This window comes from Lolium perenne, chromosome 3, assembly GCF_019359855.2.
Source record: "Lolium perenne isolate Kyuss_39 chromosome 3, Kyuss_2.0, whole genome shotgun sequence".
In the NCBI taxonomy this organism is placed as follows: domain Eukaryota; kingdom Viridiplantae; phylum Streptophyta; class Magnoliopsida; order Poales; family Poaceae; genus Lolium; species Lolium perenne.
Genome location: NC_067246.2, coordinates 317,599,522 through 317,671,105, shown reverse-complemented (window position 1 = coordinate 317,671,105; position 71,584 = coordinate 317,599,522). Strand labels below are relative to the sequence as shown.

Sequence of the window (71,584 nt, the reverse complement as noted above, 5' to 3'; positions counted from 1 at the left end):
AGGTCTGGTGGCCCCAGACCACCCCTAGGCGCGGGCCAAGGCCAGGCCGCGCCTAGGGTAGGTGTGGTCGCCCTGAGCCTCCTCTTCATCTCTTCTCTGGACTCCGTCTTCGCTCCGGGAAAAATATTAAGTTTGGCTTTTGTTTCGTCCAATTCCGAGAATATTTTCTGTGCAACTTTTCTGAAATACGAAACAACAGAAAACATGGAACTGGCACTATGGCATCTTGACAATAGGTTAGTGCTCAAAAATGTACAAAAGTGCCACGAAGTGTAAACAAAACATATAGCAATTGGTGTAAAACAAGCATGGAGCATCAAAAATTATAGATATGTTTGCAACGTATCAAACCTCGCTTCCTTTATAAGTACCGAGAGGGATCGACGGGAAGGAGGATCCCCACGATACATAATCTAGAGTACACCATAGCCATCATGGCGACATGGTAACCCGAAGATAGACAAGCAACATGTACGGTTTTCTCTCTGGGGCCTGGAACTAGGTAAATCGCGTCTCTTGTGTTGTGTTGTTTTTTACACCGATGAATCCATCATCACATCTTCTTCCGTAAAACCCAAGTCCATAACCCATGGACATTGCCATGGTATCTTGATACCTTCGATCCAGATTACGGATTGTAGTATGATAAGCTTTTTCCCTAGTAGAACTAGGTTTAATCGAACCTTGGAAAACACTGCTAAAATGGTGTAAAGGAAACATCTACAAGACTTGCTAGTTAATTTAATTTTATGTTTACCAGACATTTCTAGTTTACTTTGAAGGGGGTTGTGTTCAATTTAATGATGGAAATATGCCAGGGTTAAAGTTTCTCCTGCAGCTATGCAAACATATATAACTGAAGCGCAAATGTGTAACAAATAAAATAGAGATAAGAGATTTGTGAGTAGCACATCCGTAAATACTCTTGCCCCTAAAGCCAGAGGTGACAAGAGTCTCTTGGTCCATCCACTGTCCTCACAACCGTGAGCAACAACAGTTATTAAGCATATAAATACAGACCAAAGCATTAAGCTAGATGATTGCGCCATGATCCCGAATGAATCACTAAACATGTACCATTAGTTTCCCATTTTTTGTCACTGAGGTTTCACGGTAGCACGCCGTTCTCCACTCATCCCACCACTTCCCTTGATCGATCCCAATAATATGGTACATGCAGATCATTGGAACGAGAAAAATAGACAAGGATACACGATTGCAAAACTCCTATTCAATCCGTACACATATAATAAAATTAGATGCACATAAACGCTGCGAGGATTCACCCCAACCCGCAGCCCGTGAGGACTACTCACACATAATATCAAGATCAATAACAAAGATAGAAATCACTGTGACAAATACTTGGATTGAAATCACAATATTCTTACAATAGTTACCAATTCTCAAGGAGATCTCTATTACAATGGTGATGGCTATGGCTATGGAGGAGATTGGAGATGGAATGAATGAAATATGGTGGTGGATCTGTAGGATAACGTTGCATAGAAAACAAAAAATTTCCTACCGCGAACACGCAATCCAAGCCAAGATGCAATCTAGAAGACGGTAGCAACGAGGGGGTATCGAGTCTCACCCTTGAAGAGATTCCAAAGCCTACAAGATGAGGCTCTTGTTGCTGCGGTAGACGATCACTTGCCGCTTGCAAAAGCGCGTAGAAGATCTTGATCACGATCGGTTCCGGCGCCACGAACGGGCAGCACCTCCGTACTCGGTCACACGTTCGGTTGTTGATGAAGACGACGTCCACCTCCCCGTTCCAGCGGGCAGCGGAAGTAGTAGCTCCTCTTGAATCCGACAGCACGACGGCGTGGTGTCGGTGGCGGTGTAGAAGTCCGGCGGAGCTTCGCTAAGCAAACCGGACAATATGAAGTGGAGGAGCAAAGCTAGGGTTTGGGAGGGGGTGGCCGGCCACTCAAGGGGGGCGGCCAAGCTATGGTCTTGGGGTGGCCGGCCCCCTCCCTTGGCCCCTCATTATATAGGTGGATCCCAAGTGTTGGTGTCCAAGTCTTCGAATAAGACCCGAAACCAAAACCTTCCATAGGAGGGGGCAAACCTAGCCCAACTAGGACTCCCACCCAAAGGTGGGATTCCCACCTCCCATGTGGGGGGGTGGCCGGCCCCCTATGGTGGAGTCCACTTGGGACTCCACCCCCACTAGGGCTGGCCGGCCATGGAGGTGGAGTCCCTTGTGGACTCCACCTTCCTTGGTGGTTTCTTCCGGACTTTTCTAGAACCTTCTAGAACCTTCCATAGAACCTTCCGCGACATTTTATTTCACATAAAATGACATCCTATATATGAATCTTATTCTCCGGACCATTCCTAACTCCTCGTGATGTCCGGGATCTCATCCGGGACTCCGAACAAATATTCGAACTTCATTCCATAATTCAAGAACTACCATTTCAACATCCAACTTTAAGTGTGTCACCCTACGGTTCGAGAACTATGCGGACATGGTTGAGTACTCACTCCGACCAATAACCAATAGCGGGATCTGGAGATCCATAATGGCTCCCACATATTCAACGATGACTTTAGTGATCGAATGAACCATACACATATATTACCAATTCCCTTTGTCTCGCGATATTTTACTTGTCCGAGGTTTGATCTTCGGTATCACTCTATACCTTGTTCAACCTCGTCTCCGGACAAGTACTCTTTACTCGTACCGTGGTATGTGGTCTCTTATGAACTCATTCATATGCTTGCAAGACATTAGACGACATTCCACCGAGAGGGCCCAGAGTATATCTATCCGTCATCGGGATGGACAAATCCCACCGTTGATCCATATGCCTCAACTCATACTTTCCGGATACTTAATCCCACCTTTATAGCCACCCATTTACGCAGTGGTGTTTGGTGTAATCAAAGTACCTTTCCGGTATAAGTGATTTACATGATCTCATGGTCATAAGGACTAGGTAACTATGTATCGAAAGCTTATAGCAAATAACTTAATGACGAGATCTTATGCTACGCTTAATTGGGTGTGTCCATTACATCATTCACACAATGACATAACCTTGTTATTAATAACATCCAATGTTCATGATTATGAAACTAATCATCCATTAATCAACAAGCTAGTTTAAGAGGCGTACTAGGGACTTCTTGTTTGTCTACATATCACACATGTACTAATGTTTCGGTTAATACAATTCTAGCATGATATATAAACATTTATCATAAACATAAAGATATAAATAATAACCACTTTATTATTGCCTCTAGGGCATATCTCCTTCGATCTCCCACTTGCACTAGAGTCAATAATCTAGATTACATTGTAATATACCTAACACCCATGGCATTCTCGGTGTTGGTCATGCTTTGCCCTAGGGAGAGCTTTAGTCAACGGATCTGCTACATTCGGATCGGTGTGTACTTTGCAAATCTTTACTTCTCCATCTTCGATGTACTCGCGAATCGAGTGGTAACGCAGCTTGATATGCTTCAGCCTCTTGTGTGACCTTGGCTCTTGTGCATTGGCGATGGCACCCATGTTATCACAAAGAAATGATTAATGGGTCCAATGCACTCGGAACCACACCGAGCTCTACAATGAACCTCTTCATCCATACCGCTTCGATGAAGCCTCGAAGCCGCTATGTACTCGATTCTGTTGAAGACTTCGCCACCGTGCACCGCTTCGAGCTTGCCCAGCCATCGCAGCACCATTCAATATAAACACGTACCCGCATTGTGACTTAGAGTCATCGGGATCGGTGTTCCAACTTGCATCGGTGTAACCGTTTACAACGAGCTCTTGGTCACCTCCATAACAAAGAAACATATCCTTAGTTCTTTTCAAGTACTTCGGGATATTCTTGACCGCTGTCCAGATGTTCCATTCCCGGAGCACTTTGATATCTGCTAGTCAAACTAACAGCATGTGCTATATCCGGTCTAGTACATAGCATGGCATACATGATAGATCCTACTGCCGAGGCATAGGGGATGTTACACATCCTTTCTCTTTCTTCTGCCGTAGCCGGTCCTTGAGTTTTACTCAATACCTTGCACAGTAACATAGGTAAGTACCCTTTCTTACTTTCGTCCATTCTAAACTTCTTTAGAATCTTGTCCAGATATGTACTCTGTGATAGCCCTATTAGACGTCTTGATCTATCTCTATAAATCTTGATGCCTAATATATACGATGCTTCACCAAGGTCTTTCATTGAAAAACTATTATTCAAATAACCCTTAACAACTTTGCTTAATAGTTCTATATCATTCCCGATCAATAATATGTCATCTACATATAATATCAGGAATGCTACAGAGCTCCCACTCACTTTCTTGTAAATACAGGCCTCTCCATGACATTGTATAAACCCGAAGTCTTTGATCACCTTATCAAAGCGTCGGTTCCAACTTCTCGATGCTTGCTTCACCCATAGATTGAACGCTGAAGATTGCATACTTTGTCAGCATTATTAGGATCGACAAAACCGTTGGTTTGTACCATATACAACTCTTCCTCAAACTCTCCAGGAAGGAACGCCGTTTTGACATCCATACGCCAAATCTCATAATCGAAAAATGCAGCTATTGCTAACAAAATCCTCACAGATTTCAGCTTCGCTACGGGTGAGAAAGTCTCATCGTAGTCAACTCCTTGAATTTGTCGGAAACCCTTTGCGACAAGTCGAGCTTTATAGACAGTAATATTACCATCCGCATCTGTTTTTCTCTTGAAGATCCATTTATTTTCGACAGCCTTTCGGCTATCAGGTAAGTCTACCAAAGTCCATACTTTGTTATCATACATGGATCCCATTTCGGATTTCATGGCTTCTTGCCATTTGTTGGAATCTGGGCTCATCATCGCTTCTTCATACGTCGCAGGGTCCTCATCATTGTTATCCACAATCATGACATTTAGACAAGGATCATACCAATCAGGAGTGGCACGTTCCCTTGTCGATCTGCGAGGTTCGTGGTTTCCTCGTTCGAAGTTTCATGATCATTATCATTAGCTTCCTCTGTTGCCGGTGTAGGCGGTACAGGTACAACTTCCGATCTTTGCGCTACTCGATCAACGAGTATAGATTCATCAATCTCATCGAGTTCTACTTTTCTTCCAAATACTTCTTTAGTGAGAAATTCTTTCTCAAGAAAAGTTCCGTTCTTAGCAACAAAAATTTTGCCTTCGGATCTGTGATAGAAAGTGTATCCTATAGTTTCCTTAGGATAACCTATGAAGACGCATTTCTCCGCTTTGGGTTCTAGCTTGTCCGGTTGTAACTTCTTTACATAGGCTTCGCAACCCCAAACTTTCAGGAACGACAGCTTAGGTTTCTTATTAAACCATAATTCATACGGTGTCGTTTCTACGGATTTTGATGGTGCTCTATTTAAAGTGAATGCGGCTGTCTCTAATGCATAACTCCAAAATGATAACGGCAAATCAGTAAGAGACATCATACTACGAACCATATCTAAGAGAGTTCGATTACGACGTTCGGACACACCGTTTCGTTGAGGTGTTCCCGGCGGTGTCAATTGTGAAAGTATTCCGCATTTCTTTAAATGCATGCCAAACTCATAACTCAGATATTCACCTCCACGATCAGATCGTAGAAATTTGATCTTCTTGTTACGTTGATTTTCTACTTCACTTTGAAATTCCTTAAACTTCTCGAAAGTTTCGGATTTATGTTTCATGAAATAGATATACCCATATCTACTCGGATCATCTGTGAAGGTTAGAACATAACGATAACCACCGCGCGATGCTACGCTCATTGGTCCACATACATCGGTATGTATGATTTCCAATAAGTCAGCAGCTCGCTCCATCATACCTGAGAGAATGGAGTCTTTGTCATTTTTCCCATTAGACATGCTTCGCATCTATCAAGTGACTCAAAGTCAAGTGATTCAAGTAATCCATCGGTATGGAGTTTCTTCATGCGTTTCACTCCAATATGACCAAGACGACAAAGTGCCACATATAAGTAGAATTATCATTTAGTTTAATTCGCTTAGCATCAATGTTATGTATATGTGTATCACTACTATCGAGATCTAACGAGAAATAAGCCATTCTTTTGTGGTGCTCGACCATAAAAGATATTATTCATAAAAATAGAACAACCATTATTCTCAGACTTGAATGAATAACCGTCTTGCATTAAACAAGATCCGAGATATAATGTTCATGCTCAACGCAGGTACATAATAACAATTATTTAGGCTTAAAACTAATCCCGAAGGTAGATGTAGAGGAAGTGTCCCGACTGCGATCACATTGACCTTGGATCCGTTTCCAACGCGCATCGTCACTTCATCTTTCAGCAGCTTGTCGTTTATTCTTTAGTTCCTGTTTCGAGTTACAAATATGAGCAACCGAACCAGTATCAAATACCCAGGTACTAGAACGAGAACTAGTGAGATAAACATCTATAACATGTATATCAGATATACCTTCTTTCTTCTTCTTGACAAGGCCACTCTTTAGATCAGCCAGATACTTGGAGCAATTACGCTTCCAGTGTCCCTTCTCCTTGCGAATAGCACTCAGCATCGGGCTTAGGGCCGTTCTTAGGTTTCATAGGAGGCGTGGCAGCTTTCTTGCCACCCTTCTTGAATTTTCCCTTAGACTTGCCCTGTTTCTTGAAACTGGTGGTTTTGTTGACCATCAACACTTGGTGCTCTTTCTTGATCTCAATCTCAGCAGCTTTTAGCATGCCAAAGAGTTCGTGTAACTCCTTGTTCATGTTCTCGCATATTGTAGTTCATCACAAAGTTCTTGTAACTTGGTGGCGGTGATTGAAGGACACGATTAATCCCCGATCTGGTAGGAATCACTATTCCCAAGTCATCGAGTTTCTTCGCATGCCCGGTCATGGCGAGCATGTGCTCACTAACGGAGCTGCCTTCTTCCATCATACACCAAGAAATGTTTCGATGCTTCATAGCATTCCACTGCCGCATGAGTCTCGAATATAGCTTTCAGCTCATTCATCAACTCATGAGGATCATGGTGCTCAAAACGTTTTTGAAGATCGGATTCCGCATCGCACAGATGGCACACCGAACTTGAGAGTACCGAGTTTTCCGAGTTGCGTAAACAGCTTTTACTTCATCGGATTCATCTTCTGCAGGAGGGTCACCTAGCGGTGCATCAAGCACAAATTGCAGATTTCCGCCGAGAGGAAGATCCTCACATGACGGAACCAATCGGTGAAGTTGCTACCGTTGCTCTTAAGTTTCTCTTTCTCTAGGAACTGATTAAAATTGATTGGGGACGCCATCTCTACAACATATATTTGCAATAGTTTAGACTAAGTTTATGACAAATTGAGTTCAAATTTTAATTCAACATAATTAAAAACCTAAGTGAACTCCCACTCAAAACAATATCCCTCGCATTGTCTTAGTGATCACACGAACCAAATCCACCGCACCTAAACCCGATCATCACGAGAAAAGGTGTGATTTCAATGGCGAACACTCATAGTGTTCATCATATCAACCATATGATTCATGCTCTACCTTTCGGTATCACGTGTTCCGAGACCATGTCCGTACATGCTAGGCTCGTCAAGGCCACCTTAGTATCCGCATGTGCAAACTGTCTTGCACCCGTTGTATGTACTTATCGAATCTATCACACCCGATCATCACGAGATGCTTCAAACGATAAGACTTAATAACGGTGCTACTAAGGATGAACACTTTATTATCTTGAGATTTTAGTGAGGGATCATCTTATAATGCTACCGTCGCGATCTAAGCAAAATAAGATGCATAAAAAGGATTAACATCACATGCGGTTCATATGTGATATGATATGGCCCTTTGTTCTTGTGCCTTTGATCTTCATCTCCAAAGCACGGATATGATCTCCATCATCTTCGGGCATGATCTCCATCATCGTCGGCGTAGCACCAAGGTCAATGGCACCGTCTTCATGTTTGTCCTCCATGTAGCAACTATTACAACTACTTTGAAATACTACTCAACATGAAATTTAAAGACAACCATAAGGCTCCTGCCGGTTGCCACAATACAATAATGATCATCTCATACATATTCATTATCATATCATGGCCATATCACATCACCAAACCCTGCAAAAACAAGTTAGACGTCTCTAATTTGGTTTGCATATTTTACGTGGTTTAGGGTTTTCGAGAGAGATCTAATCTACCTACGAACATGAACCACAACGTTGATACTAATGTTTTCAATAGAAGAGTAAATTGAATCTTTACTATAGTAGGAGAGACAGACACCCGCAAAGCCTCTTATGCAATACAAGTTGCATGTCGAACGAGGAACAAGTCTCATGAACGCGGTCATGTAAAGTTAGTCCGAGCCGCTTCATCCCACTATGCCATAAAGATGCAAAGTACTCAAACTAAAGATAACAAGAGCATCAACGCCCACAAACCATTGTGTTCTACTCGTGCAACCATCTATGCATAGACACGGCTCTGATACCACTGTAGGATAACGTTGCATAGAAAACAAAAATTTTCCTACCGCGAACACGCAATCCAAGCCAAGATGCAATCTAGAAGACGGTAGCAACGAGGGGGTATCGAGTCTCACCCTTGAAGAGATTCCAAAGCCTACAAGATGAGGCTCTTGTTGCTGCGGTAGACGATCACTTGCCGCTTGCAAAAGCGCGTAGAAGATCTTGATCACGATCGGTTCCGGCGCCACGAACGGGCAGCACCTCCGTACTCGGTCACACGTTCGGTTGTTGATGAAGACGACGTCCACCTCCCCGTTCCAGCGGGCAGCGGAAGTAGTAGCTCCTCTTGAATCCGACAGCACGACGGCGTGGTGTCGGTGGCGGTGTAGAAGTCCGGCGGAGCTTCGCTAAGCAAACCGGACAATATGAAGTGGAGGAGCAAAGCTAGGGTTTGGGAGGGGTGGCCGGCCACTCAAGGGGGCGGCCAAGCTATGGTCTTGGGGTGGCCGGCCCTCTCCCTTGGCCCCTCATTATATAGGTGGATCCCAAGTGTTGGTGTCCAAGTCTTCGAATAAGACCCGAAACCAAAACCTTCCATAGGAGGGGGCAAACCTAGCCCAACTAGGACTCCCACCCAAAGGTGGGATTCCCACCTCCCATGTGGGGGTGGCCGGCCCCCTATGGTGGAGTCCACTTGGGACTCCACCCCCACTAGGGCTGGCCGGCCATGGAGGTGGAGTCCCTTGTGGACTCCACCTTCCTTGGTGGTTTCTTCCGGACTTTTCTAGAACCTTCTAGAACCTTCCATAGAACCTTCCGCGACATTTTATTTCACATAAAATGACATCCTATATATGAATCTTATTCTCCGGACCATTCCGGAACTCCTCGTGATGTCCGGGATCTCATCCGGGACTCCGAACAAATATTCGAACTTCATTCCATAATTCAAGAACTACCATTTCAACATCCAACTTTAAGTGTGTCACCCTACGGTTCGAGAACTATGCGGACATGGTTGAGTACTCACTCCGACCAATAACCAATAGCGGGATCTGGAGATCCATAATGGCTCCCACATATTCAACGATGACTTTAGTGATCGAATGAACCATACACATATATTACCAATTCCCTTTGTCTCGCGATATTTTACTTGTCCGAGGTTTGATCTTCGGTATCACTCTATACCTTGTTCAACCTCGTCTCCTGACAAGTACTCTTTACTCGTACCGTGGTATGTGGTCTCTTATGAACTCATTCATATGCTTGCAAGACATTAGACGACATTCCACCGAGAGGGCCCAGAGTATATCTATCCGTCATCGGGATGGACAAATCCCACTGTTGATCCATATGCCTCAACTCATACTTTCCGGATACTTAATCCCACCTTTATAGCCACCCATTTACGCAGTGGTGTTTGGTGTAATCAAAGTACCTTTCCGGTATAAGTGATTTACATGATCTCATGGTCATAAGGACTAGGTAACTATGTATCGAAAGCTTATAGCAAATAACTTAATGACGAGATCTTATGCTACGCTTAATTGGGTGTGTCCATTACATCATTCACACAATGACATAACCTTGTTATTAATAACATCCAATGTTCATGATTATGAAACTAATCATCCATTAATCAACAAGCTAGTTTAAGAGGCGTACTAGGGACTTCTTGTTTGTCTACATATCACACATGTACTAATGTTTCGGTTAATACAATTCTAGCATGATATATAAACATTTATCATAAACATAAAGATATAAATAATAACCACTTTATTATTGCCTCTAGGGCATATCTCCTTCAGGATCTTCTTTGGTGTGGTGCAGATGGATCTGATGGATGGCGGCTCTGTTTGACGACAAATGGCTCTCCTTTTGGCACCGGGTCCTTCACAAAATTTATATGGTTTGACCTCAATAACGCTGCAGCACATGGTATGGGCGAACAGTATGGTGGGACTTGCCCGTACTGATGCCCGTTAAAGTCCCTGGAACCGCATCTTCGAGCGTAGTCAACTTTGCCGTATTCCGGACGCGATTTTCTTCAGGTCCATTTGTCATTATGACGTGATTTCCTGCACACCATTCAAAAATAGAAAAGATTACACATTTTTGCATTAATTAGTCATTAATAGCAAGTTTAGAAGTAAACATAGTCAATTTCTTGACCTAGCTAAGGATTTAAATGCGAGGAAAAGTGGCGTATTTCACAGCCATCATACCCCACATCACAAGTAGCACCTACCCACAAAAATAGAAGTACAAGTTGCACCTAACTTTAAAGAAAAATTTGAAAATTAGCTTTGGTGATGCATGGCGATGTGGACAAAGAGGAACAAGTAATGTTTCATCGAGAGCATGTGAAGTCCTTGTCTTGTTCTCCGAAAGAAATACCTTCACAAAGAAAATGTTCAAGCGGGTTTTCGGGGGGAAAATAACACAAGCAGTAGCTACCCACACAAAAAAATACAAGTTGTGCCTACCTTTTGAAACAAAATTGCAATATAAGTTTGATCATATAAAGTTGCAAAATTAAGCACGGCGATGCTTACACAGGGAGGAAATAATGTTTTATCCAGAGACCCATGTGAAGCCTTCATCTTATTCTTCGAAAGAAATAGCTACCAAAAACTGTAATTATGCGCAAGTTGTTCGGAAACGAAGAGACATGTAGCACATACCTACATAAAGAAAAATACAGGTTGCACCTAACTTTGAAGAAAAAAATGGAATATAGTTTGAAGGATGCATCGTTGCAAAATTCGGCACGGCGATGTCGATGCAGGTAAACATGTAATAGCTCATCCGGAGACCCTTTTGAAGAATTTGTCTTGTTCTCTGAATAAAGTATCTAACAAAATTTGTACTTGCCTTGTGTCCAAAAATAATATGCAACTTCTTCTTGTGTCCAGAAAACATTAACACAAGTGGCAGCTACCCACAAAAAAAATACAAGTTGCACCTACGTTTAAAGGAAAAATGGAATATAGTCTTGATCATGTAACATTGCAAAATTCAGTACAGCGACATCGAAAACGAGGAACACATAATATTTCATCCAGAGACCTGTATGAAGCATTTGTCTTGTCCTTCGAAATAAATGTTTAATATAGGTGGGAAAATACAGGCTTTCGCCCGGGTCTAGTGACCTCCCATATTCCACCATGCACTCGCGTGGAGAGATTCACAACACTATATGTAGCGCGGGTATATCTACAATATAATTTCGAGGATGAATGATATTTACTCTAGTAGACCACCACCTAGCTTGTGCTGTTGTGCATGTAAGAAATTCATTTGACCCACGCCTCTTTTATCGCAGCAAGTGGCAAGAGCAACTAAGCACCATTTACCTTTTCTATTTCTTGTTATTATCTTTGATGAGGAACAATATATGCTTAAGATGTAATTTTCAATATTTGAAAAATTAATATTTTGCTGAATCATAAGTGTTTGGGGATGCTTAAGAAATATCAAATCTCGGAAAGAGTAACATTCGCTGAATCTTAAGTGTCTGCAACCACCACAATTTTCATATTTTAGATGCAAACATTATCGGAATATAAATAAAATAAGAACATGTGTTTTGGGTTTATTTCTTGCTATCAAAATTTAGCTTTCAAAATACAGTACGGAACTTATCATTTATTTGTATTTAGTTTCACATATGACAATCATGTTTTTAGTAACCAAAGCTTATAGAGCTAACAATTCTTATGTCAAGTTTTTTTTATAATCTGAAATATGAATACCCAATTTTACACATACATTATGCTTTGTTTAAAACAGACATTAGACATGTCATTTAGTCAAACTTTGATTGCTAAATTTTGGTTCGAATATTTAGATAGGAAACTCGGAAATTAGATTAGTCACAAAAAACTCCAGAACATTTTAATTGGTGACAGTCATAATTACATTTGGGGCCATGTGAATATCCAAAAAAATAACATATTTAGCTTTAGGGTTCAGATTTAACATCACATTAGAAATATGAGCCATAGTGTTTGGATTTAACATTTAATAACTAGAAGTAGGTGGCAGTTGGTACAGAGGGATTGTCTACTTGTGCATAAGGTGGTTGGCTCAATTTCCTTTATTTATTTCGTACAGAAGTATTCTAAGACTACTCATAGTGGGAAGTAATTAAGGTAGTAACATCAACAACATGCAATGCCAACTAAGCATTTTGATAACATGACATGTCATTAGTTAATGAAAGAGAGAATAGTGGTAACTAGCTATGTTACCATCATATTACACATTCCAAAGAAAAATGACTCTACAAAGAAATAAATGTGGCATTCTATGTTACTACGCCTATAATACTACAACCTGGAAAGCAGACGTTGTGAACCGGGGGGGAAATGAATCGTGAATCTAGGCCACGTACAAGTACCTTGTGATCTGTGGTTAAAATAAGGAATTAGATTAGTACATTTAGAATAGTTATAGCGGGGAGTAACATTGGGTAGGGTAGTAATAACCCTAGATTCACGGTTCATTTTCCTCCCGGTTCACAACGTCCGCGTCAGCCCAGGTTGTACATATTTACGAGTTTGCTCCCATGTTCAGAAATGACAAGACAAGTAGCACCTACCCATAAAAATAAAAAATAAAAGGTGCACCTAACTTTGAAGACAAAATTTAGTATAGTTTCGATGAGGTAGCCGTTGCAAAATTCAACACGGCGATGTTGACACAGAGGAGCAAGTAATGTTTCATCTGGGCACCCATGTGAAGTCTTTGTCTTGTCCTCCGGAAGAAATATCTAACACCAGCTGTAATTGCCTATAAAACGAAAATGTGCAACTTGTTGCCTGGTTCAAAAACAATAACACAAGTAGCAGCTACCCACGCGAAAAAAATACAAGTTGCGCCTAATTTTGAAACACAAATTGGAATAATTTTAATAATGTAATGTTGCAAAATCTAGAGAAATTTTTCTACTTGACAGCTCATTAGTCAACACATCCACCAATCAGCTTTGAGAACATGGTTTTTTTTTTTGAAATGAGAGAACATGGGCTGTGTGTTTTCTCTACCAACTTTGCGCTAAAATGTAATTGATGTAAACAATAAAGAAGTTCAGCTTGTCACTCGTAATTAAATACTGGCGATTCTCCAAAAAAATCAAATACTAGTGATGTTTACGTTATTTTGGAAGGAATATTAAACGGAAGCTGTACCTGGTTTCTAAAACTAAAACTCATGTTGTACATGTTCCTTAAAAAAAGGAGCTAACTCTCAGTTAACTGACGTCAGCACGCGCGTGGTAGTTTTGGATATCAAGTTTTGTGAGACGCTCGCGTGACCGGCTGGTAATTCGTCTACTCCTCTAAGCTAGCTCCTAAGATTATGCATGGCATACCTCTGGACTAGCTCATACGTACATGAATGCTGCATGTGACTAGCATGCCTGCCTCTAGGCTTTCTCCGACGGACAAAGCATCTGAGCTCTTGAATGCACCATTTAGTACGTTTTTCTATTTTTTATTCTTTGTTTGACATGCATATCTCTTACTATTCATTTTCTAGTACTACTTTGTAAAGAAAAACTCAACGATCAAAGACGAGTTTGCTAATTTTTAACTAAAATAAATAGTTGGTACACATCTTTTAAACTATAAAATGGTTAGTAGCAATCAACATCTAACAATAAAAACTCACTTATAACTAGAATATATATATCACATCTCCACTTGCAATGGGAGAAAAACTCGCAGAAAAATATTTCAGTTGCAACCCCAGTTGCAACTGAAAATAACTCATTATAATTTCACTTGCTGCTATAGAATTTTGTAGTTGCAATCCTAATTGTAACTGAAAATATCACAATTGCAACCCCAGTTGCAACTAGGAAACATCACAGTTTCAACCCCACTTGCAACTGAAAAATCTATAGTTAACCCCACTTGTTCACTTGCAACTGGAAAAAATCATAGTTGCAACCCTGCTTGTAACTGGAAAAATCATAGTTGCAACCGTACTTGCAACTGGAAAAATCTACAGTTAACCCCACTTGTCCACTTGCAACTAAAAAATCACAGTTGCAATCTCACTTGCAACTGGGAAAAATCACAGTTGCAATCCCACTTGCAACTGAAAAATTCATAACTGCAACCGTACATGCAACTGGAAAAATCAGAGTTGCAACTCCACTTGCAACTGGGAAATTCACGGTTGCAACCCCACTTGCAACTGAAAAAATTCATAGTTGCAACCGTACTTGCAGCCGGAAAAATCACAGTGCAACCCCACTTGCAACTGAAAAAACCACACTTGCAACCCCACTTGTTCACTTGCAATTGAAAAAATCATAGTTCGAACCTCACTTGCAACTCAACTTAATCAGAGTTACAACCTCACTTACAACTGAAAAAACACAGTTACAACTCTACTTGCAACTATAAAAATGTTGCAACCCACTAAGACCCACACAAAATTAAAAATAAATTTAAATGAATATACATACAAAATATCAAGAAAGAATCAACTGAGTTAAAAAAACGAACACATACAAAAAGTTAGATTGCCTGTACTGGTACATAGCCTAGCTAGCTGCTCCAGTAAATATCAGCTATGGCTTTCACATGCGACAAGCACGAAGTACAAAAAGTGAGCTTTTTTCTTTTGAGAAGTAACCACGTTCATTAACTTAAAACAAGCAGTACAAGCACACACAGGGGGGGAACGGAAACCTCATGAAGGAACGGGAAAGGATACACGTCGAGGAAAATATGCATAAAGACCCCCAACAAAAGAAAAAAAAAGATAAGTTCCTAGAGGACCCAGCATCCACCATCTTCTCCAGCCATCGCCTGATCCGAGCCAGCACCATCTCCGTCGCTGGCTTTACGAGTCGAAAGAGAAGCTCCCCATAGACGGAGGAGCCATTGGTGTTGGGGCGCGTCAACCGGGGTTCATCCCCATGCTGCAGATCGGATCCTAGGTCCATCGTTGCACGCCGACCAAGTCGGGGGAAACCGGCAGACCTGCCACCGTCAGGCCTCCAGCCTGCTCCCGAGCCGCCATGCTCTCCCGACGACCAACGCCGCCACTAAGGGCAATGGCCGCCAGCCATCATCTTCACTCATGAGCAGGATCTCCAAGCTTCGCGACGGCGCCAGAGGATACACTATCGAGACGGGGCCGAAGCCAGAGAACAAAATCCCCTGGATGCGCTGCCGCTGCCTCGCCGACGCACCCTGGGAAACCCTAGCCACACCGTCCGACAAGAACGACGGGAGACTACGCCACCACTCTCCTCGATGAAGTCGAGATGGGGCCGGAGGTGGTGGATATTATTTGGCCTGAGCATCGTCGCCGCCGCCATCTTAGCAGCACCGCTCCCAAAACCTAACCCTAGCCTATCTACATGCCATGAACGAGACACGGGAGTTATTCTCCCCTCCCGCCGCCGGAGCGGCCGACGGAGGGGGGGGGGGGGGTGGGGAACTCCTGGTCTCGCCGGCGGAGAGCGGTGGGACACCGGTCGCCTCCCTTTCGCCCGTTACGAGAGAGAACAGAGAAGGGGAACGAAAGAGCTGTACCCAAGCTCTAAAAAAAGTGAGCTAGTAGGGTACGTGTGCATGCAGAAAACAGTGAGAGGTAAAACTACTAGCTAGTCAGTGCATGCACGCAGCGGTGCGCTCGGCGGATAAAACAAGTTGCTTGCGCGTGAGATTGATTTCTCTGGCAGCTAGCTCGTCTGAGTATCCGAGCCAAACCGTTCCCAACAAAAAAAACTTAGCCGCACTAATCTCAACTCATATATATACTTGTCTCCGAAAAGAAAAACACAAATTGTGCAGATTTAAGAAGATTCACGTTCTTCCCTCAGAAAGAAAAAAAAAACAGACGAGACATGTTCGGGCGGAGAAAATGGTGATATAAGTAGAGGTTGTCTTCTCCGAGCCATCGCTCACCACCCCCCACCCACCATAGCAGCGGCGTAGAACATCCCTCCGTCAAGAACAGCTAGAGAGCAGCTAGATAGAAGGCGAAATCTTAACTAAATCGATGGCAATTGTACAAGGGGCGATGGATATTCTCCTCCCTAAGCTGGCCGAGCTGCTAACCGACGAGTTCAAGCTGCAGAAGGGGCTCAAGGAGGAAATCGCATCCCTCAGCCGCGAGCTGGAGAGCATGCAGGCCGCCCTTGTGAAGATCTCGGAGGTGCCAGTCGGGCAGCTCGACGGGCAGGTCAAGATCTGGGCGAAGGAGGTGAGGGAGATGTCCTACGATATCGAGGACAGCATCGATAGCTTCACCGTGCGTTTTGGTGCTGTCCAAGAGCCCGCCGAGCCGCTTGGCGTGATTAAGGGGTTCATGGACAGGGTGATGAGCTTGTGGACAACGGCATTGTCTCGCCGCCAGATTGCCACGGAGATCCAGCGCATCAAAGGCGAGGTGGAGGAGGTCAGCCAACGACGTAAGAGGTACAAGCTTGGCAAGGAGGTTGCCAGGCCATGTGCTGCAACCACCATTGATCCTCGTCTTCCTGCTCTGTACGAGGATGTGTCCAAGCTTGTTGGCATCGAAAGGCCAGCAGGAGAAATTGTCAAGTGGCTGAACGAGGGGGAGGGGGCGTCAAAGCAGCGACTCAAGGTGCTCTCCGTCGTCGGAGTTGGTGGCTTGGGTAAAACGACCCTTGCCAATACGGTGTACCACATGCTTCTTGGGCAATTCCAGTGCCGGGCATTTGTCTCGGTATCCTTCACACCAGATATAAAGAAGATATTTTGCAGCATACTCCGTCAGGTGAGTGGAGAAGATTGCGCCAACAGTGATGATTGGGATGTCAAGGAACTTGTGGATCACATTCGAGATTTTCTCAAGGACAAGAGGTGCGCTCATTTCTTCTTCGTTTCCTATAACGTTAGTAGCATGTGCTATCCTCTAGGTATTTTTTCGAGAAAACTCAGAACACGTTTGCCTCATTTCATTAAAAATATAGTTGTTACAATCTTCCTAAGAGGTGAGTTACATCATTCAGATATGATTCTAATGGACGTGTTCAGGGATCATATATACGAGTTGTACATATTAGGTGATTGTTAATTACATGCTTTCCACAATAGAGAAAATTACAAAAAACCATCACATTTCAGGCAGTGGTAATAAAAAGCTACCACTATATGTTAGGGTTTCAAACAACAACCACTGTACAGTTAATACGTAACAAAGAACACTGATTTTCTTAAAACACTAGTCTAAGTGCAAAACTGACATGTGAGACCCGATACCAGGCTGACGTGGAAAGCAGTGACGGTCAACAGAGTCGGACGTGTGAACACACACTAAATTCTTAGCTTTTTTGCAAGTTACCACTAGTCCTATTGTCAGTTCCATCTTTGTCCCTATATCTTCTCTCCCCAACATCCCCTTCTTCTCCGTCAAAGGGAAGAGCACCATTATCCCGGCGGCGCGAGAGCGGGGACGGGTCGACGGGAGCGCGGACGAGGTCGACGCTGGCCTGTTGATCCCCACCGGCATCCGCACCCGAGCTCCTAGAGGGCGGCGCGGGCGAGCTCGGCCAACGCCGACGCGGGCGAGATCTGGAAGGGGGCGGTGCGGGCGGCCTGAGGGGCGGCGAGGGCGAGCTCGGCCGTCGCACGGCTATGCGATCTCCGGCCGCTGGCGGCAACATGTGAGCGTGGGTGCAGGCTGTTCTCTCCGGCCATGACGCGGCTAGGAGAGCTCCGGCCATGGGCATGCGTAGTCGAGCGCGGGTACTCCCTCCGGCCATGGCGGCGAGCTCCGGCCGTCCTCCATGGACGGGGCTGCCGACCTGCTCCACCAGGCGGCCTCCCTGCCCGTACCCTCCACTCCCCATCCCGGCGTCCTCTGACGAGAACATATCTAGTACTACCACCCATATAGGTGCTACTTGATTCCAGAGTAATCTGAACCGTTCAGTCCAAATGGAGAGACAAGATCGAACATCACAGGAATCTTTCGCCCACCGTGGAAAAATACACATTTGACCATGTGTTTCTGTGGATTATGTCATCAGGACCAAGAATTCTACTGTGTCGCTGCGCACAATTCAGACGCCCACAATTCCTTAAATCGCCTGCGCGACCGGAGGCGCCGCCTAGCTCATATTAGGTCGCTCCCAATTCGTTAAATAGTCTGCAGCTAGAACTCGACCAACCCTGCCGCTGAAGCATAGTTCAAAAGGATACCGATATTTTTTTAGATGAAAAAGGATGCCGAAATTTCCACTGCATCTTCCTATTAGCTTCGTGCATCTGGAGTTGCAGGTGGAATCAGACTGTGTTCCTTATCAATAAAATGCCACAAGTAAACGAATCTGTTTGCATTGACTTCAAGATAGACTGGTTCAATCAATTAACAGTTTAACACAGCAGAGAATATCTTGCTTGAACTAGAGGACGACGGCTATTGCTTGAACTCTGAACCAAACAAGAAAGAGAGCGGCACATGACCCCTAAGAAAAACATGCTGTTCTAGCCGAACCACCTTCTTGCAAATACGAATCAGTGATGTGAATCTTGTATCCATACGAACAGAAAATGGAACTGAAGTCCAGAATGAATGGTAAGAGAAATCATGGACCACGTGCCGCAAATTCAGAGAAACATAGGGTCGAATGTGCAGGTGTGCCACAGGTGGGAGAAAGATTCTGTGATGTCTGATCCTGTCCCTCTATTTGAACTGGACGGTCCAGATTCCTCTGGAATCATGTATCATCTATGTGGCTGGGAGTACTAGATATGTTCTCGTCCTCTAACTGCTCTACGGTACGGTGGTGAGCACCGGTTATCTTTTTAGAGAGAGAAGGGAAAAATTATATGCTCTGACAAGTGGATCCCCACAATTAAACCCAGAACTGAAACTAGTCTAACGTATGACCCGGACTTTTGGCTCTCGGGTGCAGGCGCACCCTATATACTCCAAAAAATGTAGTAATTTCAAATAAAGTAAAAAAAAATCGAATTCTTTTGGGAATCAAAGATAATCAAGTATTGTACTCGTATAAATTTGTTTGGCCAAGAAATGTTTCACATTGACTTCAGGCAAAAAAAACAAACAAATCTATGACGAATATAGCGTGAATAGTACTTTAATATAGGACCTCCAAGTCCGTTTTTTTCACCCAGGAAACAAGATAAGTTATTCCATGGTGAATCTTTCGTATACGAGTACAATACATGATCATCTTTGATTCCCAAAAAGATTTGAATTTTTTGGACCTTTTTCTGAATTACTAAAAAAAAATTAATATAGGGTGCGCTTGCTCCCAGGTTCACCCATGCAATTTCGAACGTGTTTATCCATTGCCTATTTTTGTTGTGCCAAGTCGTCCTGATAGTGGGACCCACCGGTCAGTTTTGTGGTTAAACAAGTGTGTCAGACAAATCAGTATTTTTTATTACGTGTTACTTCAGTGGTGGTTTTTTATACCCTAACGTATAGTGGTAGCTTTTTGTTACCATTGTCCGAAATGTGATGGTTTTTTTTTGTAATTTTCTATCCACAACACAATAATAACTAGATAAGCATGCTTAAGGAAATACCGGGAAACAACCAACCTGTGGTTAGATGGTTAGGAGGACGGTGACACCTTAGCCCATCAGAGTTCTAACCCTTTAATATCTCATAAAGACGGACTATTTTTCAACGAAAGATGACGATCCCACGGACAGCGAGATGCATGTGACAACTTGATCAAGTCAAGATCAAACAGATCGAGGAGGTTGCTATCGCGAAGGGCTCCTGCGACGCGAGGCGACTAGGGTTCCGCCCCGTCGCGTCGCCGCCGACAGGCCTTCCTCGCCTCCGCTCCCGACCCCCTCCTCTCCCCTGGCCCTTGCTGCCGCTCCCGCGGGTGGCAGGAAGGCGCCCAGAACCTAGCGCCCCCTCGCCCCCCTCCTCCGGCCTCCCACGCCATCGTCGTCAGCGCAGGCCGCCAGGCAAAGCCCCGTGCGGTGCCAGCGGCGGCGGAGAAGCCCCTACCCGCGCGTCTGGAGGGGGGGAACTTCGGGTTCCTTTGGCCGGCGGCGGTGCTCTCTGGTCGATGGTGGTTTCGGTGGCGGCGCTTCTTCCAGGATGGCGCGGCGACGGGTGGCGTGGTGACGGCGGCGCGGCTGTTTGGTCGCGGGCAGCGAGGTGGCTCGGGCTGGTGCCCATCTGGCCAAGATATGGGCCCTTTGGACCCCATCTGGGCTCCGGCAGGCCAAGCCTGGGCTCGGTGCTACCCCCGACGGTCGGAGGGTGCGGCCAGAGCTGGGTATGGCGGTGTTGGCGGCGCGTGTGCTGCAGCGCGGAGATGGGAGCTTCACGAGCCAGATTAGCTTCGGCTGGGCCTGGTGGGCCTGGTTTGTCCTGTCGACACGCCGGTCGCAGGTGGCAGTGGAGGCTGTTCCCTCCAGCGTGGATGTTGACCTGCTGCATCTAGTTCTCGGCTGGCCCCTCTTGATTCTTGGCCTCGTTTCGATTGCCACGGTGAGATGACGTTGGTGTCTGCAAGGCTGTGGTGGCGCGTGGCGGTGGGCGGCAATCATGGTGGTGCACGATGGAGCGTCCGGGGCGGGGTTGCGAGGGTCGGGAGAAATCCATGTCGGCCAGACCAACGCCAACGCGGTGGCGTCCGCGGGCACCACCCTACCTTCCTGAAGGGCGTAGGGTGAAGCCTTCCTCTCTTGCCTGTGTGCGTACCAGGGGAAACCCTAGGATTCGTCCGAGCAGCAGCGTCGTCGTCATCGCATGCCTTCCTGAAGGTGCTGCTTGGTACGCGGCGCTTCAGAGTGCTAGGAGCGTGGTGGAAATCTTTGTTGGACGCAGCAAGACATTTTCGTTTTTTCGTTGATTCGACCTCTTAGACATTCCTTTCTATTTTCTTTCTTTCATGTTTTCTCTTGGGCGTGCTCGTGTGCTGTTTTGCCCCAGCGGTGGTTGTTTGTTGTATCGGATGTTTACTATATTAATATAGCGGCGAAAGCTTATTTCAAAGAGATCGAACAGATCGGTTTCTTAGACTCAATCTCCTAGAGCTCATAGAGTAAAATGTGTGTGCGGTGCGTTAATCGACCAAATTCCTCGGTGACAACCGACCGCGTAGGCGATCAGTCCGGCGTGGAGCGCTCGCGCGAAGCCGCCAGTCAATTCCCTTTCCTGGCTATCTTGCTTTTGTCGATTTGCATTAGCCATGTGCATCATTTACGACAGATCCGCGCAGCATGCAACCATGGTCATTTCCCCGACTTCAACCTTTTGTCGATTTTCTCTAGGATGAGAGATCTTCTCTCTGCTCTCAATTCTCATTCGAATGCATGCGCACACAGAACAAATTAGCAGGGCCACCTCACAGTGACTGACGGCAGGATAAAATTGGAGGGGGGCACACCTCCAATTTTTTTTTTTTTTTTGCGCCTCTCCATTTGTGAAAGACGTTTACCAAATGAATAATATATAGGATAAATTGGTTGTTAACGTTAAAGTTCAATACATATATCTAAAATGGTCTTGTTCAACAAAAAATCCTGAAATGGTTCAGGTCTCTTTCATTTTCTAAAACCATCTTTAACAAAGGTATCTCTGATCTCTATTGGCTCTATCTTTGAACAAGTAACAAAATGCCGTATCCTTTCCGGTAATATATTCTACTCCCTCCGTCTATAAATATGTGTCTTAGATTTGTCAAAATTTAAATATATATGGGCTTATTGGGCCTTTTTCCAGCACTTAGATTATGGGTATCAAAAATAATTTCAGAAATTCTGGTTGGGCCACGTGCAGAGGGTTACTTTTCGAATCGGTAACTTTTCTAAATAAAATTACATTTCAAATCTGTAACTTTTCACATTTATCATTGATAAATAACGGGCAGAGGGTTGATAATTTATAAGCAAAATTAGTGGCCAAAATATTATAAATGAAATTAGTTTTTTTGGATCGTTAACTTTTCACATTTACCGTTTATAAATATACGCCAGATGGTTGATAATTTGTAGCTAAAATAGTGGCCAAAATATTCTAAATGATATTAATTTTTTGGGTCCGTAACTTTTCACATTTATCGTTGATAAATCACGTACCTAGGGTTGATAGCCAAAAAAAAAGAAATTGGAACATATCAACATGTGTGCTAGTTTTGAAGATCTCGTCGAGACCGATTTATTGGTGGAAACGTATCTTAAAAAGAAGTTATTGTTTGAGAGATAAAATATTTTAAATTTTCTAATTATGAGACGTTCTCGCCGACATTAGTTTTTTTGTCTTGTAGTGAATGCATGCAAAAAAATCATAAATGGCAAATTCATCAATTTCTTTTGCATAAACAACAAATACTAGGTTGATAACATGTGAACTAATTTTTTTTTCGAAGTTACAAATAAAATTATTTAGTTTATCATCAAAGTAAGTTACGGTAGACGAGGAAGAGGTCAAAGCAGCAAGTGGACAATTTCATTAGTTTATTAGCTTCGGCCAGGCTTTAAGATTAGAACAAGATTATGATTCTATCATATAATTGGAACTTCCCGAAAAGAAGTTATTCCTTCATTCAAGAGTCATAGTTGTAACCTCTAGATCCACCAACATTTTACCATAGTAATATTTTTTCTAACAGCATTAATTATGCTATAGTCCATTTCTGTTAAGAAACTTAAAAGTCCACATACAAAGTAAGTATCATTTCTAAAATTTAAGTAAAAAATGCATATACCAACTTGATCTCTTGGAAAGCATATAGTATTTCAATGGGCCAGTCTATGCATCCTGTTGTGGTCATCACTTTGCTGTAAAATCAAGATATGTGGTAATCGATCATAATCCAATCTTTTGGGTACTTCTCAGAGGAGGTCAAAAAAGCAAATCACAACGATAATCACGCACCATCTGTTTGAGATGGGGGTGTCGCCTCTAGGTATTGAGACAATTTTCAAAATGGTGCTCCAGGACCCGGGGCGAACCATTCTTAACGTTCGCCCCCACCCCTAATTTTATACCTAATCCCAGCACCCGGCCATTAGCAACCATATAGAACCATATAGACCTACCTCTATGTATCTAATGTGTTGAATGGCCCAAGACAAAACTATAGCGTTACTGTTGTATAAAGCATGAAGAGCAGGACATCAATAAGTAATGGTTTCAAGTTTCAACCTTCAACTCTATCGCTAAAAATGCAGATCGATAATATATCTTAGGAACGAAATGGCAGAAAAGTTCAACGTTGATTAGATTATTGCTGCTCCCTCTCCGTGGTTTTTTCAAAGCAGAAGAGGTTGCTCTTATGAAAACATATTTAAAGATCACATATTTCCTTGAACACCAATAAGAAACTCAGGCTGAGACACCTTGTTGGGAACATTATACATATCCATTTAATTTCCATTTCCATAGTAGTACTGCCAGTGGTTTGTTTTAATTTTTGCAAATTGGCAACATTCAACCAAACATATGTACTTCGCCAGAAGTCCATGCATCGTCAGTTTAATTTTTTCTACTATGCTTCAACTTCTCTTAAAAGCTTACTCATTTCGTGGAATAAATATTTCTATGTAAAATCTTATACAGGTACTTCATCATAATTGATGATATATGGGACCAAAATGTGTGGGCAATTCTGAAAGTAGCTTTGATCGAGAGCAACTGCGGCAGTAGAATAATTACCACAACTCGCAAAGTTGATGTTGCTGAATCATGTTGCTATGGGTTCAATGGTAGAGTGTATGATTTAGCACCTCTTTCTCATGAAGATTCCAAAAAATTATTCTACAAGAGAATATTTCACTACGAAGATGAACACCCCATTGAACTTGAAGAGGTATCTGAGAAAATACTAAAAAAGTGTGCTGGCTTACCATTAGCTATCATAACTATAGCTAGTCTTTTGGCTAGTAAACCGACAAAAACAAATGAACTGTGGTACAGAGTGCTCAATTCAATTGGTTCTGGACATGAAAATAGTCCTAGTGTGGAGAACATGAGAGGGATTTTATCTCTTAGTTATTCTGATCTACCTCCTCACCTCAAAACCTGCTTGCTATATCTAAGCATATTCCCGGAAGATCATATGATTAATAGAGATAAATTGATATGGAGATGGATAGCAGAAGGTTTCATTCATGAGAAGCAAAGGGGAAACTTATATGAACAGGGAGAAAATTACTTCAATGAGTTGATTAACCGGAATATGATCCAGCCTGTTGATACTGACACACATGGTAGTGCAAAAACTTGTCATGTACATGATATGGTACTAGATCTCATTAGTTCCTTAGCAACCGAAGAAAATTTTGTTACTATACTGGGTGGTCAGCAGCCATTATCTGTAGGGGGGAAGATTCGCCGGTTATCATTCCAGCAGAAGAAGGGAGAGCACACTATGACAGAAACACCAATGGACTTGTCCCATGTGAGGTTACTTTTGGTCTTGAGGTCTGCTATGGACATGATTCCGTCACTGTTGAGCTTCCAGGTTTTACGTGTATTGGAACTAGAAGAATGCCAGCATTTGGATAGTCATCTTCTGAAGGACATTACAAGTTTGCTTCATCTGAGATATCTAGGACTTGGAAGCACATACATTACTGAGATTCCAAAAGAAATTGGAAATCTACAGTGGTTGCAGACACTGGACTTGAGGGAGACAAAAATAAATGAACTTCCATCAAGTATTGTTCAGCTAAGACAGCTGGTACGTCTGTATGTTTCCATACGCACCAGAGTGCCCGCAGGAATAGGAAATATGAGATCTCTGGAAGAGCTTTCAAGAATCAATATATCCGAGTCTCCAAAGTTGATGAAAGAGTTAGGCGCCCTGACTGAACTTAGAGTGCTTGAAATTTGGGCCAATGTATGGGACAAGAGCTACGAGGATCCCATTGTTGAGTCCCTAAGCAGCCTTCACAAGATCCAAATCCTGTCAATATTTGCTTCTGATGTCTCCCTGGATTTCTTGTCAAAGGGCTGGGTCCCGACATGTCTCCGTACCTTCTGGGCATGGGACAGTCCATTCTCTGTTCTGCCCAAATGGATCAATGATTCTCTACAGAGCTTGTCCATCCGAGTCAAGAAAATACAACAGAAGCATGTTCAAATCCTTGGGGGTTTACCTGCACTTCATTTTCTTGAACTTCTAGTGACAGAACACCCAGAAGAAAAAATGGTCATTGGCCTTGAGAATACATTCCGGTGTTTAACAGAGTTTGCATTTGAATGTAGAGCAGCTGGGCTGATAGTTGCACAAGGATCTCTGCAGAGGCTTCAGAGGCTCCGTCTTGATTTTGGAGTGCGGGAAACAAAAGACCTGTATGGTGATTTTGACTTCGGCTTGGAGAACCTGTCTTCAATTAGGCGTGTCCGCATTGACATTGATTGCGATGGTGCCCTGGTTTCGGAGGTGGAATCTCTGGAGGCCGTGATCAGGAACACAACAAAATTACATCTCACCAGTCCTAGTATCAACAGGCGTCTTGAAGAGGACATGCTAAAAGATGAAGACAAGCAAGCTGATGGATTAGCAAACACGAAGGAAGAGGTATTCCTGTTAACTCAACCATCCAAAGTTATCCCAGTATGCTCTTTTTATTTGCATATATATGATTGCTCATATATGATATATGTACTTGATTAATTTCTTTGCAATTTAATTGGATTAGTGCTGCCATATGAATCATTTTTTTAGAACGACATACTCCCATATGCATATCTATTGATGTTTAATTCAACAATTCACTAAAATTGATATCAACCTAGTACCACTTAGAGCAGGAACAATAGTATAGGCTGGCTATATGGAGTTGCCATGTAATTAAAAGCCAACCCTATTAAGTATTCATACAAAAGAATTGGCTATAAAAGGTTGGCTATTGGGTAAAGATCTTTCTTCACTTCCTCTCTCTATTTTCATTTAATCCTTTTACCTAGAGCGCCCGTAGAGGATTTTTTTTTTTTTGCATTAGAGCCCACTTCTCTTATTTCTTGTCTCTCTTCTCAACATAGGCAAAAATGCTATGAAGGTGAGCTTGAAGCATCTCCAGCGCAACGACCCATTTCATACACAAAATAAATTTATTTTTATTTTTTTGGGCCGCTATTGTCCCTAATTTTGGCCTTTGTCCGGAATAGGTTGGGATGCCCCTAGCGGGAAGACCCATTTTATCTAGCCAAAAAACAGGATCCACATGTCTTAGAATCTAAATTTATTTCTCTCATATTGTTATTATATCACAAAATAGAAAATACACAAACAATTTATAGAGAATTCCTTATTTGGGTCTGGTTGAAATTTGACTTCCTTTCTTGGCCCTGGAAAATTTGTTCTTCCCTTTTTGACACTGAATTTTCAGTTGGTTCCTAGTATGGCCCTCTAGTGCAATTTAAGGCGAGAATGTGGCGTATGCACGCAGGCTAGGAGGCGGTCGCCTTGATTGGATTTAATTCGATCAGTAATTTGTTTTTTGCAAATATCCACAACCAACAACAGATTGAAACAAGGGTATGTTGGTCAAGAAAAGTAAGGTTAACAGCAACTCGGAAAGTGTCTACTAATGTAGTCTGGAGATGCGGTTATAGCCTACTATTTTAGATGCAGTTGACATTATTAAGTCTTTCTCTCAACGTACTATACAAACTTCAGTTAATGAGTTTAAAAATTTAATGCCTCATATCCCATTCCTGCTTGCACACAGAATTGGCCTGCCAAGGTCGGGCCATGGGGTGGAAATGGTGGCAGGAATCGCGACATCAAGGTGGCACCACAGCGCCTCGAAACTGTGACGATTCGTAGTGGTTCGGTTGTTGATTCAGTCGCCTTTTCTTACAAGGACGAAAATGGTCACCAACAGACCGCAGGCCCGTGGGGCAGTGATGGTGGCAACAAACATACGGTGGGTTTAGCCAAAATCATTGCTTGGTTAACCGTTTCCCTAACTAACTGTATCTGTTTTTGCTTAATCGATCACAGATTCAGCTTGGTCCCACGGAGTTTGTGACTCAAGTTTCTGGAACATTCGGCTCATTTGGTGCCTTGTCCAATGTTCTGACATCCCTTACGTTGGTCACCAACTGTGGCAGCTATGGGCCTTTTGGAAAAGTACACGGAAGTCCTTTCCAGACTACAGTGAAGAGTAATGGCAGCATTGTTGGCTTCTTCGGGCGAGCAGGGCAATTTGTTGATGCACTTGGTGTTTATGTTCTTTCTTCCTCGGTCTAGCTCTGTCAGGTTTTCGCGTTTTCATGCTTGGTGCCATTTGTAGCGACCGGGATTATAAGCACCATGTATCCAAGTTGAGTGGGCGACCAAGGAGCTATATATCCAACATGTGGTTGGTGCCGTAACCTCTTCTTTTGTCGCATGCTAAGAGTTTGTGCAAAACTTAATAGTTTTACGTTTGTGGGTTGTGTGCATATTATTATGCAGAGATGCATGGCTTAATGAATCCAATTTTAAATGTCCGGGTTGTTGCATGTTGCCTTATGAATTGGATTTCAATCCACTGTTGCCTAAATTGCCTATTGTTGTCTATGGCTGCCTGTGATATCTATAGTTTCCTACTGATGTTTATGGTTGACATGTGTATCATGATCTTGTCAAGCTCTTGCCTATGTTCCTATACTTTCTCCATTTGATCAAATGATTCAGTTGCCTCTGTTTTGGATATTTAAACCTCAAACACAATTTTGAATCCAAGGTTTCTTCCTGCAATAGTTTACTTTGGATTCTACAGCAAAAAGGATTCACCCTAGGGTGGATTGATGACTAAACTTCTTGCAGCACCCTTCTTGCCTATTGGAATTGGTGCACGCAACACAAAACTCTATCCACCTTCATGTTTGTAAGGGGCTCAATTACACCTTCATATGATGCCCTGAATTTTCTAGTTGAGTAGTACTCGATCATGTACATAATCCTCCATGTTGACAAAGTTGGGATCTTGCAAAACATTTATGAATGCTAGTGCATGGTCACAAGGCTTTCCTGTGTGCTTCCATTAGAGACATGTATGTTTGAGTGTTTTGACCAGTGGTGGAGGATGAACTAAATTTTAGGTATGACAGAACTGCTTACTTATAGCAAAGAGTGTGGCGCAAATCCAAGTAATCCAGACACTAGTGACTCTAAATAGGATCTCTGACCTATTTGCACTGATTAGTAAATTCCACCATGGCCATATCTCTTGCTAGTTGGTTTATTTCCCTAGGACACGCACACACATGAGCTACAAGACACAACAAGCTTAGGCCGTAATTAGCTCTGGCGGATGCCCGACCATGCAAGAATGGGAGCTCCGCCACTGGTTTTGACCACATTCCTTTCATCACCTTTGTTAACATTTCTCACTTCCGCAATCCAATAATCAGCTAATGCTTTGGCCTTGAGATGTCCTGGTCCTCTTGTCTTCATATTTAATTGGTTTATGTCAAATGGAAAAGTTATACCTAGCTCGATATATCTATATAGCTGATCAAAATCAAAAGGCAAACTTACATAGCTGAGCAAAATCAAAAGACAAACTTGCATTTGGATCCTCTTTTGTGTTTCCTTAGTCGTCCAAAATCGATCTATAAATCTTCTTCCTGCAACATCTACTATAAATCATCTTTCTGTAACAGGTTGAAGGGTTAACTCAGTACACTAATCCACATCAACATGACCATTTGGAAGAATAATCGGATAGAAGTAAAAGAGGTATACAGAGGATGATAGTACCAAGCAGGTAGTTTGGTGATGCTGGTTGTGAGCCGGGGCGACAATCCTATCGTGCAAGCATGGGGGTGGAGGTACATGGTACGAACCATAAGGGTGGCGCGACGCAAACGGATGCTCAGTGACCGTTTCGTCCGCCGTGACCGGAAATGCGTCTGGGCCCTGTTCCAGCGGGGCGACGCAAAGTGACCGGGCCGTCCGCGGAGACGCAAACCTGGCCCAAATATGCGCCTCGGATGCGTCTCTGCGGACGGAAACGTCCGCTCGTGTCTGGCGGACGTTTCGGCTGGCCCGCCTGGCAGCGATCCTGCGTCGATGCGTCTTCTCAAACGCGCCAGCGACTGCAAAGCTGCGTCGCTTCGGCACTCTGCGCCACGTTAATGGCGACGATGCCTCGGCTGCCGAGTGGCCGCCCACCTCCGCCAACCACGTTAATGGCGACGCCACGCGTCCCGCGGCCACCGCATGCCGCCGGCCTATATAAAGGGGGCGCGCGTTCTTCTTCCTCATCCACTCCTCCAAAGAAACCCTAGCCTCCACAAAGCTCGACCGTAGCGCCGCCAAGGTGTTCCTGCGACGCAGCCAAGCCCGCGAGAAAGTCCATGGCCGGTCCTGGTGGCCGGCGAGGCGGTCGAGGCCGCGGCCCTAGGCGCCCCCGTGGCCGGGGCAGGGGCCGCCATGGTGGAGCAGCTACGGCCCCACGCTCGCCGTCGCCTGTGCCCTCCTCGTCCTCGCAGGAGGAGCGCTGCTTCGAGTTCCTCCTCCGCATCGACGACGACCCACTCGCCATCAAGCGGCTACCGGACAAGTTCGCCGAGTTCGTCATTTTGCAATGTTTTATTTGTGTCCACCATGGTTCAAACTATGTGTTAGTTTGTGTAAACCATGTTCCAAACTATGTGTTAGTTTGTGTAAAATCATGTTTCAAAATGTTATATTTGAAACTATGTTTAAATGAACACTGTGTCAAAAAAGGAAAAAAATGCGTCATCCCGCTGGAGCAGACCCCAGACGCAAACGGACACGCGGAAAAAAACGGTCATTTTTGCGCCCTACGCTCGCGGACATTAAAATGCATCGCGCCGCTGGAGATGCCCTAAAACCATAAAATTGATTGAGGTAGGTGGTCGAAGCCTTGCCAAGGAGGGAACTCGGAGGCTATCATCAGCGGTGCGAGACACTGAGATAGGGAAGGCCGGTGTTGCTAGGCAATTGCGAAATGATGCGGTGGGTGAGAAGCGGCTGCGGGACGTGGTGGTGTCAGGCGACAACGATGCCGGCAGAAGGCGGTGTGTAGTTCGGCATGTCATGAATCCCTTTGTCGCATGGGATGGACTTTGAGGCTTCGAGGAGCCGGTGCAGCTGGCGACGTTGAGCAAACCGCTGCAGAGACAGACACCGGCGATCTTGAATCTCCCGCAGAATAATCCTCTTGCAGTCCCACGGGTCCGTGGCCCTTGATTTATAGCTGCGCCGTTCTCGCTTGTCCCTCCAACGGGGAGATGCCGCCACGCAAGGTCCTTTGCTTCCGCCGCCACTCAAGTCTGGGTCACCGCCGAGTGATGCGTGAGGCCCTCGCCTGCCGCTGCCGCCGCCGCCGCCACTCAGGTCTGGGTCGCTGGGCTAGGACCTCGATTTTGATGGAGGAGATGAAGATGAGCTGCCGGTTTTGACTTGATTTGATCTACTCCGTGCAAAGTTTGGCAAGTAAGATGTGATTTGATAGTGCGATTTGCCGCATGAAAAGTCAGATGTGATTTGATGACTATTTTTGGCAAGTGTGTGAATGCTTGTGCGCGAGATGAGGGGAGAAGAGAACGATGTTTCAAATAACCCATTGGACGGGCTAGATATCAAGCATGAGCTATTTAACGTGATTAGACTGTTCAGATGTCTCTAATATTTGACATCAAATATTTTTGATGACGTAGCAATATAATAGTAAAGACACGAAATGTTCTTATTTTCACAAGAACTAAGTACTTGTCGCAAATTTAAGCAAAATATAAGCTAAAATGTATTTACATTTATTAAACCTGAAATACATGTTTAATATATTACCTCCAATGTACTCCCAGTATTCTACTCACTAAAATTACCAAGAACCCCGCGCACACCATACCTGGCCATGGGCAGCCCAGCCCGCTCGGCCCGGCCCAACCCGGTCCAAAATTCCCGGGCTTCGGCCAGCCCGAGCATGCTTGTGGGCTGGGCCGGGGCCTGATTTTTTGGCCTGATGCTTGGGCCGGGCTGGGCCTGAGCTGTGATTTTATGCCATTTACTGAAGCGGCGAGGCCCGAGGCCCGACGGGCTTTCACTGTGATGGACCGGGCTTGGGCCAATTTTTCGGCCCGACGGTCGAGCTGGGCCGGGCCTAGGCTAAGGTTTTTCCCGTCAGGCTTTGGTCGGCCCGGCCCGGCCCGAGAAATGCACAGGTACAGCGCGCACACACACTCACACACACCGCACAAAGACTATTGCAAGTTATGACATGTGTAGCATAAGAAAGGATTGCATTATCAATCATTATACATGAACTGCCCTTAAGCTAGTTGCCAAGGATTTTTCTTGTACCCGCGTGCTAGTGCATGTATTAAAAAAAGTAAATGTTTATATCGTAATCTGTTGAAATTCAACATTTTAATTTCATAGATATTGAATATCACATGCCATGTGACCTTGTAAATTTTGTTACAAAATTATGAGTATAGATGTCTTGCACAAAAAAGGAAGACAAAACAGTATAGCTAGATTCAATATTATACATGTTTAGATGCACAATAATTTGTTTTCTTTTTTGACAAAATGCACATAGTCAAATTATGACACCAAATTTTCCAAGATCACTTATTTGGAGTGCACATCAAAAAATAAATTTGAAAAACTCTTAATAATTTTATACTAAATGTCTACCATTTGAATACATGTTGGACATCGGCCACAGAGGTGAAACACCATGTCGACAAAAGGTTCAGTCAACTCCTGGCAAGGAGAACTTGTGCAGAACATATATACAAATATGGTGTGACTAATTCTAACTCGAATAAGAACTTACTTAGTTCCTAGTCAGATGACATCATCGAATCTCAATTGTAACCTTCACCATCAACACGAGTCACAAAGCAAATCTAATGGTCAAGAGATATTTTTGCTAGTTGCAACCTTATTTGCAACAGATAAAATTCAGTTATAACATAACTTGCAATTGAAAAAATCTTAGTTGCAACCCAACTTATAACTCAAGTGCACGAATCACTATGCAAATCTGATGGCGTAGGACTCGACTGAGAACTAAATATAGCTGAGAACTAGCAAAATTGATACGTATGATATGCCATGGACCTATATATGACATTGGTCTCGAGTATACCTCAATTGTTTTGGTTCCACAGCTTCGGCGTCATCTTGATTTGCAAAATATGGTAAATATACATTTACTAGGTTCAATCTTACTTTTTTTTCAATTATTTTCTATTGCCGACATTCACAACGTATTAAGGATCCCTTTGTTCTTTTTTTAGGGAAGGATCCCTTTTTCTTTGTGTGCCTACTGCCTAGTTGGCGTTGAAATTCATTACCTACTTATTTCTAGCTGTTTTTATTCCTACCTCGACGTGGAAATTCCTGATGATGTCGCGGTGACACGTCGAGAATACAAAGTAGGCCAGTTAAAAAATGGTGTGCTAGCCAAATGGCGTCCCAAAGAAAACGTGATACACGATCTCCACTCCAAGGGTAAGTATTCTTTGTCAACTGAAATGGTTAAAGGGCGCAATGAGGGTGGATCTAAACCAAGCTTATCAGGGAACAAAATGAATCATCAAACCACCATTCGATCTACACAACCATTCGTTTTCGATCGATGCTTTAGTTAATACCTAAAGCTCAGTATGTTCCTGGACCTTAATTCGTCTCCAAGTTTAGTGTTCGAAACATAATTATTTCAGATCAACTGTAGAGTTTTGGCTCCTCCAAAAAGCAAAGATCAGAAAAGTGGTGAACTGCTCGACAGAGAACATATATTCTTCCCGATTAGCCACGTTCAGGCGGCGTGATATTGCACCGACCACCTCTTCCCTGTCACTGCACTTGACCCTGTCATCTATAAATAAGAACCGTTCTGTCATCACCATCATAAAACTCCAAGAAACAACAGCCTAGCTAGCTAGCTCAAGTGAACTGGGCTGATTAGACTGATCGATCAAGACCTTGCGAAAGAGAGAGAAACAAAGAGCTAGCTAGCCACCAAATCAGCAATGGCGGCGGAGAGGGTGAGGAGGCTGGCGTCGGAGCGGGCGGTGGTGATCTTCGGGGCGAGCAACTGCTACATGTGCCACGCGGTGCAGACGCTCTTTACGCAGCTGGGCGTGAGCTGGACAGTGCACGAGCTGGACAAGGACCCTCGCGGGAAGGACGTCGAGAGGGCGCTCGCCGGCATGGTCGGCCGGAGCCCGCCAGTGCCGACGGTCTTCATCGGCGGCGCGCTCGTCGGCCCCACCGACCGGGTCATGTCGCTGCACCTCGGTGGCCAGCTCGTGCCGCTCCTCCGCCAGGCCGGCGCACTCTGGCTCTGAAGAACTGAAGGCGACAGCAATGTCTGATGCCTACGTGCAGTTACCTGTAATCGCAGCCTCGAAATTGAGCTAAGCTAGTTATCGTATATATAGTGCGTGCAGCTACTTAAAATCGAAAAGATCGTCCAATGTATTAACGGGTATGATCTTTGAGTTGTGTACTACCTGTGCTGTGAGAGATGAGTGTTCCGAGAAAAATGAAGCTTTCGTTCAAAAAAGAAAGAAGCTTATATGTTTATATTGTCGTTGAAATTTTGATGCTTTACCAAGCCGCTGTGAGCTAAGAATGTTCCAAAATATATAAGATGCTGCTCAGTTCATGGAGTATATTTACTCTACATATATAATATCGATATAGATTCACAGATTCGCTGAGTTGATCAGCATGATATGAGCAACATAATGTGACATCACTGTATTTTGATATTGATGAGGAATCAATTTAAGTGAGGAATAACCAGACATATCCAAATTTGGATCCGTTGTTCCCAAATTGCAGAAAAGAACCCTGACAAATAAAAAAACGCACTAAAAGCCGGTGGTGGTGTTTTGGTTCCCATTATATGAATCTATTATGAAAATACATAAAAAAATAAATTTCAATATGTCAGAAAAGTTTTTAAAAAAATTGGTGTGTGCATCTGAAGACTCTATGTTCGCACACAAGTAAAAAAAACATTTTATCTGGCATGTATAAAAAAGACAAAAAATGTCTCGTGAATAGTCACCTTGCTACATCGAAATTTATCTTTTTTACACGGGACAAAAACAATATTAGTTTTTCATGAAAACTTGTATGCAAACATAGAATCTCTTGATGTACATGAAAAAAATCCTCAATGTTTTGACACTTTAAAGTATGTTTTCAATAATGGGTTCATCTACAACCGACAACTGAATTTGATTTCTGCTAAAAGCCCAGGGAACTTCTAATTAAAAAGAATCCGCTAGGTGATCACATGTCCATCACATCTTCGGAACTGAGGACAAAAAATGATATGAACAGTATGGTCTCTAAATTTTCCACACAGAACTTTGGAGGATATCTCGTCAAAATCATGGCAATAACCACCCGCATCGGCATTGAGCTCCCGTGGAGAAAGTACATCAGTTGGGACATGCCTTGAATTGTGTCGACGCCCAGGCCAGCATCATCAGCCAGAACCGGTAAGCATGCCCATGTAAGACCTATCGATTGGGTAGAGGGGAGAAAATTATGGCATCACTTTTTAAACTTACAGGTCTATCGATTGAGTAGAGGGGTGAAAATTAAAACAATTAAATATTACAAAATAAAATATTTATTTTTGAAATAACCCAACAAGTTATGTGTGGAAAAAATCATAGTAATGGTCAATTGAGATAACGTATGAGTCATGGTGTTTTTTCGAGTTTGCTTTGTTGGGCCTAAAAGAGCAAGATTTCATTTTTATTATTTTTTTGTTTGTTTAATGTGATGAAACATGATGATATCTTCAATTATTACTATACATGTTCTAGGTTTGATGTTCATTATATTGATTGTCAGTAGTTAAAGACCTAGTATTAATAGCATTTCATCTTAAACTCCATTTTTTGTCTCTGAATGTATTTATTTTCAAATGTTGCATGTTTAATTTTTAACTGATTTCTTACCATATACGTAGTTACTCGGTTAAATATCAGAGAAGCACATTGCCCTTGATAGAGACATCCTCAAAACTGAATATAATTTAGGAAATATCTCCATAAACTCATTTATTATCTCATAAGAACATGTGAGTATTGAGCTAGTCTTTGCTGTTAAAGGAGAGAGTGTGGTGGTTAATGGCATCCCACCTCAACGTACCACCTAACAAGTCATATATGTGGGTAATTGAACAATGGAAAGTTGAATGTTGATCCATTTTTGAAATAACCCAACAAAATTTAGAATTCTTGCTTTCCAAAATTAGGGTTTCAAGTCTTGGGCCCTCTCCGGGCGGGGACCTGGCTTTCTCCGGGCCCTCTGTCGGCTTGGCTAGCCTCCCTTGCATGTGCCGCGCCAACGGAGGTGAAGGCTTGCAAGTCTATCGCTCTCCTGGTCATTTGGGCCATATGGCGCGAACGTAACGACCGGATTTTCCGGGCCCGCGAGCGTCGACCGGTCGAGGTACTTGGCGATATTATAGATGAGCGATCGTGTTGGGCGTTGGCGGGTTGCCGGCACCTTAGAGCGCGAGAGTAATCGCATGTGCTCGGGCTACCTCCGGGGGGCCTTCTTGTAACCTTTTGTACTTTGAGTTCCCTGTAACTCTTTTCCTCTATCAATGAAATCGCAGCTCTCCTGCGCTTCTTCAAAAAAAAATTAGGGTTTCAGAATAAAAATTAACAAAACAATTGAGAAATAAATCTCTTTGAATTGATATGATTCTAAATAAGAATTCCACTTAGACAACGAAAACCTTGTGCTTTCTATTAATGTCATTTTAATTTCCTCTTGTCTTTTTGCTCGAGTAATATTACTGTATTATTTATCTTTTGCATATATATAAGATAAGAAAGCCACATCCATGCTAGTTGATGTCAATTTTAGTTTTAGTGCCATTTTTTATTTGAACTTTTCATGTCACATTGTACGCCATAGCAGTTATAGAGGTGTTTGTTATTTCTTCAAAACTAACATGGTGTTGACTGAGTCAACTCTGGAAAATCAAGGCTAGTTAAATGGTGCAAATAAAACACTTATTTCTGAATGCCACGAGAGTTACGGTACACGTGGTATCAATCGATGCAATATATGTGTCTTGGTGTTTTCACTTGTTCTTTCTTTTGTTGGATTTGAAGGAGCATGACCTTATGTTTTATCTTTTTAATTTTCCTATTTTATGTGCTCTAAAGTTGATTGTATATTTTGTTGGATTTGAAGGAGCTTGATGCTTATTGTGTCGATTGTGGGTATGAAAGGACCCAACATGTGTACATTTTTGTTGTGGCATCGTCAAAGATCACACAAATGCATTGCCCTAGTCACACAAATTTACAAAACAGAAAACGCAAGACAAGATAATGCCTCCGCGCAAATTTAATTATCATCCAGTAACAACGCACAAATATTAAGCTAGTTATGGCTAAGAATGCACGGAGAACATGTCATACTCTTTTTGTGAAACAAAAGCAAACAAAGGCATTCTAGTCGTGAAAGCTTAATGCACTAACCAATTAAACAAAAAATCCTTAATGTGAATCCGATGTGGGCCGTATTTTTTTTTCTTTATCTTTTAATACTACGTGAGTAGGGTCTCTCGAACTTGATTGATGCACTAACCAATTAAACTAAATGTTCAAACTGATGAAAAAAGGAGGCTATGATTAACATTAATTGGTAGCCCTTGGATGATGGCAGTGGCAGGTACACGATCGAACATGGTGTGATTCAGTTCGCGGTTGAGGTCGGTAGATGTGTTGCGCAACCTGCATGCGGGAAATGGTGGGCGGCGCGAGCGTCTGGGTCCGATCCGGCCGGCCGACTCTCCCTCCAGATCAAGTAGGCGAATATGTGTGTCCGTTGTTCCCGTCGTTCGCCTTTCGGTCCGGCAGCCGGCTGGCGAGCACTTCTGGCGGATCACCGTCGACTGACCTCACGTCCGAGCCGGCGTGTGCACGTTCACTCTCTCACGCGTTCCAGGCGCACCGGCCGGCGGGGAAAAACCAGGGGCACCAGCTCCGATCAAATCATAATCGCATCGTATCTACAATCAGGTACCCTTGTTCTGTCTAATCAGGAACCGATCAATCGAACTGTGTGCAGGCGGTCAGCACAGGTGGAAGTGACTTCGGAAGCAGCTTATAATATCTGTCTCCTTTTTGTTTTCTCGAATCTGAACGAAGTAGCTTCGAAAGGCAAAAGCTAATATATGTCCCGTCTCCTTTTTGTCATCAGCATCAATCAATCCTTTGCAGATGAAATAAAAAAATGATAACGACCTTGGATTCCAACCATGCATGTCGACTGGACTCGCGGAACATGCCTATGTATCATCCACCTGGATTTCCATCCAGATGGCTGATCGCATCGCATTCGCATCCCACTCCATGGACGCGCCACAGTGCCTAGTACTGTAATTCGGAAAAATAGGTAGGGGTGACACAAATATGTTCTACTCCCCCAATCCATTATACTCCGTACTTATTGTGAGTTTATTTTAAATTTAAGTAAATAAATTTGAAATAAAGACACGGCAAGTATTATGGATCTAAGGGAGTTATATCATCGGAAATACGGTGGAGAACCCAGGTGTCATGGACCCTGATTTTTTTAAAAAAGTGGAAAACGCGATTTAAATGTTTCCAAAAAAAAGTTGTAATAATTCACACCTGTACATGTCACCCTGATACTTACTCATGCAATTTTTTAAGAAAAAATACGACCGTATATCACCCACAAAAAAAAGAGGAACCCATAGTTAGATATATTGTGAACAATATTGCAAACATTATAAGTCATTTTTGTGTAGATCACATACTTTTATACTTCAGGCTCAGATTTGACATGCTCATGCCTGCATATATTCTCTACACGGATGGTTTATAACATATTTTTGTGACATATCTTTTTAGTATTTATTGACATATATAGAGGGTTAACGGGGATCCATGAGCCAAAATTTCACCTCCATGCTATCCTATCCTATGATATTCTACGCACTAAAAATACTAAAAGGGTATCAACCAATCGTGCACATAAGTAAACGTTTCAAAAATGCCTTAATTAATTAGCATAAGTAGTACTAGCAGTTAGACTTTTTTTCTTGTCTTCAAAAGAAGCTAGCCTTACTTCACCTTGCATTGATGAAAAAGGCTATTGCCACCGAGCTTGTCGAATTTTCGTTACTTCTCCTTTTATCCTGTTCAATCTATCTCTTCCCTGCAGATTTGACTTTCAAGTTATTATTTTCCATCAACGACAAGGCTCTGTTTAGTTAAGCACTTATTAAATTTTGGTAATGTCTATAGACAACATTGATTTTTTTTTTTGAACATCTTGAGCTAAAATGTAACAGTTCTGGATAAAAGTGTTCATCAGTCGATGAAGAAGCCATGGGTTCAACCTTCTTTTTAAGAAACTAGTTATATTTTTTTTGTATGTTTTCCATAGTATACATAAGAATGTAATATATGATCTTGTAAGTTTTGGTGCCAAAGTATGACTACATGTGGCATTCACAAAAATAAAAAAATAAATAGATTTTAGAAAACTCTTTTTTTCCTTCCACTGCCATGTACTATTTGCTACTATAAATATATATGGCATTAAATGTAAAAAAAAAGCTGAATATATGTCATATTATGGATTCAAATTTACATGGTTATAGTATGCATTGGTGGATCCAACATGCAATTAACAGGATGTTCTATATATTCGAGCCAGATAAATGTATTCCAAGCCTATTGTAAAAATTAATTAGTGTGCATTTGTATACCTATGTACCCACGTAGCTCTGCACCTCTGCCTGTAATAGTAGGATCTATCTCCACAAAAAATGTAAAAAAGTAAATGAAAATGTTTGTGCAGAAAAGTTAAAATTTTAACATGAGTGGACATGCACCCCAGGATTAATAAAAAAAACCATCGATAATAGGATCACGAGCTCTTTGCCGGAAAGCATATCCACGATATACTCGCCCTATCTTTGGTAATATATTTTTTGATAAACAGAGCTTTCATTAACTTAATTGTCGCATCAAAATGACATAAGCAATATAGTTTACACCTTACCTCTGCATAACGAGGATCCACACACAACCCTAAACAATGGAAGTACAATCCATAAAATTCTTATTTGTGTGACAGATTATGAAACAACTTAGCACTGCTGATATTTGATTAAGAAAATATAGAAAATAATAAAATATGCATTTGGATGTACCTTACTGACTTTTTTTAGATGGCCTTACTGCCTTCTGAATTAAGTAAGCATTACTGTAAGCTTATTCTAGAGATATTCACATGCAAAGGGAGCTCTTATTCTTCCTGTGCCTACTGCCTATTTGGTGTTGAAATTCATCACCTACTTATTCCTGCCAATTTATTCCTATCTCGAGGTGGAAATTCCTAATGACCCCGTGGTGCCACGTCAAGAATACAAAGTAGGCCAATTAAAAAGGATGTGCTAGCCAAATTGCATCCGAAATAAAACATGATGCACGATGTCCACACCAAAGGATATGTATTCTTTGTCAACTGAAGTGGCAATTAAAAAATCTGAAGTGGCAAAAGGAGGAACCTATTAACCTAATGAATCATCAACCGAAGGACATCGAATTTGATCGATACCACCATCCGTTTTCAAATGCTTAAACAACCAATTAAGTTCAGCATGTCTCGAACCGCAATTCACCGCCAATTTTAGTTATTCGAAATATCATTGTACATAATTTACTGAATCGGATAACAGAAACTAACATTGGCCCCTTTTTAAAAGAAAAAGGTCACAAAATTAGTGGTACTTAGAATATCTTGGCAGAGAACATATATTCTGCGCTGACTACCTCCACTTCTTCGATTTGCCCCATCAGATGGAACATCTATAAATAGACACCGTTCAGTCATCACCACCATAAAACTCTGTTGAGTTGTATAACTAAGTCAATATGTAATACTTGGAGGACCAGAGTGTAAAACAACTAAATATAAGTAGAAGAGGGGCACGCTGGGATAGAGTAGAAGCTCCCAGAAATTCCCCATTTGTTCTATCTCCTTTCTCCAAAATCTCTCTGAATCTCAACATGGTATCAGAGCAGATCGATCCAGTGAGATCTTGCTGCGCTTGATTGAGTTCGTAGTGGTGCTGTGTCACCGCGGTTCGTCGTTTGTCTCGGAGATTTCATCTGTTGGTGCCGCCGCCGCCGAGCACTCAAGGTCGCCGCCCATCTGCGTTCATCGCTGCAGCTGGGGGAAACTCCATCAGTTCTTGTCGTGTGTAGGGAAGATTAACTTTTGCATCACCGTGTAAGTTCCTGTGTGGACTCGCTTCAGTTATTGGTCTGAGGTCTGCTCGTTGGTGTGCTGCCGCGTTTGCTGCTGAAATAGAAAAGGGTCTCCTGTACGTATTCTTGTGTGTGCTTGTTCGTGTGCTCCTTGGTGAAGTCCCTGGTAGATCTGCTGCTTGTGATTGGAAAGTGTGGTATCACCTTGTTAGAGAGCCATGCCAAATACTAGTGAAGAGAAGTCAGAGGTCTCCTCTGTTGAAAAATTATGTGATAGTATGCAAAGACTGTTTGCTCAACTTGTAGAGCAAACTCAGCAGAAATCCAAAGGAACTATCACCCTAGAGCCTAACCCGGTTAAACTATCTGGACCAGGAAATTATTTTAGTTGGTCTCGTCATGCTAGTCTGATCTTAGGATCTCATGGTCTTGGAAATTTTCTGGAAGACAATGCTGTAAAACCAGATGATAAACTAGAGTTGGAGCAATGGGAACAAAACCAACAACGAGTGATGGTGTGGTTGTTGGGGTCCATGGAGCCTTCAGTCCGCGAGCAGGTCGAGAATCTACAAACAGCAGCAGAAGTATGGAAAGAAATTGGACAACAACTTTCCGGCAGAACAAATAAGATGCAAGTGACAAGGGTGCTTCATGAGATGAGGCGTCTCAAACAAGGCAAGAAAACCATAACTGAGTATGCCGGTGAACTGAAGAGATTATACAGGGATCTTGAATTCTTTCGACCATTCAAGCCTTATGATCCACGAGACTTGAATCTTCTTCGTGAATGGTTTCAGCCAATACTTGTTCAAACCTTTCTAGATGGTCTGAATGATGAGTTTGATTTGCGGAGACAAATGATCTATTCTGCTGTAGATTGGCCGACACTTGAAGAAACAATATCTAGCATTCTTGAGGAGGAAACACGCCTGTCAAATCAGATCATGACCTCTCCTGCAAGTGTTGATACTCGGGCTGCTCTTTCTTCAGAGACTCATGTTCCAGCCCTTGTTCCTTCCAGGGACAACCAAGCAAATGCTAGTAAGCTCAAGTACAGGAGGAAACCACAAGTGATATGTGACCATTGCAAGAAAACTGGTCACATAAAGAAGGATTGCTTTGAGCTGATTGGATTCCCCCCTCGCTGGCAACAAGGACAACGTGGCAGGTTCAATATTGATGCTGTTCGGGGTAAAAGGCAAGATCAAGTACACCTGACTTCATCCACAGGTGATTTATCAGCGGCAGCTGCACAAGCTCTCGAGGAGTTCAAGTCTAAACTCATTGCTGCCTCTACTGAATGTCCTGGTGCCTCAACCTCCAGTTTCCATGTTTCTCAAGGTGTGAACTACTCACATAGCCCAAGTAACTCCTCACATAATCTTTGGATAATTGATTCTGGAGCTACTAACCATATGACAGGTTCTCCCAAATTTTTTTCCTCATATATTCCTCGTTCAGGAAAGGATAGGGTCCGCATAGCTGATGGATCCTCATCCCCTATAATGGGGTGTGGAACTATCACATGCACACCATCCCTGCCTTTAACTTCTGTTTTACATGTTCCAAATTTCCCTGTGAACCTCCTTTCTGTCAGCTCGATAACTAAATCTCTTAATTGTGGAGCTTGGTTTGAACCTGACTTTTGTGTCTTTCAGGATCTGAAGACAGGGAAGGTACTTGGGATTGGGACCGAGCATGATGGACTATATTATCTCAATAGTGGTGCAGCTCCACTTGCTCTTGCTGCATATACCTCGTCCACAGATGAGTTGCTACTTCTTCACTGTAGACTTGGTCATTTGTCTTTTCGTGTCTTAGGTCGTATGTTCCCTTCCATGTATGCTTCTTGTCGGAAGGATAATCTTGTATGTGATGCATGTGAACTAGCTAAGCATACAAGGGCCACGTATCCTAGTCGTGGTGAAAGATGTAGAACCCCTTTTGAGGTAGTTCATTCGGATGTTTGGGGTCCTTGTGTCACAAATTCTCTTTTGGGAGACCGATGGTTTGTAACTTTTATTGATGGTTTTAGTCGATGCACTTGGCTTTATTTGCTCAAACAAAAATGTGAAGTTTTGTCTGCATTTAAAGATTTTTTTGCCTTAGTGCGTAACCAGTATAACGCAAAGGTAAAAATATTTCGTTCCGACAATGGCACTGAGTATGTTAATAAAGATTTTGGCAATTTCTTATCTTCAAATGGCATTATACATCAGACAACATGTGTAAACACTGCGGCTCAAAATGGTGTAGCCGAACGGAAAAATAGACATTTATTAGAGGTTGCACGTTCTCTCATGTTTACAATGAATGTACCCAAGTTTCTTTGGGGCGAAGCTGTGAAAACAGCAGCTTACTTAATAAATCGTATGCCTTCGCGCATTCTGGAATATAAAACCCCCGTTGAATGCTTGACTGGTTCCAATCACTTTATTGTACCACCAAAAGTGTTTGGATGTGTTTGTTTTGTTCATGACTACAGGAGTTCAGTAGGAAAGCTTGATCCTCGTGCTGTTCGTTGTGTTTTTGTCGGTTATTCTCCTACTCAAAAGGGTTACCGTTGCTGGTGCCTAGCCGAGCGTCGTTTCTTTGTGAGCATGGATGTTAGTTTTCGTGAAAACCAGCCATTCTATTCTCCATCCTATGATACATGCCATCCTTTGTCCTCTCCTCCTACCCGGATTGGTCGAGAGGGGGAGAACAATGATGATGGAGCTATTCCTTTTGGTGAGCTATCCATGCCTACTATTGATGTGTCTCGACATGCGGAAGGTACACAGGGGGAGGAAGACATGAACACTGTTGAGAACAGCCATGACTCTACTGTTGATGAGATGCATGCTTTGTCGCCCACTATAAGAGATGTGCAGTCCATCACGCCAGGAACTCCAAGTCCTAGGTCACCTTCTCCTGATTCAGTGACACAAGACACACTAGAGCAAGGTACTGAACCCTCTGCAATTATTCCCAATTCTTCTAATGTCCATGACATTCCTATTGCCTTACGAAAGTCTATTAGATCTAGAGATATACCAGCACGTCTTAAGGACTGTGTTGGCTACAAACATGACATGGCTAAATTCATCTCCTATGATAATTGTAGTCCCTTCTTTAAAACTTTTATTGCTTCTCTCGATTCAATATCCATACCCAAGGACTGGAGAGAGGCCATGCAAGACACTAAGTGGAAAGCAGCAATGATTGAGGAGATGAAAGCTTTGGAGAAAAACAACACTTGGAAACTTGTAAAGCTACCGCACGGTAAGGAACCTGTCGGCTGCAAGTGGGTGTACACGGTTAAGCAAAACCCCGACGGCAAGGTGGAACGGTACAAGGCTCGCCTAGTAGCGAAGGGGTATACACAAACATATGGGATTGACTATGATGATACTTTTGCTCCGGTGGCAAAAATGAATTCTGTGAGGACTCTAATATCATGTGCAGTAAATCTTGGCTGGGATCTATTCCAACTAGATGTGAAGAATGCATTTCTTCATGGGGACCTTCAAGAGGAGATATACATGCATATCCCACCAGGTTTTAACACCGCTCAAACTGAAGGTAAAGTTCTGCGCTTGTGTCGATCCCTATATGGTTTGAAGCAGTCTCCACATGCTTGGTTTGATCGATTCAGGAAAGTGATGATTCAAATGGGCTATAAACAGAGCAATGCTGACCATACCCTATTCTATAAGCGTAATATGAAAAATATAACTATTTTAATAGTTTATGTTGACGATATTGTTATCACCGGGGATGATACCAAGAGTATTGATCAACTCAAGGCAAAATTGGCAAGTGAATTTGAGGTGAAGGACTTGGGACCACTGCGATATTTTCTTGGAATTGAGGTATCTCGTAGTCCCAAGGGAATTTATCTCTCCCAAAGGAAGTATGTCTTGGATCTACTCTCGGAGACTGGATTATCAGGATGTCGTCCTACCCCTACTCCAATTGAGCAGAACCACCGCCTCCATGAGGGTGATGGTGAGCCTGACGACCGGGGGCGCTATCAAAGACTTGTGGGACGTCTGATTTATCTATCTCACACTCGGCCAGATATTGCTTTCGCTGTGAGTGTAGTGAGTCAGTTTATGCATGATCCTCGAACACAACACATGGATGCTGTTATCAGAATCATCCGCTACCTCAAAGGTTGTCCCGGTCGAGGATTATTGTACACTCCACATAGTCATTTACAAGTGGAATGCTATACCGATGCTGACTGGGCAGGCTCCCTAGAGGATCGAAGATCAACATCAGGTTATTGCTCATTTGTTGGAGGTAACCTTGTTACATGGCGTAGCAAAAAGCAAAGTGTTGTAGCACGATCAACGGCTGAAGCAGAATTCAGATCCATGACACATGGTGTGTGCGAAGTTTTATGGCTGCGAATCCTGTTGATGGAGCTAGGCCTATTCCAATCAAAACCACTGATGTTGTATTGTGATAATAAGGCGGCACTTGATATCGCCAACAACCCCGTGCAACATGATCGAACAAAGCACATCGAGATAGATCGTCACTTTATTAAGAAGAAGTTGGATCTAGGAATTATCTGTATGCCCTATGTGAATTCATCGAACCAACTAGCAGATATTTTTACAAAGGGCTTGCCAGAAAGATTATTTGCTACCTTTTGTAGCAAGATGGGGTTGTATGATGCATTTGCCCCATCTTGAGGGGGAGTGTTGAGTTGTATAACTAAGTCAATATGTAATACTTGGAGGACTAGAGTGTAAAACAACTAAATATAAGTAGAAGAGGGGCACGCTGGGATAGAGTAGAAGCTCCCAGAAATTCCCCATTTGTTCTATCTCCTTTCTCCAAAATCTCTCTGAATCTCAACAAACTCCAAGAAACAACAGCTAGCTAAGTGAACTGAGCTGAGATCATCCATCGATCGATCGATAAAAAGGAGGTAGCTAGCCACCAAACAATCCGATCAGCAATGGCGGCGGAGAGGGTGAGGACGCTGGCGTCGCAGCGGGCGGTGGTGATCTTCGGGGCGAGCAACTGCTGCATGTGCCACGCTGTGCAGACGCTCTTCACGGAGATGGGCGTCAGCTGGGCGGTGCACGAGCTGGATAAGGACCCCCGCGGCAAGGACGTCGAGAGAGCGCTCGCCGGCATGGTCGGCCGGAGCCCGCCCGTGCCGACGGTTTTCATCGGCGGCGCGCTCGTCGGCCCCACTGACCGGGTCATGTCGCTGCACCTCGGCGGCCAGCTCGTGCCGCTCCTTCGCCAGGCCGGTGCACTCTGGCTCTGAGGAATCAAGTACGACAGCAATGGCTGATGAGTAACGAGTTCGTGCAGTTACGTGTGATCGAAACATCGAAATCGAGCTAGGGCTATGCTACTGAAAGTACAGTGAGTGCACAGCTACTTAGTTTTGGCAATGTAACCAGATATAATAACGGCCGTGATCTTTCAGTTTTGTACTTCCTGTGAGAGATCAGGTTCTGAGAGAGATGAAAGCTTTTAAAAAAACGAAGATCAAAGCTTCTATGTTTATCTGTCGTTGTAATTTGACGCTTTATGTAGATGTGGTGTGCCAAGAATGTTTGCCTATGAGGGAAATCCACAATATATATATTGCTGCGTAGTTCATAACTACATGGAGTATATTCACCCTACATATATCACGTCACATAGCACACGTCATATAGCTTGATACAGATCCACTAGGCACTTAGCTGATCAGTATGCTTATCCCCTACAGTTATAGCAATTATTGCATGTCTTACTTGTTCCGTGCAAAGCACGTACAGGAGCTGCACTCAGGAAGTCGATTCATAGTATCTTGAGTAACTGAAACTGTTGAACAGCTACGGCTATACACATGGTGACATGGGTAGAATCGGAAAAATTGGAGTACTGAAACAAAAGGATAGTTTTCTACTGCTTGTCAATTTTCCCAGCTAGAACAAAAAAAAAAAAAAAAAAACTCAACCTCCTTCTCCCGGCTATTCATAGATGGCAGCTGTGTATTGCAATCTACTGAGTACGATCTAATATGGAGTTTCTAATGTAATGCGTAGTATCTACCTATGGTACTTGTTCCCTCGCTGATCTCTCTTGGCATGATGATAGTGATACTGATATCCACTTGTTATACTGTGTCTTACATCTGCAGTTGATAAGCCTGGGACTCCAATCCTATATATAGTCCATCTAGGTGCCATCTTCAACCTGAGATAGCACCAGAAAACTCTGCACATAAACATGCAATTCATGATGTTGGCTGAAACTCCCTTATAAATAGTGGTGATCATCAGATCAATCAAGATCCAATTGAATTGGCCACCCAAACCGAGAAAAAATGCGTAAGTGAACGATGCATGTTCAACAATACCAACTGCCCATGACAAGAATGTATAGCTGGCAAGCATGTTAGGCAAAACCTGGATAAGTAACAGCGTGTCCCAGCTGAAGCCAACAGGTCGATCTCTCAAAATCAAACAAGACAAACAATATTGTGCAGAAGACACAACCATAAGAATTTTTCTTACTATTTTTTCAGCGTATAGAGTAGTAGTATACATAGTCTAAACTCAAAACCACATAGCAAGATATAAAAGTGATCTGTTTTATTCCATCTTCAGCTACCCCGTAGCAATAAGCAACCCAAATATGTTCACAAGCTTATGACAAACTGCTAGACGGACTAGAACCTTGTTTAGAACTTCAGACAGACTGCTTCGCGTCGTTGGTTGGCCCGCCTGCTACTCAGATGGCTTCCACCTGTTCTTCAATCTCGCCGCGTCCAGCATCACTCACGGCGCTGCCATTGACCGGCACCTCGGCAGCAACAGAAGACGAACTCTGGGCACCATTCACCTGCATCTCACCAGCTGCCTCGGACATGTCGCTCGACGGTTGCTTTGTAAGGGACTTTGGTTGACGTATGGCAGCCGCGGCTTCTGGCATGGCGACGCCTGGAGGCTGAGGGGGAACCCAGCGGCGCTGAGGTGGCGGCCTTTCCTCAGCCCCGGTACTGTATGTCAGCGGCCTGGGCTCCTCCGTTTGGAAATCAGGGGCCTTTCCGTTCTGGTGGTACGAAGGGCCATAGTTCTCCTGAGCCTCGGAGTATGATCCATCCTCGCTCAAGTGGGTGTTGGATCCATAGCCAAGCTTTGGCTGTGCGTATTGCGGCATCTCCCATGGCTGCTATATATTAGCAAAAAATAAACTCTAAATCAGTTGCAAGCAAAAAAGAAGCACTCTTGTTTGTAGCAAAGAGAAGATTCAGAGCTGCACCTTACTCCCAGAAGATCTATCCGCTCGCTGCACTGTCTGCTGAAAGCATAAGTGTAAGTAATTAGGATGTGAGCTCAAGCTCTCTTAGGTGGCATTATGGCCAAGGAAAGTTAAACTCTACTAGGGGGCATTATCCCAAGACAGGATAAATGCAAATTTATGCTAATAGTTAAAAAGTTTTGGGTGAAGTATATCTCACTATAAGTAAGACAACATTCAAGAAACAAGGTGTCGCTATGTGCATACTAATTGTTTAATTTCAGTAAAAGCAAGGTGTGTGCTAATTATAAGCTGACTGGTGGCTTACCTCAACATAAGATCTTGAAAATGATCCAGATGTAGGTTCAGTAGGTGCTGGCGCAAATGAAGGCCTTCCTGCTAAAGAAACAACTCCCCATTGGTTAAGTAGCATGAAACGTGGAAGCATCTAGGAGCTTAAACAAGATATACTAACCTGAACCAAAGTCACCATTTGGCACACCATACATATTAGGTTGCTACAAAAGGGAGAAAAGCAGTTCAGAAAAAGGAGAATTCTCCAAAGCACCAGCATATATATCATTGTAAGTGTATAATAGGATGAACAACGTAGGTGCACACCTGAGGAGGTCTCCATGGAGTGTTAACAGGCCCTAAACACCAGGGTCAAAAAACAATAAATATGGTGAGATTTAGTTATCATCATCTACACTACAATCATACATATTAAGATCTTTCTAATCTAGGACATGCATGTATATCGATGGCTTCATAGGGCATTGCCACACAATAAGTTGGAGCATTTCCCGTACACTGGGATTGAATGGCAACATAAGACCTTACAAATGATGGAGAAATGTAGAGTTCATGGTTCTTAGCATGGTTCCGTCGGCAAGTAGACTAGCTTTGCATCCTAAAAAACTTGATGCAAAGCAAGAAACACTGAAGCAAGGTTTTTAGCATGGTTCCGCTGAGTAGCTTTGCAGCCTAATCTGAAATTCTGAATGCAACAAAGAGAGAAATGCTGAAGTAGGAGACGGTACATAGAACTGGTACTGACCATTCCTCACGGCATGATCTTCCAACGGGCGATAGTGCGCAAACCTATCCTCCCTGGTAACATTTACGGAGTCCCTGCTATGACTCAGCGACTCGCTCAACGATTTCAGCACCTTTGCTTGGGAATCCAGCGCATGCGTCAGAGTCACGAGTATCTTCTTTTCTGTCACATAGAGAGAATGGATATCATACCAGCGATTAGAAGTGTTCTGAAACGGAGCGAAAAGTTGCATGTATAGTTAAATGTTTAACAAGGATTATCCGGGCAGGGAGGAAGAGATAGATTGTGAAGAAGCATAAAGCAATGGATGTGAAACCTTCATCCTTTGAAGCAAGCAACTCCTGGTTGGTCCTGGCGATAGCAGAGACGGCCTCTGACGAAGCCCTGACGGCCTCCTTGGTCTCGTCGTCGATCTTGGACTTGAGGTCGGCGGTCTCCTGGGCTTCGGCCACGACCTTGCGGATCCACGACTTGAGCCTCGGGAGGAACAGTTTCTGCGCAGGCAGTTGAACATGGTTGTTGGTGTTGTTTACGCGTGAGCTTGGTTGCTAAGCTTGGTACACGTTTAGAGGAGAGGAGGTGAAGATACCTTGATGAAGACGGCAGCGCTGGCTCCGAAGCCGAGCAAGAGGCCCGCGGCGACGAAGGCGCGGTACCAGGTGAACCTGGGATGCTGCTGAGCGACAACGATTGCTGACTGCGGCTGCGCGTAAGTCTGCAGAGGCGCGGCGGCCGCAGGAGCAGGCGGCTGGGCCTGGGTCGACGGCGAGGCAGCGGTGGGCTGCGGATCCTGCAGCACAGCGCGGCACAGCGGAGGAGATGAGAGGAGACTGGGCGTCAAGTTAGGTAGAGCAGGTAGAGAAGTGGTGGCGTACGGGTACTCGTCGGAAGGCCTCGTCGATCTCGTCGCTGGTGAGGCCCTTGTTCTGGAGGAAGGATCTGCGGTAGACGACGGCGGAGCCCCTGACCTTGGGGTGGGAGAGGAACTTGACGGCGTTCTGGACGTAGTCCTCCCTCACCGGCTCCGGCGGCGACTGCGGCGCGTCGAAGGCCGGCGCCTTGTCGCCGTCTCCTCCGGCATCTGCTGCGGAGAAGACAAGTATTGACTCAACTGAATCGAATTGGGTACTAATCGAATGGAAGGTGGGCTGACGGACCTTGCGGCGGCGGTGGCGGCGGATTGGCGTTGCTGTTGGAGTCCATCCCGATGGATGGGGGATCCTCGCTGCCCTGATTTGATCGATGATGAGGATGGAGAGAGTCGTCGTCTTCGTCGTCTAAATTTTGTTGGGAAGGAGAGACCAGCTATATAACTGACTCAGCCTCATCGTCTCGTGTGTGTACGCCGTCAGAGTCAATAGCCTGAGTTCAGTTGACACGACGCCGCATGACTCCACACTAGAGAAACCTCCTTCCTATCCTCTGCTCTCCACTGCCTTCCACACAATAACTTGATAATTTCCTCTATTCTCATTTCCATCACCAACACACAACTCTGCATGAAACAATCTCCTTTCCATCACCAACACACAACCATCTCTATATATGAATGGATGGGATGAATTTCATGCAGCACACACATTTCCTCCATCGCAAAGCAGCCTATATATACCCTACACTACATAGACATAATCTACACACCAAAAACATAATACATCATCACATGCCCGGTTTCGGTCTCTGCCCGCTCATCGACCACCCATCGTGCGAGTCCGCATCCCGCTCTCGGCGTCGTCGTCATCATCGCTCCCATGCCCGACCACCACCGGCCGGGGCAGCAGGCCCTGCAGCCGCACCAGGTAGCTCTGCCCCGCCGACGGCACGTACCGGCTTGCTGCCGCTGTCGTGGTCACCTCGCTGCCAGACGGACGGTCTTGCTCGCTGCTGGCGCGGATCCCGTTGAGTGCACTGAGGTCCAGGTTGGGGAACACGGAGCAGCGGCAGCGCGGGCACTTCACGTTCAGCCGCAGCCACTGGTCGATGCACGCCACGTGGAAGTTGTGGGCGCACGGGAGGCCACGCACCTCGCTGCCCACCCGGAACTCCTCCAGGCAGATCGGGCACTCGCTGCAGTCCGTCGGGACGGCCTTCAGCATGAACTTGGGGAGCTCCTGGATCAGAGCCTCCACAGCTTCCCTCTGTTTGCACAGTTATCAGATTTGCACTCCTCTGATCCATACTTTTTTACTATGCTGATTGATAGGAGGGACTCACCTGGGCGGTTGTTAGGTAGAGGCCGGGATGGTACGCCGTGTCTTGGCCCATTCCTCGCAGTTCCAGGCCTACTGCCTCAAATGCCCAGTCAGGCACGCGAATCATGTCAACCACGACCTGCACATATGAACATCGCATTACTTTCAAGCTGCTAACTAATGCTGACAGATCATCTTCCTACGTGCAACTGGACTACAGAAACATTACCCCGTATTCAGATATTGGAATCCCCTGCTGTGCCCTCAGCTGGAGAGCGTGCCTGCGGCTTAGCCACTGCCACATAAAATAAAATCAGTATGTGAGCCTAGACATACTCATAACAGTAAGTTAAGCCCCAGCAGAAATCATGGCCACTGGAATTTAGAGATCATCTGGATCTGGATATATGATCCTAGCTGACACAAACCAAACATGAACAGACCAATGTCGAATTAACAACTCACGCCTCAAATTGACCAGAAGCTTACTACATCTACTTCAAAGAGCAACTACGCGCCAATTAAACTGCAGTCAAGACAAGCAGGCTGAATTGACTAATATGCTGTGTTGAAGAGAACATGCTACATCACTAGATTTTGTTTGACATGGACCTTCCTGAAGCTAAATATCTAGAAGATGTTTTTTTTTCTTTTGCTCAATGGTAATCATGGATAAGCAGTACATTAATAATATTTGGATCACACATGACTGCTGTAAGTTTTTTGTCGCGACAAAATTTAACAGCAGTACCTTTCCAACAGCCACACATGCAATACATGAGAGCCCGCAGTAACTGAAGAGCAGCCATATCAGGAAGCCCCATTTCTGCCCTTCCGCTGGCAACTGTGCATGGAGTGAAATTTGCAGTAAGTAGCGATTCCCCCATAGATGGTGATAGCAATACTCGCATCCACAGTAAAGAACTTACACATCTCCTTGCACTGTTGAACCACAATGTTCCTATCACAGTCCAAACCCACAGGAACGGGTAGAGAAGAAGTACGAGAACTGACAGAACAACTATCCTCCCACAGAAACGAGTATATCTCTGTTGCCATCCAAGATCCCTGAAATTTATTATTAAAAAAAGTCACTGATGTACAGCAAAGTTTAGAAGTCAATCCAGTTGTTTCAGAACTGAAGATAGAGATCTAGGAATGTTAAAACACCGATACCATCCGCTGTTGTGGAAAAATGTTTGTCTTAAAGAGAGTGCCTATGTTTCAAAAGAAATGATTATGTCCTGTTTTATTGCATATTGTTACTATTGCCATAGAATTGCACCGCAAAATGTAACTGTAATCACGGAACCATACAGTCATATAGCAAACTCATATCAGCTTTAAAAATACTTGAAGAGCAAGTTGTGTTTCAGCATCACATATCAAGAAGTCAAAAAAGTGTCACAAACGCCTGACTATGCAAAATATTGGTGTTGTGCAACTTGTATGGTGGCGCGTGGAGATAAAACAGTAACTAGGCCAAAAACAAAAGGCACAGCACTTGAAGAAACTGGCACACTATTCAGAGAGTTATAAAGATGCAAACAAATCAAGAGGATTCCTGGGAGCCTATGGTAAAGCAACATGAATTTCCATACTGCATACAACGGTGTGCTATTGGCTAGTATTTGTAGCCAGCATGTTTTCCTGAAATTTGGGCTGATAACAGTTTCACAGATCAATGTTTATGTATGAAGATTCAGTTGCAAAAAAATTTGTTCAGTATGTGTAGTGCATAAATCATTTATCCATTATATATGAAGTATTCATTCACTTTGGTAATTTATCCTAAGGATTAAGACTATGGAGGTATGAATTGACAACTGTGCATTTGGACTAGTTATTTATATATAACACAATTAAGCACCGATTTTCCATTTCAGCAAGTTACTCGCTATCATGAGGAGAAGAAGAAAAAGAAGGGGAGGGAACAACTTACAGGCCCATCCCCGCGGCGAGCCAGTTGTCGAGGAACATGAGGAGGCGGAAGAGGAAGACGGCGGTGTAGTCGACGACGATCCATATGTGGAGCGGGTGCGCGCAGAGGCGGTACCTCCCCCAGTTGACGGACACGATGACTCTTCATAGCGGGTCAAGGAAAGAACACTCATACACAACATACTACTACTACCACAGATTCTTCAAGGGTAGAAGAGAGAAAGGGAAGAAAGCAGTGTGTGTGGGAACTGGGAAGGATACACGCTGGTGACGAGCATGGAGAGGAAGAAGCCGTCGTACCTGCGCCCACAGATTGGGTAAGAGGGAGCAAGAATCAATCGAGAACGAGCGGATAGGGGGGGAGGGGGAGGACGCACCACTTGAAATCGACGCCGCGCATCGCCATTCTGTCGGATCTGGTGACGGCCAGACGGAGCGCTCCGGATGCTGCTGCTGCGGCGGCGGAACCGGCGTCCGCGTCGCCGCGGCCTGGCCTCGAGGGTTTGGGGTTTGCTCCGGTGGTGGGTGCGGGGAGGGCGGGGATGGATCAAGCGGAGTCGAATCGGGGGGGAGAGGCAGTGAGAGTAACCGCACGGAGGGGAGGAGGCCCAGCCGCTCCCACCTGCCCTGCGACGCCTGCTTCTGCGGCTGACTGGTGGGGTCCACGTGCAGTGGGTCCCCGTGGTAGGGAGGGAGGTACCATTACAATTTTGTGGCACATTTGCCGAAACACACCACCTCGCTAAAAATGGAAAGCTTTGCACTTTGTCTTCAAAACCATTCATCACAGGCAAAAGTGCAAAACTTTCCTTTTTAGGCTGGTGGTGTGTCCTGGCAAATGTGTCACAAAATTGTAATGGTACCTGGCAAATACATAATCGGGCGGTGTGTTTCAGCAAATGCCAGAAAATAACGGTGTCCTGTAGATTTTCCCATAAAAATTTAGGTGAAATGTTTAGTCGACTCTAAGTACTGCTTGCTTGAATAAAGGCCTGGACTCAAAGAAGAGACAGAAGGAGAGACAAATACAGAGTGAGAAAGAGCTAAATCTAGAGAGACGAGAGGGAGAGAGGGAGAAGGGGTGGAGAGAGAGTTCAAATATGCATGCCTCGAACGAACGATCTCTTTACGCGTGACTCTGTCTACACCCACATAGACGCCTTATCTTCCTTCTCGTCATTCGCTTGATTTTTCTTCCACCAAGACCGGCGTCAACATGCCTCCTCCCTCTCCCCTCTGCAACCATCGCCATTACCTGCCAACCGAGATGGCTAGGGAGGCATGACAGAGAACGCCACTGATGAACAATGACTTTAGTGGTGCAGAGGTGGGACTTGACCAGGCTCATAGTGGATGATGGGTGGCGCCGATATGCGAAGGTGGAAATTTGAGCGTGTGGTGCGTCAAGAAAGTCAAGAAAGCCACGGGCAACTATGGCAACGGGGTCAAACCAAATCTTGGGCACGACGGTCTTTTCCCGCTCTGCGAGGAGCTGTGACGCCTCTTCTCCACATCCCAATGAGAGAAGTGCTTCTTAGTCCAAATCAATTGTGGACGAGATGCCCGCAAGGTTGGAATTGTAATGACATGTACAATGATGATATCTTAGGTGTACCGTGTATGAAGGTGTAGGAAATATTAAGTTGAAAAAAGTGTCCCTTCTTCTAATTAGAAGATCATTCTTAGCAACAATCTCACTCACCAGGTATCTATATATGCTGATTACCAAACACAAGATTAAGAAATAACTCATTGCATATCGCTATATCTAGATTACATGGGGATTAAAATGAGAGGGTCAGTCTTACTATTTTTGTCTATAAACAATGTCATAAATTTGTCTCGAATTTAGATAAGTCTCGGACATTTTTTTACTAGTACAAATGCCAGTGCGTTGCCACGACACCCCAAGTTTATTACTTATCCTATGTGTAAATATGATGCGCGTGAATAATCCACGCGATGTGGAGAATATGCAAACAAAGCCACATTTTTAGCATATATTTCTAATAAACAAATTAACTGCGAAATTTTTCACAAGAGTTGGCTGTTTGGGCTACTCAAACTATATCCCTTCCTTCCGCTTCTTCTGATCTCATTCTTTCTGATAGAACAGGACACTTCAAAGACATAACAAAGAAGTATCTGTCATCTCTTTTCATTTCCATGAGACCCTCAATTTCACCTTTTTTTAACACTATATAAACAATGTGCATCTTATTTTCTCACTCCAACAATATCCAAATTGTAATTTGTAGTCACACATGCTACCAATGTGCCACTCACCGGCTGTGCTCTGATGTTTTCTCCAACTCTAGTAAACTGTTGCCAATGGTTTCAGAGGGATTGTAGCAATCATCCCCCACTTTCAACAACAATAATCATTGTGACGTTTCCATTCACACCTCACAGGTCTGAATACCTAGCAATTTTCAAAAACAAATTTTCAAGGTTCAAAACCCACAAAGGATACTCTATTTTCCTCTTGTATTTTTTAATTGTAGTGCAAAAGCCAATGGCTCAACTCATATGGAACATTCTAATTCAGTTCCAATTAAACTAACTCATAAAAATAATAACATAACATTATTTATTATGCTATTTTATTTCTTATACCATAACTGTCTATATATAGCCAAATACAAACTTAGATTAGTTTTATTGAAGATATATAACTTCATTATCTCAAATAACGGTTACATATTTCCTCAAGGTAAACAAAATAATAATAGCTTTAACGGTGCCTGCCACCATGAGCATGAGCACGAGTTCTTGGTGAAGGAGATATGCCCTAGAGGCAATAATAAAGTGGTTATTATTTATATCTTAATGTTTATGATAAATGTTTATATATCATGCTAGAATTGTATTAACCGAAACATTAGTACATGTGTGATATGTAGACAAACAAGAAGTCCCTAGTATGCCTCTTAAACTAGCTTGTTGATTAATGGATGATTAGTTTCATAATCATGAACATTGGATGTTATTAATAACAAGGTTATGTCATTGTGTGAATGATGTAATGGACACACCCAATTAAGCATAGCATAAGATCTCGTCATTAAGTTATTTGCTATAAGCTTTTGATACATAGTTACCTAGTCCTTATGACCATGAGATCATGTAAATCACTTATACCGAAAAGGTACTTTGATTACACCAAACACCACTGCGTAAATGGGTGGCTATAAAGGTGGGATTAAGTATCCGGAAAGTATGAGTTGAGGCATATGGATCAACAGTGGGATTTGTCCATCCCGATGACGGATAGATATACTCTGGGCCCTCTCGGTGGAATGTCGTCTAAATGTCTTGCAAGCATATGAATGAGTTCATAAGAGACCACATACCACGGTACGAGTAAAGAGTACTTGTCAGGAGACGAGGTTGAACAAGGTATAGAGTGATACCGAAGATCAAACCTCGGACAAGTAAAATATCGCGAGACAAAGGGAATTGGTAATGTATGTGAATGGTTCATTCGATCACTAAAGTCATCGTTGAATATGTGGGAGCCATTATGGATCTCCAGATCCCGCTATTGGTTATTGGTCGGAGTAAGTACTCAACCATGTCCGCATAGTTCACGAACCGTAGGGTGACACACTTAAAGTTGGATGTTGCAATGGTAGTACTTGAATATGGAATGGAGTTCGAATATTTGTTCGGAGTCCCGGATGAGATCCCGGACATCACGAGGAGTTCCGGACTGGTCCGGAGAATAAGATTCATATATAGGATGTCATTTTATGTGAAATAAAATGTCGCGGAAGGTTCTATGGAAGGTTCTAGAAGGTTCTAGAAAAGTCCGGAAGAAACCACCAAGGAAGGTGGAGTCCACATGGGACTCCACCTCCATGGCCGGCCAGCCCTAGATGGGGTGGAGTCCCAAGTGGACTCCACCATAGGGGGCCGGCCACCCCCCCCATGGGAGGTGGAAATCCCACCTTTGGGTGGGAGTCCTAGTTGGGCTAGGTTTCCCCCTCTTATGGAAGGTTTTGGTTTCGGGTCTTATTCGAAGACTTGGACACCAACACTTGGGATCCACCTATATAATGAGGGGCCAAGGGAGGGGGCCGGCCACCCCAAGACCACAAGCTGGCCGCCCCCCATAGAGTGGCCGGCCACCCCTCCCAAACCCTAGCCGCCCCCCTCTCCTCCATATTGCCCGTGTAGCTTAGCGAAGCTCCGCCGGACTTCTTCACCGCCACCGACACCACGCCGTCGTGCTGTCGGATTCAAGAGGAGCTACTACGTCCGCTGCCCGCTGGAACGGGGAGGTGGACGTCGTCTTCATCAACAACCGAACGTGTGACCGAGTACGGAGGTGCTGCCCGTTCGTGGCGCCGGAACCGATCGTGATCAAGATCTTCTACGCGCTTTTTCAAGCGGCAAGTGATCGTCTACCGCAGCAACAAGAGCCTCATCTTGTAGGCTTTGGAATCTCTTCAAGGGTGAGACTCGATACCCCCTCGTTGCTACCGTCTTCTAGATTGCATCTTGGCTTGGATTGCGTGTTCGCGGTAGGAAAATTTTTGTTTTCTATGCAACGTTATCCTACGGTGGTATCGAGCCGTGTCTATGCATAGATGGTTGCACGAGTAGAACACAATGGTTTGTGGGCGTTGATGCTCTTGTTATCTTTAGTTTGAGTACTTTGCATCTTTATGGCATAGTGGGATGAAGCGGCTCGGACTAACTTTACATGACCGCGTTCATGAGACTTGTTCCTCGTTCGACATGCAACTTGTATTGCATAAGAGGCTTTGCGGGTGTCTGTCTCTCCTACTATAGTAAAGATTCAATTTACTCTTCTATTGAAAACATTAGTATCAACGTTGTGGTTCATGTTCGTAGGTAGATTAGATCTCTCTCGAAAACCCTAAACCACGTAAAATATGCAAACCAAATTAGAGACGTCTAACTTGTTTTTGCAGGGTTTGGTGATGTGATATGGCCATAATGTGATGATGAATATGTATGAGATGATCATTATTGTATTGTGGCAACCGGCAGGAGCCTTATGGTTGTCTTTAAATTTCATGTTGAGTAGTATTTCAAAGTAGTTGTAATAGTTGCTACATGGAGGACAATCATGAAGACGGCGCCATTGACCTTGACGCTACGCCGACGATGATGGAGATCATGCCCGAAGATGATGGAAATCATGTCCGTGCTTTGGAGATGAAGATCAAAGGCGCAAAGACAAAAGGGCCATATCATATCACATATGAGCGCATGTGATGTTAATCCTTTTTATGCATCTTATTTTGCTTAGATCGCGACGGTAGCATTATAAGATGATCCCTCACTAAAATCTCAAGATAATAAAGTGTTCATCCTTAGTAGCACCGTTGCCAAGACTTGTCGTTTCGAAGCATCTCGTGATGATCGGGTGTGATAGAATCAACAAGTGCATACAACGGGTGCAAGACAGTTTTGCACATGCGGATACTAAGGTGGCCTTGACGAGCCTAGCATGTACAGACATGGTCTCGGAACACGTGATACCGAAAGGTAGAGCATGAATCATATGGTTGATATGATGAACACTTTGAGTGTTCGCCATTGAAGTCACACCTTTTCTCGTGATGATCGGGCTTAGGTGCGGTGATTTGGTTCGTGTGATCACTAAGACAATGCGAGGGATATTGTTTTGAGTGGGAGTTCACCTAGATTTTTAATTATGTTGAATTAAAATTTGAACTCAATTTGTCATAAACTTAGTCTAAACTATTGCAAATATATGTTGTAGAGATGGCGTCCCCAATCAATTTTAATCAGTTCCTAGAGAAAGAGAAACTTAAGAGCAACGGTAGCAACTTCACCGACTGGTTCCGTCATGTGAGGATCTTCCTCTCTGGCGGAAATCTGCAATTTGTGCTTGATGCACCGCTAGGTGACCCTCCTGCAGAAGATGAAACCGATGAAGTAAAAGCTGTTTACGCGACTCGGAAAACTCGGTACTCTCAAGTTCAGTGTGCCATCCTGTGCAGCTTGGAATCCGATCTTCAAAAACGTTTTGAGCACCATGATCCTCATGAGTTGATGAATGAGCTGAAAGCTATATTCGAGACTCATGCGGCCGTGGAATGCTATGAAGCATCGAAACATTTCTTCAGCTGTATGATGGAAAAAGGCAGCTCCGTTAGTGAGCACATGCTCGCCATGACCGGGCATGCGAAGAAACTCAGTGACTTGGGAATAGTGATTCCTAACAGACTGGGGATTAATCGTGTCCTTCAATCACTGCCACCAAGTTACAAGAACTTTGTGATGAACTACAATATGGATAAAATGAAAAAGTAGTTACATGAACTCTTTGGCATTCTAAAATCTGCTTAGATTGAGATCAAGAAAGAGCACCAAGTTTTGATGGTCAACAAGACCACCAGTTTCAAGAAACAGGGCAAGTCTAAGGGAAAATTCAAGAAGGGTGAAAAGAAAGCTGCCACGCCTCCTGTGAAACCTAAGAACGGCCCTAAGCCTGATGCTGAGTGCTATTACCGCAAGGAGAAGGGACACTTTGGAAGCGTAATTGCTCCAAGTATCGGCTGATCTGAAGAGCGGCCTTGTCAAGAAGAAGAAAGAAGGTATATCTGATATACATGTTATAGATGTTTATCTCACTGGTTCTCGTTCTAGTACTGGTATTTGATACTGGTTCGGTTGCTCATATCTCAGAACTCGAAACAGAACTAAAGAATAAACGAAGACTACCGAAAGATGAAGTGACGATGCGCGTTGGAAATGGATCCAAAGTCGATGTGATCGCTGTCGGCACACTTCCTCTACATCTACCTTCGGGATTAGTTTTAAGCCTAAATAATTGTTATTTTGTACCCGCGTTGAGCATGAACATTATATCTGGATCTTGTTTAATGCAAGACGGTTATTCATTCAAGTCTGAGAATAATGGTTGTTCTATTTTTATGAATAATATCTTTTATGGTCGAGCACCACAAAAGAATGGCTTATTTCTCGTTAGATCTCGATAGTAGTGATACGCATATACATAACATTGATGCTAAGCGAATTAAATTAAATGATAATTCTACTTATATGTGGCACTTGTCGTCTTGGTCATATTGGAGTGAAACGCATGAAGAAACTCCATACCGATGGATTACTTGAATCACTTGACTTTGAGTCACTTGATAGATGCGAAGCATGTCTAATGGGAAAAATGACAAAGACTCCATTTTCTGGTATGATGGAGCGAGCCATCGACTTATTGGAAATCATACATACCGATGTATGTGGACCAATGAGCGTAGCATCGCGCGGTGGTTATCGTTATGTTCTAACCTTCACAGATGATCTGAGTAGATATGGGTATATCTATTTCATGAAACATAAATCCGAAACTTTCGAGAAGTTTAAGGAATTTCAAAGTGAAGTAGAAAATCAACGTAACAAGAAGATCAAATTTCTACGATCTGATCGTGGAGGTGAATATCTGAGTTATGAGTTTGGCATGCATTTAAAGAAATGTGGAATACTTTCACAATTGACACCGCCGGGAACACCACAACGAAACGGTGTGTCCGAACGTCGTAATCGAACTCTCTTAGATATGGTTCGTAGTATGATGTCTCTTACTGATTTGCCGTTATCATTTTGGAGTTATGCATTAGAGACAGCCGCATTCACTTTAAATAGAGCACCATCAAAATCCGTAGAAACGACACCGTATGAATTATGGTTTAATAAGAAACCTAAGCTGTCGTTCCTGAAAGTTTGGGGTTGCGAAGCCTATGTAAAGAAGTTACAACCGGACAAGCTAGAACCCAAAGCGGAGAAATGCGTCTTCATAGGTTATCCTAAGGAAACTATAGGGTACACTTTCTATCACAAATCCGAAGGCAAAATCTTTGTTGCTAAGAACGGAACCTTTCTTGAGAAAGAATTTCTCACTAAAGAAGTGACTGGAAGAAAAGTAGAACTCGATGAGATTGATGAATCTATACTCGTTGATCAGAGTAGCGCAGTACCAGAAATTGTACCTGTACCGCCTACACCGGCAACAGAGGAAGCTAATGATAATGATCATGAAACTTCGAACGAGGAAACTACTGAACCTCGCAGATCGACAAGGGAACGTGCCACTCCTGATTGGTATGATCCTTGTCTAAATGTCATGATTGTGGATAACAATGATGAGGACCCTGCGACGTATGAAGAAGCAATGATGAGCCCAGATTCCAACAAATGGCAAGAAGCCATGAAATCCGAAATGGGATCCATGTATGATAACAAAGTATGGACTTTGGTAGACTTACCTGATAGCCGAAAGGTCATCGAGAATAAATGGATCTTCAAAAGGAAAACAGATGCTGATGGTAATATAACTGTCTATAAAGCTCGACTTGTCGCAAAGGGTTTCCGACAAATTCAAGGAGTTGACTACGATGAGACTTTCTCACCCGTAGCGAAGCTAAAATCTGTGAGGATTTTGTTAGCAATAGCTGCATTTTTCGATTATGAGATTTGGCAGATGGATGTCAAAACGGCGTTCCTTAATGGAGACATTGAGGAAGAGTTGTATATGGTACAACCCAAAGGTTTTGACGAACCCAAAACTGTGGACAAAGTAGGCACACTTCAGCGTTCAATCTATGGACCGAAGCAAGCATCAAGAAGTTGGAACCGACGCTTTGATAAGGTGATCAAAGACTTCGGGTTTATACAGTGTCATGGAGAGGCCTGTATTTACAAGAAAGTGAGTGGGAGCTCTGTAGCATTCCTGATATTATATGTAGATGACATATTATTGATCGGGAATGATATAGAACTATTAAGCAAATGTTAAGGGTTATTTGAATAATAGTTTTTCAATGAAAGACCTTGGTGAAGCATCGTATATATTAGGCATCAAGATTTATAGAGATAGATCAAGACGCCTAATAGGGCTATCACAGAGTACATATCTGGACAAGATTCTAAAGAAGTTTAGAATGGACGAAAGTAAGAAAGGGTTCTTACCTATGTTACCGTGCAAGGTATTGAGTAAGACTCAAGGACCGGCTACGGCGAGAAGAAAGAGAAAGGATGAGTAGTATCCCCTATGCCTCGGCGATAGGATCTATCATGTATGCCATGCTATGTACTAGACCGGATATAGCACATGCTGTTAGTTTGACTAGCAGATATCAAAGTGATCCAGGAATGGAACACTGGACAGCGGTCAAGAATATCCTGAAGTACTTGAAAAGAACTAAGGATATGTTTCTTTGTTATGGAGGTGACCAAGAGCTCGTTGTAAACGGTTACACCGATGCAAGTTGGAACACTGATCCTGATGACTCTAAGTCACAATGCAGGTACGTGTTTATATTGAATGGTGCTGCGATGGCAGTGGGCAAGCTCGAAGCAAGGCACGGTGGCGAAGTCTTCAACAGAATCGAGTACATAAGCGGCCAGAGGCTTCATCAGAAGCGGTATGGATGAAGAGGTTCATTGTAGAGCTCGGTGTGGTTCCTAGTGCATTGAACCCATTAATCATTTACTGTGATAACATGGGTGCCATCGCCAATGCACAAGAGCCAAGGTCACACAAGAGGCTAAAGCATATCAAGCTGCGTTACCACTCGATTCGCGAGTACATCGAAGATGGAGAAGTAAAGATTTGCAAAGTACACACTGATCTAAATGTAGCAGATCCGTTGACTAAAGCTCTCCCTAGGGCAAAGCATGACCAACACGAGAATGAGATGGGTGTTAGGTATAGTACCAGGTAATCTAGATTATTGACTCTAGTGCAAGTGGGAGATCAAGGAGATATGCCCTAGAGGCAATAATAAAGTGGTTATTATTTATATCTTAATGTTTATGATAAATGTTTATATATCATGCTAGAATTGTATTAACCGAAACATTAGTACATGTGTGATATGTAGACAAACAAGAAGTCCCTAGTATGCCTCTTAAACTAGCTTGTTGATTAATGGATGATTAGTTTCATAATCATGAACATTGGATGTTATTAATAACAAGGTTATGTCATTGTGTGAATGATGTAATGGACACACCCAATTAAGCATAGCATAAGATCTCGTCATTAAGTTATTTGCTATAAGCTTTTGATACATAGTTACCTAGTCCTTATGACCATGAGATCATGTAAATCACTTATACCGGAAAGGTACTTTGATTACACCAAACACCACTGCGTAAATGGGTGGCTATAAAGGTGGGATTAAGTATCCGGAAAGTATGAGTTGAGGCATATGGATCAACGATGGGATTTGTCCATCCCGATGACGGATAGATATACTCTGGGCCCTCTCGGTGGAATGTCGTCTAAATGTCTTGCAAGCATATGAATGAGTTCATAAGAGACCACATACCACGGTACGAGTAAAGAGTACTTGTCAGGAGACGAGGTTGAACAAGGTATAGAGTGATACCGAAGATCAAACCTCGGACAAGTAAAATATCGCGAGACAAAGGGAATTGGTAATGTATGTGAATGGTTCATTCGATCACTAAAGTCATCGTTGAATATGTGGGAGCCATTATGGATCTCCAGATCCCGCTATTGGTTATTGGTCGGAGTAAGTACTCAACCATGTCCGCATAGTTCACGAACCGTAGGGTGACACACTTAAAGTTGGATGTTGAAATGGTAGTACTTGAATATGGAATGGAGTTCGAATATTTGTTGAGTCCGGATGAGATCCCGGACATCACGAGGAGTTAGGAATGGTCCTAGAATAAGATTCATATATAGGATGTCATTTTATGTGAAATAAAATGTCGCGGAAGGTTCTATGGAAGGTTCTAGAAGGTTCTAGAAAAGTCCGGAAGAAACCACCAAGGAAGGTGGAGTCCACATGGGACTCCACCTCCATGGCCGGCCAGCCCTAGATGGGGTGGAGCCCCAAGTGGACTCCACCATAGGGGGCCGGCCACCCCCCACATGGGAGGTGGAAATCCCACCTTTGGGTGGGAGTCCTAGTTGGGCTAGGTTTCCCCCTCTTATGGAAGGTTTTGGTTTCGGGTCTTATTCGAAGACTTGGACACCAACACTTGGGATCCACCTATATAATGAGGGGCCAAGGGAGGGGGCCGGCCACCCCAAGACCACAAGCTGGCCGCCCCCCATAGAGTGGCCGGCCACCCCTCCCAAACCCTAGCCGCCCCCCTCTCCTCCATATTGCCCGTGTAGCTTAGCGAAGCTCCGCCGGACTTCTTCACCGCCACCGACACCACGCCGTCGTGCTGTCGGATTCAAGAGGAGCTACTACTTCCGCTGCCCGCTGGAACGGGGAGGTGGACGTCGTCTTCATCAACAACCGAACGTGTGACCGAGTACGGAGGTGCTGCCCGTTCGTGGCGCCGGAACCGATCGTGATCAAGATCTTCTACGCGCTTTTGCAAGCGGCAAGTGATCGTCTACCGCAGCAACAAGAGCCTCATCTTGTAGGCTTTGGAATCTCTTCAAGGGTGAGACTCGATACCCTCTCGTTGCTACCGTCTTCTAGATTGCATCTTGGCTTGGATTGCGTGTTCGCGGTAGGAAAAATTTTGTTTTCTATGCAACGTTATCCTACACTTGGCCAGCGACCTCCACAACCCTCGCTGGTGCCGGCCGGATGTCCCCATCAATACAACCGAGCTCAATTTTTATTATCCCTCCTTCCTGTCAGCAACTCAGATGTTTACCTATTCCCTGTATAATCTTTATTCTCAATCTAATGGAAAATGAAATAAGAATGATAAAATAACAATTCAATGCAAATAATAGTTCGTTGCAAATACAGCGTCCGAAACCATGTAATGGATTAATCGGTCACCTGTGTGCTATCCCCATCTTCCTCACAGTTCTCTTCAGCATCATGCTCCATCACTTCCCCTATTTAAAAACAACACATTAATCAACATCCCAAAACACAAGTGGGAGAAAACATGACAGAATTTTGAAAAAGTTGTCTACAAAGAATCCAACTGAAATGAACTGGATTTAACACAAGCATCCAGCTGGAAGTAAACATATCTACTATCTCCGGTCTTGAAAAATCGATGCTCCCACCTGCCTTAGCACACGCACGCGCAGTTCTCCCTCCATGTCGATTAAATTCGACCGGAGGGAGTATGTTTCATTTTAGTTTGGATAGTGACAAAAGCTGGAAAAGTTTAGTTTGTTGGTTGAGAATTCTCTAGCATGGCTAACCGTAGCAACAAAACTCCGTGAACACCGGGCATGGCACAATAAGCTTTTCTATGCATAAATACCACTGTGTGTTGATCATCGAGCAACGATATTTATTGTGTTACACTCATGTTAAAAGTAAAGGCCAAAGGTAGGAAGCTGGTTAGAGGTCTTACCGGCTTTATATCTCCATTCCACAGAGTGAACATCAACAAAACAACTCACGAAAGGAATGGTGTATAGCAGAGCACATTGCATATCAAAAACAAAAGACAGGGAAAGAAACATGTGTTAAGCAGAGCTCACGACTGGGACAAACGGCTGAATAATATGATCAGCAAACCTGGGGCCCTTGTCCCCTCCACCGCACCTTGGCCCTTCTCCCCTCCAAAACTAAATACCAGTCCAAACAGACACATACAAATTAACAAAAAAATCATCACCGGACTGTAATAAAGACAAAACAATTGAATTGAATGTGTGAGATGAGATGAAAATACTGCCCATTTGTTGCATTTCCGAGTCCTCCATGACTGAATAATCATGAATTTCCACAATCCTCATGGTACTTGCAAAATGCATCATCATATGCTAGTGTAATAAGTTGAAATATACATAAAAATAAGCATGAATAATCGTCAAAATTGGTTTGTAGCTTGCATATCTAAACATAGCAAGTCTTCGTGTGTCATAGCATGGCAGCCCCGTGAAGAGCAAACCTATCTCGAACTTTCAACTGAAATTAGTGCATACAGTTCTATATTGATATATAATGCTTAAAATTAAGTAAATCAACATAGGACAAAATAAAATGATCACACGGCTGAATAGAGAAGTGTCACCATCCTGATAGACAATAGCAACCTAGATGTACAGTTGCGCACCACTAAAAGGCTATTTGGGCTGTCTTGAAATAACCAAAGCGTTCTAAAAGTGTAATTTCATGAGTGTCTACTAATGTGAAAGCTTCAAACATGGTTTGAGCAGAATCCATGATGTATTCCTTCTTTAATTTACGTTCGAAAGATAAACTGGTGGTATACTTGTGTCACAGCCAAATAGTATAGTAGCAATAAAGAAAATAAAAAAAATGCTAGACCAGTAATATCCGCAAGAAAAGGTAAGTGATGCTGCATAATAGATCACTTCAGTAAAATAAGCTATCACCAATGTTTCGGGAGTACCAAGCGCCGAATTCGAACCTGTAGTGACACAGGCCGTTTCGCCCCAATCAAATCATGTGTATAATGAAGAACGAACAACTGGTAGGGGAAAGCATTGAGGCTGCATGTATACCTTTGGACCAGATCTAGATGAAAATTCATGGTGAAGCAAGCAGCTGCGACGGTTTGCTCCTGACAGCGAGACAACAAAACTTTTTATAGATCACAGCCAACACTTTTGTTCAGAACATTTGTACTCTAAATAACAGAACGAAAGAGAACTGGAGATCTAAATTGCACTATTTGGAAGAATTAATAAATGTTTGCTTCAATTAAAATTAGCTAGCTAAGGCTTCAAAAACCACATACTGATCTAGCATGGATCTAGCAACCACCAAAGAACATTTGAGAAAAGCAAAATTGAGAAGCTGCAGACCACTTGCTCGCTACGATGAAAGAGACTACTATGAAACACTCAAACACATACCCGCATGGTCTCCAGAAATCATTGGTTATCTGTGTATCTATGTGATGGTACAAAGGAAGCATGATAACTGTACAGAATGAGTAATCATCTGCAAGCCTCCGACTCTGTAACTCTCACAAGTAAAACAACTAACATATCAAAATCAGTAACAACAACAATACAATTTGTTCTTCATCTTCAGAAGTCCGCGCAAGCATAGCAACCTTCTTTACTGCCTTGCATATTCAAAAAATCAAAAGCCAACCGTGAGTCTCTGAATGTGCATAAAGGATCAGCCACGTAGAGTGCAGGAGGCACAATCATGCATGGAACTATGAAAGTATCAGTCAGATTACAATATCACTCACCTTAAAGAGTGAAAGATCGAGATGTCGCCTAGAGGGGGGGGGGGGTGAATAGGCAATTACAAACTCTTGCGGATTTGTCTTGTAAGAATGCGGAATTAAACTATCGTTTAGTTTACAAGCACAAACCCTAAATATGCTAAGCTCAACTAAGTGTAACAATAGCAACTAGAGCTAAGCAAGATAGGCACAAGATATATGTAGCACAAGTGATAGCAAGATATATGTACTTCAAGCACGATGGCTATCACAAGGAAAGAGAGCTCGGGTATAGAAATAACCGAGGCACGCGGAGACGAGGATGTATTCCCGTGTTCCCTTGCTTTGCAACAAGGTACGTCACGTTTGGAGGAGTGGAGGTCCCACGAAGGATTCCCTGCGCCACGAAGGCTCACCCTATTCTCCGAACCACACCCACGAAGGATAATGGCCCTTTCCTTATGGTTAGCTTTTCCTCCGCTCCGGAGATGGCAAGCTCCACAACCACTTCACAAGCTCCACGAAGGAGAAGCCCGGGCCCCTTCACAATCTTCCACGAAGAGATCACCGGGACACCAACCAAGCCAACTAGGAGGTCACCCTCCAAGAGTAACAAGCTCACGGTCTCTCACTCGAACAAATCGTGGTGGAGAGCTCAACACTATGCAATGATGCAAAGCAAGAACACCGGAGGTGTTCAAGTCCTTCACACTCAAATCCCACCAAAGCAACGAATGCTAGGATGAGATTGGAGAGGAAGAACAAGGGGGAAAGTCAACCAAAGACTCCAAGATCTAGATCCCAAGAGATTCCCTCACTTAGAGAAGAAATGGTTTGGTGGAAGTGTAGATCTAGATCTCCTCTCTCAAATCCTCAAATATGAGCAAGAATGGTTGGAGGAATCAAGGGGGGAGAGCAAGTTCTTCAAATAGCAACAATGGAGGTGAGAGAATGGGAAGAACTAACTTGCTCAAGGTGGAAGAAGGGCTATTTATAGTGTCACTTGAAATATGGCCGTTGCTCACTTGACACATCAGCTTTCTCCCGAGAAACCCGGTCAACCGGACCACAGACCGGACAGCCCAGCGCAGGGGCCGGTCCGACCGGACCAGGGACCGGACCCGCCGGTCCAAACCGGACGACAGACCGGATCATGACCGGACCCTCGAAGTGACGCGCAGTACTCCCTCCGGTTCACGATCAGCGAAGCTCGGTTGGCGCCGAGGCGCCAGTCGGAGCCCGGTCGGACCGGGCCGAGGATCGGACCCGCCGGTCCAAACCGGGCGGCAGACCGGACCTTGACCGGGGACTTCTTCGTGTCTTCCAAAGACGTCGCCCGGTTCTGTCAGCGCAGGAGCAGTTGGCGCCGGAGCGCCGGCCAGCGCCGATCGGTCGACCGGACGGCAAAACGGAAGCTGCCGGCGCACGGGCCGGTCCAACCGGACCTATGACCGGCGGCCTGCTGGAGAACCCCTTTTCTTTAATAACTAATGCTCCCGAACTCCGATTGATATGAAACCAATTTTGTTGGAAAGATAACGACGAATAGAACCCCAACAAAAACTGGAAATATGGAGACTCCTCACAGAACATTTTAGAAGATTTTAGAGAGGGAGTCTCCCACCGTCAAGAAACGGTGAAGACGTCCAAACTCGAAAACGCAAAAGAAGATGCATGCGGATTCCGTTTTCGATGAACTTGGGCTTGTTGTAAAGCTAGCAACAAGCTCAAGAACCTCACACAGATAAACACCAAGAAGCAATAAGGATATGCAAAGTATGCAAAGGATTGAGCTCCCTAAGACGATGTGATCAAGTTACCCAACCGAAAGCCCCTCTTGATAGTGCGGCTATCTATCCTATAATCCGGTCTCCCAACAACCACCTTGAGACCGGTAAAAGGAAAACCTAGCAAGGCCATACCTTTGCCTTGCGCATCCCGCTTGATCTTGATGATAGCTCTTCAAGCTCTTCTCAAACCGGAATGCCTCAACTTGATCATCGTTGCTTCGTGAAGACTCATAAATGCTCCCCCATACATCATGATGGGAAAGCTCCATTGATGCACATCTTCACATGTCCATTATTACCAAATGGACGGCAAGCTTCAAGCATGTGATCCACTTGAGATGCTCATCTTGAACTTGCACGACTCAACCTTGTATCTTCTCATACTCACTTAAGATAGAGCATGGCTAATATTGAGTTCCACATAAGAACTCCATCTTCATTTCTTCTTGTTGATCATATCACATATTTATCTTCAAACCGATGATCATGATGCCAATACACAAGATATATCTTTATCTTCATGGCATCCATACTTGAATCCAACACATGGAGTACAAGTAGTACCTATGGAATATTCCTTCATATAAACTCAATGAAAACATTAGTCCATAGGGGTTGTCATTAATTACCAAAACCACACATAGGGGCAATGTACCCTTACAATCTCCCCCATTTTGGTAATTGATGACAACCACAATAAGAGGGTTTATATAATGAATATTAGTGACAAGTACGCAACTTATCCGAGAATAAGTTGTATACAAGAGGTTGTATTTGATATGGTCAAGTAACGCAAAGCTACTAGCCCATATCAAAACCGGCTCTACTCACACAACTACAACAAATGCAAGAGATGTGAGTAGAACCAATATATATAGAGAAAACTCCCCCACAATGTATGCACGTGTGATGAACATGAATTCATTGCATATATTGTCAAGATTAACCTTTGGGATAGTTTCCACTATATATATATACAACCATGCAAGACATATAAATATGGAATGCATGAGGGGACAAAACACTTAAGCACAAACCAAACTTAAGTATAAAACCATTCCCTTAAACCCTCTAAACTTCTCCCCCATTGGCATCGATTGTCAAAATGGGTGAAAAATTTAGAAGGCCAATATAATGTGAGTTCCTCCCCAAAGTGTGCACTTCTCATAATTTGAGTGGAATCAAGTGCACATATCCAATGATGAATACTTGAAGGAAGTCAAACTATATTGAGGATCAAAGATTGCATAAAGATAACATGGTGAAGTGAGCTTCAACAAATAAAGCGAGCAATCAAAGATCCAATTGGACAAACAAAGATATCATGATAAGAGAAATATAGTGCTCAAAAAAAAAATAAGAAAGCTCCCCAAGATTCGTGCATAATTTATAATGTTTGCATTTGAATACAATATGCACAAACATGGAATCCTCACTCCCTATATATCATTTAGAACACAACTAAGATAAAGAGAGTATGCTTATCAGGAACAACTTTAATCCAACAATTACGAGATATGAGTGCATGAAGAAAATAAATAAACCAAGCACTCATAAATTTTCTTTACCAACCCACTAAAAACAAAAGGGGTAAAAGATGGTCGGCAAAGATCAAGGATATCAAGGTGATGGATTAACACTCTTATGTATATGAGTTTCTAAAGTGGACAAAGTGATCCATAAAGAAACATGCACACACAAGAGGTTAACAAAATAGATAAAACAAGATATCCAAGATGAAGTCATAAAATATACCAAAGGATGTTTGCTTAAGAAGCATATATAGCCTATGGCTCCAATTTTCACTTATGGTATATATGAATGAACTTCAACCAAGTTAAACCTCAAAAACATCACAACTAACAATAAGGGAAGTAGAGCTAGTTGGAGTGTTTTGAGAAAGGCAACAAGTATCATAAATATGGATTTATTTCGCAATTTCATCAATATTGCACATAAGAGCTCTTTGAGGAATTGATATGCAATAAATTGCTAGAGGGCATATTTGGGTAGGTGAATCATATGATGTATATATATTTCCAACATATGCATCTTCTCAAATTACTCAAATGTACAATAAAAAGTTTTACTTTAAAAATGAGTTTTCAAGAACCGCAATATTTTTTGAAATAAATAACTTCATGCCAAGATACAACCTACAAGCGGTTGGATGCTATATGGGAATGCATGAATAGGATACTTGTTACCGAGATAGCAATGGCTTGATGTAGTAGATAAGAGTTCATCGATCATCCTAGCTTGACTCCAATTCTCATATGGTGACAACACCTTCCTTATAGATGAGACAAGCCTCCATTGCATCTCCAATGTACCTAAAACATTATTCAAGTACATCTTGGTCCCCAAACTTATTGGGTCCAACATGGTTAGACTAACCACAATATATAGGACACACTCCATATAAACATGTGCATATTTAGATGAAATTTGAATTTCATGCACATCTTAGCCATTTAGGATTTGATGGAGTATATCCTACATAATGGATAGAAAGAAGGCAAGCATGCTATAAATATAAATAAATTAC

The 71,584-nt window shown here is 43.4% G+C and overlaps 5 protein-coding genes and 1 long non-coding RNA gene across 14 annotated transcripts; 4 read left to right on the top strand and 2 right to left on the bottom strand.

The window, feature by feature from the left end:
• Positions 1-16,422: 16,422 nt before the first annotated feature.
• Positions 16,423-27,903, top strand: LOC127345589 (disease resistance protein Pik-2-like). Its single transcript, XM_051372083.2, has 4 exons — positions 16,423-17,322; positions 24,023-25,988; positions 27,142-27,339; positions 27,417-27,903. Exons 1-4 carry the CDS (start codon positions 16,496-16,498, stop codon positions 27,663-27,665), a joined length of 3,240 nt encoding a protein of 1,079 aa, XP_051228043.1. The 5' UTR covers positions 16,423-16,495; the 3' UTR covers positions 27,666-27,903.
• Positions 27,904-33,386: 5,483 nt separating this feature from the next.
• LOC127345586 (putative glutaredoxin-C2) lies at positions 33,387-34,122 on the top strand. Its single transcript, XM_051372081.2, has one exon. The coding sequence runs from the start codon at positions 33,416-33,418 to the stop codon at positions 33,731-33,733; it is 318 nt and encodes a 105-aa protein (XP_051228041.1). The 5' UTR covers positions 33,387-33,415; the 3' UTR covers positions 33,734-34,122.
• Positions 34,123-40,340: 6,218 nt separating this feature from the next.
• LOC127345585 (uncharacterized) lies at positions 40,341-42,750 on the top strand. The gene is made up of 2 exons (XR_011754350.1): positions 40,341-42,022; positions 42,340-42,750. It is a non-coding gene; the product is annotated as an uncharacterized lncRNA (long non-coding RNA).
• A 2,736-nt stretch (positions 42,751-45,486) lies between these two features.
• Positions 45,487-46,256, top strand: LOC127345587 (putative glutaredoxin-C2). The gene has a single exon (XM_051372082.2). It carries the CDS (start codon positions 45,636-45,638, stop codon positions 45,951-45,953), a length of 318 nt encoding a protein of 105 aa, XP_051228042.1. The 5' UTR covers positions 45,487-45,635; the 3' UTR covers positions 45,954-46,256.
• Positions 46,257-47,167: 911 nt separating this feature from the next.
• LOC127345583 (peroxisomal membrane protein PEX14) lies at positions 47,168-50,342 on the bottom strand. 9 transcript variants are annotated; one of them, XM_051372070.2, is made up of 10 exons: positions 50,141-50,342; positions 49,859-50,067; positions 49,573-49,773; positions 49,300-49,477; positions 48,984-49,145; positions 48,545-48,576; positions 48,399-48,441; positions 48,252-48,322; positions 47,945-47,983; positions 47,168-47,854 (listed from the first exon to the last, which is right to left on the bottom strand). In XM_051372070.2, the coding sequence occupies exons 1-10, from the start codon at positions 50,184-50,186 to the stop codon at positions 47,414-47,416; spliced, it is 1,422 nt and encodes a 473-aa protein (XP_051228030.1). In that variant the 5' UTR covers positions 50,187-50,342; the 3' UTR covers positions 47,168-47,413. The 9 variants fall into 9 exon arrangements, with proteins under 9 accessions (XP_051228030.1, XP_051228032.1, XP_051228033.1 ...); XM_051372072.2 differs by having other exon boundaries at positions 47,168-47,851; XM_051372073.2 differs by having other exon boundaries at positions 47,945-47,980.
• A 92-nt stretch (positions 50,343-50,434) lies between these two features.
• On the bottom strand, positions 50,435-53,648 carry LOC127345584 (E3 ubiquitin-protein ligase SIS3). The gene is made up of 8 exons (XM_051372079.2): positions 53,494-53,648; positions 53,378-53,416; positions 53,118-53,258; positions 52,105-52,243; positions 51,927-52,019; positions 51,405-51,470; positions 51,198-51,314; positions 50,435-51,121 (listed from the first exon to the last, which is right to left on the bottom strand). The coding sequence occupies exons 1-8, from the start codon at positions 53,520-53,522 to the stop codon at positions 50,672-50,674; spliced, it is 1,074 nt and encodes a 357-aa protein (XP_051228039.1). The 5' UTR covers positions 53,523-53,648; the 3' UTR covers positions 50,435-50,671.
• Between the last annotated feature and the right edge of the window lie 17,936 nt (positions 53,649-71,584).

Bases quoted from the DNA above. Each gene is read 5' to 3' on its own strand.
- LOC127345586 (XM_051372081.2), top strand. From the start codon at position 33,416: ATGGCGGCGGAGAGGGTGAGGAGGCTGGCGTCGGAGCGGGCGGTGGTG.
- LOC127345583 (XM_051372070.2), bottom strand. From the start codon at position 50,186: ATGGACTCCAACAGCAACGCCAATCCGCCGCCACCGCCGCCGCAAG. The intron at 48,577-48,983 runs GTCAGTACCAGT...CCTGGTGTTTAG, and splicing joins AGATCATGCCGTGAGGAATG to GGCCTGTTAACACTCCATGG. The intron at 47,855-47,944 runs GTGCAGCTCTGA...GCTAATATATAG, and splicing joins ATAGATCTTCTGGGAGTAAG to CAGCCATGGGAGATGCCGCA.
- LOC127345587 (XM_051372082.2), top strand. From the start codon at position 45,636: ATGGCGGCGGAGAGGGTGAGGACGCTGGCGTCGCAGCGGGCGGTGGTG.
- LOC127345584 (XM_051372079.2), bottom strand. From the start codon at position 53,522: ATGGCGATGCGCGGCGTCGATTTCAAGTG. The intron at 53,417-53,493 runs GTGCGTCCTCCC...CTGTGGGCGCAG, and splicing joins CGCGGCGTCGATTTCAAGTG to GTACGACGGCTTCTTCCTCT. The intron at 53,259-53,377 runs GTATCCTTCCCA...CCCGCTATGAAG, and splicing joins TCCATGCTCGTCACCAGCGT to AGTCATCGTGTCCGTCAACT.
- LOC127345589 (XM_051372083.2), top strand. From the start codon at position 16,496: ATGGCAATTGTACAAGGGGCGATGGATATTCTCCTCCCTAAGCTGGCC. The intron at 17,323-24,022 runs GTGCGCTCATTT...AATCTTATACAG, and splicing joins GATTTTCTCAAGGACAAGAG to GTACTTCATCATAATTGATG. The intron at 25,989-27,141 runs GTATTCCTGTTA...GCTTGCACACAG, and splicing joins TAGCAAACACGAAGGAAGAG to AATTGGCCTGCCAAGGTCGG.